At 39.9% G+C, this 72,089-nt stretch overlaps 1 long non-coding RNA gene and 1 other non-coding gene across 2 annotated transcripts; both read left to right on the top strand.

Annotated features, from left to right (window-relative positions):
- The first annotated feature begins 30,923 nt into the window (after nt 1–30,923).
- On the top strand, nt 30,924–35,257 carry LOC129643863 (uncharacterized). The gene is made up of 3 exons (XR_008710550.1): nt 30,924–31,116; nt 34,783–34,901; nt 35,051–35,257. It is a non-coding gene; the product is annotated as an uncharacterized LOC129643863 (long non-coding RNA).
- On the top strand, nt 31,456–31,528 carry TRNAC-ACA (transfer RNA cysteine (anticodon ACA)). Its single transcript has one exon. It is a non-coding gene; the product is annotated as a tRNA-Cys (tRNA).
- Nucleotides 35,258–72,089: the final 36,832 nt, after the last annotated feature.

Below are 72,089 nucleotides of genomic sequence, written 5' to 3'. Positions count from 1 at the left end.
GGAATAGTTCAATTGCTATCTTTCCTCTCAGTTTAGAAGGCAATATGATGTAGTGAAACATCATGGAATACTGAAAAACTGTAGATCTGGATTCAAACCTGACTCTATTGTATGACTTTGGAAAAAGTCCTAAATATCTCTGAGCATCTGCTTTCTCATCTGCAGATAATGTAAGTAGACTGAGACTTTTAGAATACCTAGTAGTTGGTCAATAATTGGCAGTGTTGTGATGAGTTTCTACTAATTGGTAACATGGTAATCACGTAGATGGGGAAACAGTGGAAGCAGTGTCAGACGTTATTTTGGGGGGCTCCAAAATCACTGCAGATGGTGACTGCAGCCATGAAATTAAAAGACGCTTACTCCTTAGAAGGAAAGTTATGACCAACCTAGATAGCATATTCAAAAGCAGAGACATTACTTTGCCAATAAAGTCCGTCTAGTCAAGGCTTTGGTTTTTCCAGTGGTCATGTATGGATGTGAGAGTTGGACTGTGAAGAAAGCTGAGTGCCAAAGAATTGATGCTTTTGAACTGTGGTGTTGGAGAAGACTCTTGAGAGTCCCTTGGACTGCAAGGAGATTCAACCAGTCCATTCTAAAGGAGATCAGTCCTGGGTGTTCATTGGAAGGACTGATGCTAAAGCTGAAACTCCAGTACTTTGGCCACCTCATGCGAAGAGTTGACTCATTGGAAAAGACTCTGATTCTGGGAGGGATTGGGGGCAGGGGGAGAAGGGGACAACAGAGGATGAGATGGCTGGTTGGCATCACCGACTCGATAAACATGAGTTTGAGTAAACTCCAGGAGCTGGTGATGGACAAGGAGGCCTGGCATGCTTTAATTCATGGGGTCACAAAGAGTCAGACACGACTAAGCAACTGAACTGAACTGACTGAATCACTCTGGAAAGAACCAGGGATCATTCAACTGCATGGCTTTGGGATTATTTATAGCTCTTAAATATCAATCTATTTCCACTTCATGGGCTGGGCATTTAATCAACTTAACTTTGTAAGACTCCTTAGCACATTTTATATACAAAGGCTGTATTCTAGGCTCTAACCTTCAATCAGGAAAACGTGCTGTGGCCCAAGTGAGATTAGAAAATTACAGTCTCTAAGTCCTAATGCCTTGGTCAGTTCATAATATCTTGAATAGCCATTGAGTTTGCACTCCTATGATTATGGAAAGAAACAAGGTATTATATATAAGCCCATTATATATAACACAGTAATATAATTTGATGAACAACATGACATATAACTAAATATTTCCTTTGTGGAGAATTTTTCTAAAAATATGCAGTTCTGACATCATAACTGTCAAGAAACACTTGAAACCATCTTGCTCCTTCATATGCCATGTTCTGCCGTCACAAACTTGGCCAAGTCAGGTGGTGAGAAAGGGAATCTGTACATTCCCTCAGGGGAACATGTCCTTTGCCCCCAGCAAGCACATTTTAAAACCAATTTACTGAATTCCATGGAGATTTTTTTTTTTTCACCCTTCTCCTGAAATTCCAGACATTGGCTCAGAATAAATTACAAAACTGGTTGCTTTTACCTGGGAAGGAAATTTTTACATTTGTCTGGAATGCTTTCCTTCCTTGGTAGGAATACAGGCTTATCATCATTACAAGCCTTCATCAAGGAGAGTCACAGGAAAAAATATTTCCTCAAAAAGTTTCCAACTGCATATCTCTTCTATATTGTGACATGTTGTTGAAAATCTTTAATCCTTTTTCATTTTTTAATAAATACCTGCCTTAACCTTCAGAGGATTGATACAGAGTTTTGAACTACACTTCAAGCAGAAAAAAAAATTAATGGATAAATGTTAAAATCATTAAATAGATTCTGCCTAAGAAATAAAAAGAAAATGACTCATCCCAGGCCATTGTTATATGATGTATCAATTTAAGGGGGTAGTTTTGTTGGTTTTTTTTTCTCTTCAGCAGGCATAAGTCTTTTCTATCTACCTGCCTGTCATTTTTCTGTCAAAAGCTTTCTCACATCATATTCTTTTTAGCTCTCAAAACACTTCACTTTAAAATTTTACCACAGGATTTTCTAAATTTTTCTTAGGTTATGTCACATAGCACAAAATACAAAAGCTCCTATTTTTAAAAAGGCAGCTTTAATAAGAAGGAAAAGAAAAGATTTAACTGACTATCCAGAGTATCTTTTTTGAATTGAATCTATAATCATTCCCTTAAAATTTCTCGTATAGTTCTAAAGCTTGATAAACATTTTGCCTCATTAAAGTTAATGTGACATAACTCTAAAAACAGAGAATAAAATGGCAGATAAGGGCTTCTTTTTCTGCTTTAAATCCTTTCCCTGAGGCTCTCTTGCTTTTTTCCAAGAGAATTTCAGCTGGAAAAATCAGTTTGTACTGGATTTAATAGTTCATTCATTTTGACATACCTGTGCCATTGTACAAAAGAATCACACCTTCACAGTAAGTTCCATCCTTCTCTCTGAATACTCTTTCCTGACCCCTTACTGGTTTCCTTACAATTTAAATCAAGAATTAAATGCATTTCACATATGACAAAAAAATCCTCCACAAAAAAAAAAAAAAAAAATCCTGTCTTCGTTCCTTTCCTTCTGCCATAATCCCCTTCTTAGGTCTCACAGCACTCCATCATGAGATGCGGAAGAGCAAGATGATCAGGTTACCTGCCTGGAACTCTGTAGACAGCAGGCGATGACAGTCAGCACAGATGTGGCTTCCCAGAAACCAGGTCAACTGTTTGTGCGAATGCAAGACAGAAGAAAGTATGCTGCTGCTGCTGCTAAGTTGCTTCAGTCCTGTCCGACTCTATGCAACCCCAGAGACGGCAGCCCACCAGGCTCCCCCATCCCTGGGATTCTCCAGGCAAGAACACTGGAGTGGGTTGCCATTTCCTTCTCCAATGCATGAAAGTGAAAAGTGAAAGTGAAGTCGCTCAGTCATGTCCGACTCCTAGCGACCCCATGGACTGCAGCCTACAAGGCTCCTCCGTCCATGGGATTTTCCAGGCAAGAGTACTGGAGTGGGGTGCCATTGCCTTCTCCAGGAAGAAAGTATAGCATCCCACATATTAATAGTTATAGTCTCGTGATCTGCAATAGCTAGAAATTAGATCTGCATCTCATCCTATAAAATTTGATGGGTAAAGAATTCTTTGTCTCCCATCTGTGAGGACTCCTTCCCATAGCTTTCACTATTGGCACATTTTCTTTTTCAAATCACAGAGATTTTACTGTATCCCTGAACACTTTCTCTGGAGTTCAATGTTCAGTAGAAATGGAATGGGTAATAAAGTTTACATATTAAAAACACTTCTCTCAGACTGAAAATAGAATTGTTCTTCTGAATGTAAATAACAAAAGCATGCGTGCGTGCGTGCGTGTGTGTGTGTGTGTGTGTGTGTGTGTGTTTTAGCAAATTTCTCTAAGAGAGTAGGGGTTAAATCACTGTTACATTTCTGCATTTTATTTCTCATCAGGTCAAAGGTGAAGCAGATTATACAACCAACTGCACTGAAATCATCAAGCACTTGAAAATTCACTTTTTAAAAAATGTCATTAACCTCTTGAGCCTGAATAGGGGAAAACAGTTATGTGGAAGACTTAATTGTCTGAGAATACTAATGAATTAATAACTCTGGGTTTCTTTCCCACCAACCAACTTTAACCCAACCCTAGCACCCCAGGAATCAGAACCTAGACTTGAGTTGAGGTAGATGGATGCTCCAATTCAGTACAGATTTATACTGACAAGTTCAGTTCAGTCAGTCAGTCATGTCTGATTCTTTGCAACCCCATGGACTGCAGCACGCCAGGCCTCGTTGTCCATCACCAGCTCCCGGAGTTGACTCAAATTCATGTCCATTGAGTCGGTGATGCCATCCAACCATCTCATCCTCTGTTGTCCCCTTCTCCTCCCGACTTCAATCTTTCCCAGCATCAGGGTCTTTTCAAATGAGTCAGCTCTTTGCATCAGGTGGCCAAAGTATTGGAGTTTCAGCTTCAGCATCAGTCCTTCCAATGAATATTCAGGACTGATTTCCTTTAGGATGGACTGGTTGGATCTCCTTGCAGTCCAAGGGACTCTCAAGAGTCTTCTCCAACACCAAATATAGTGACAAATCTGGTGCTAAATCTGGACAGCGGGCGTTCATTTCTTCATTCACAACCAGTGATCAACTCAGTTTATATGACTTCGTCATGAGGACACCAAAAGAACTAGAGAATAAGGGAAGAACTCCAAACTGGTTGAATGCCTGCTACAAATCCTTGACTTGTAGTAACCCATAAAACTTACATTAACCCAATTTTACAAATAAGGAAACTGAGTTAGCTAGCCTGTGTAACCAGCCAAGACTGCATAATTAGCAAGTGACAGAGTGAAGATTATAACACAGATCTTTCTTATATTAAAACCAATGTTCTTTTTATGATATCAGGTCTCTTCCCAGAAGCCGCCTTTGTATGTGACTGCTGCCTAGATGAGAATTAAAATCAACAGCCCTAACTGGTTCTGAGCATAAATAAGGGATGACCATTTCAGTGTCCTCCAACAAAACCTTGAAGTAAACTTAGTTTTTCTGTAAGAATCACAGAATTCACTTTCTGGTCTGACAAATGGGTTAGGGTAGAGGATACCATCTCACTATAAATGACCCCGGAGTAAGAAAAAGACAGATGGAAAACAAACAAAAAAAATGCGAACCCATACTATGATGCACTGGCTACCAGACAGGAATCAAGAATGAGGTCGCAAAGATCTGGAGGAGGACCTTCACGGGGCTTCTTTCTGGTGACATGCAAACCATTTCTCTGAGCTCATTTTAGTCAGATCAGAACATGTACAGCCAGCATGACAACAAGAAACTTACTAGCTAAATTTTCTATTTATACCAAAATGGCTGTTTTCTTTGTTTTTCCCTGCATCTAAGAGACTCTAGAAGTAACTTAATTCTGCAAGGTTCACTTGCTGTTTGTCAAATGGGAAAAAAAAAAAAAAAAAAGTAATAATTGCTTTAAGGGACAGATCCTTCTTGATTCTTTTCCCCAAACCTGCAGTATCTGTTTTTATTGCAGGTTCAGAATGGCTATGCAGTACGCAAGAGCAGAGGGAAGGCTGTGACCCATAGGCAGCCCCACAGTGCTGAGAACTGCAGACTTTTGCATGACTCCCTGCACCCATTTTTCAGAACCCATTCCTATCCACAGTCCTCTCTCAACTTTCCAATTAACACCCTAATTATGTTTCAGCTTCTATCAAAAACTGATCAATTTTACCTAAAGCCCAACTCTCAGCAATTTGGGCTGTTTTCACTAGGAGACCAGCAGAAAAATGTTAAAAACATCTAATTCTGCTTCTTTGGGAATTCTGTGCTTAATAAAGTGTATATAAGCAAGTAGGAATTAAACATTTGGGTTTACCCTAATAATAACCTGAACTAGTTCAGTGTCAGACAAAAGTGATTTTGATAGGATAAAAATGGTAGCTGTGAATATTTTTCAGATCATGGTTGATAGCTACATGAAGATTGCAAGATTATTTATTTCACATTGTCATCCAGCTGATTAACAATGACATTTTCATTTCATCCTTGTTCCCTCTTGGCTCTTTATTTCCTAGATGTCTTCTCTTCTTCAAATTTTGGTATATGATATATAAACATCATAAAAGTTAGCCTAAGGAAAACATTAGGAAAAGAAATGGGCTACAACCAAAAAAAATTTATTGTATATTTCAACATCAAATTTAATCAACTCTGAAGTAATCTCAATAAGATAAATATAATAAGTATATTAAACTTATTTATCTGAAATATTTTTCATGCAGCAAGCAAATATATCTTCTCTATGCTAACTACTGGGGAAGAGAAAGGAAGAATGTTACCTAATCCCTATTCTTAGAAAATGCAATTATTTAATGGAGGAAAAGAAGGGATATTATTTATTTCAACAAAATGGTACCTGACATCTAATCCCAAAACACAATGTCATAAAGCAACATGTATTTAGTAAAGAAATAAGCCTGTAGGTCTGGACTGTACATGAGGCATTCTTACTTGGCTTGGCTTGCTCACATGTCTGATAATCAGCGGATGTTGGCTGATCTAGGCTGGTTTTGGCTGGTGTAACTGGGACAAATTGGCGTGCTCCATGTGTTGCCCATCCTCCAAGGAATGGAAGAAGCATAAGAACACAGGAAATACTTATATACTTTTCCTATATTCTGTGTCATAACTGTTAACATTCTCTTAGCCAAAGCAAGCCATACAACCGAATTCAGACTCAAAGAGCAAGGAAATAGACTCTACTTCTTGGTGGGAGGACCCTTAAAGTCATATGGTAAAGGGCACCAATGGAGAGGTAAAGAATCAAAGCCGCCATTACAATCCACCACAGAAGAACAAATAAACAAGAAGATATTGTTATTCTAAGGCACTCAATCTAAAGGCAGTAAGTTCTATAATAGAGGTAGGAAAAAATACAGGAGGAGCTCAATGGAAGATCTGAATATCTCTTTCCGGAAAACTAACAAAGCTTTAACCAAAGAAGTGATATTTGAACTGGTTCTTAGCTATCGCCTATCTGAAAAGGCAGAAGAGGAGTCATTTATGGAAAACAGCAGTGTAATGATATAGGGATGTTATTAGGTGTCATGTTTTAGGAGCACATGAAATCTCAGTGTGGAGAAGGCAATGGCACCCCACTCCAGTCCTCTTGCCTGGAAAATCCCATGGACAGAGGAGCCTGGTGGGCTGCAGTCCATGGGGTCGCTAAGAGTTGGACACGACTGAGCGACTTCACTTTCACTTTTCACTTTCATGCATTGGAGAAGGAAATGGTAACCCACTCCAGTGTTCTTGCCTGGAGAATCCCAGGGACGGGGGAGCCTGGTGGGCTGCTGTCTCTGAGGTCGCACAGAGTCGGACACGACTGAAACGACTTAGCAGCAGCAGCAGCAGCAGCAGCAGCAGCAGAAGTCTCAGTGTGGCTAGAACTGAGAAGAAAACAAAAAATCGTGTTCATAGTTTAGGTTGAATCAGATAGAGAGGCACCTTGCATGTCAATGATTTTACCTAGTTTACTTGATTGCAAACCCCTGGGGGAAAGGAGCTACATCTTCAGTCATGTCTTATGTATTACCCATAATGCCCTGAACATAGAAGTGCTCCACAAATATCTAGGTTGACTTGCACTCTGCTTGTGCAAAAAAGTTACAAACTGACCACATCATGGAGATGAAGTGTGGTGTACAAAATGTCTCTACAGCCAAGTACAAGCCCAGAAGTCATCCCTATATCAAGTTCAAAACTGTCAAATCTTACCCATTGAAGTCCTTAAGCCCATTTTTGTCTTCGGTGAATTTGAACTTTATTTTAAAAACAAGAGAATTTTATTTTTATGCTTTTATTTTTTTCCTAGGAACTCAGTAGTGAAAATAGATTGCATTCCAATTGGGGGCATCTCCATATGTCAGTTTTGTTTGTTAGGGTTTATATCACAACCATGGACAAAATTATAGAATACAACTTTAAAAGATACTTAAACAGGAAGCACATTTTAGCCTAAGTTACTACTCTAACCCTCTTCAAAGGCCATTTAATGACCCAACTACCCTTTCCATCATGGTCCCAGGAAGATATCTCAAATGATGTAGTAGCTAGTATTGGGGGAGTTGCACCACAAAGCATGGCTTTGTTCTCTATGGAGGCGTCCCTGCTGTACTGATGATATCTTCCACTGAGAGGGACAAATCCACTGTCATTTTACCATAAACTTAAGAGTTTGGGCTCATGAGTTAGGAGAAAAAAGTTTGAGAGTGTTAAGTGGAGATCTTTATTCCCCAATCTGAAAGGTTCCATGAGATTTCTGCCACTGATATAACATTCTAGGTCTCACTCTATATTGCTTCTACTCATTTTTCCTAATAAAAGAAGACATAAATTATCTGATTAGTAGGGGTTATGAATCTCACAAAGTAGAGATAATCAATTAAAAAGCTACAAATTGGGCCCAAAAGCCAAGACAGACTGGGCAATAATGATTCTAAGTCAGCATGTCCACTCTGCCAACACAAACTCTTCTTAGACTGGGCTGTCCTAAGGTCTACCATTAGCAAGTCCACTTGTCTGTGTCCTCCAGCCAGCTTCATAAATAATAAAACTACTATTTCGACTGCCAGATGATGAGTGTCTTATTTTCAATTGGTTTCAAAGATAAAACATAAAAGGGGAAGAAAGGAGTGTTATTTTCTGTTCTTTTAAACACAAAAGTAGATATTCTGTCTTATCCACCTTAGTGTTCCCCACAGTGCTAGAATGATGCCAAGCACATAGTGGATGCTCAAAAAAATTGTTCAGTGAAAGAGAACAGAAGTATTTAACATCAAAATCTAGTCTGTTCTTTAATCTTATATCTCTCAAGTTCCTTTTGAGAAAAGTAGAAGTCCTCCCAGGGTCACTAGTCAACATTTTTCTTCTCCACACAGTTGTTCAATTTCTCAAGTGCTAATGGTCCATGCAATTCTTTTATCTCCCAATTGGACACTGTAGCATGGTGACCACAAAGACTTTGTCAAGTGCTTTCTCATCCTTTGTAATGTCAGGGTCTGCATGGATTTAAAATGCTACCATCTGTTCTCAGTTTGGGGACTTCACAAAAATAACCAGAGAACCATTTCAGTGAAACACTAAACCTTTATCACTCTAAATGTTGTCTCTGGTAGTACATTGGAAGTTTCCTGAATGCTGCTCTTTTGTTTCAAAAAAAAAAAAAAAACCTGAAATTATAGGCCTATGATTTCTCCAACTCTCCTAAGGATTTCAGGCAGTTCCCAATTACTGAAATGATAACTTCAAAATAACCAGAGTTCTCAATTCTTTGCTGGGTTTTCTAACTGTACACAGAGGAGAAAATGTAGTGTCTGAAAGAGCTCTCTGCAATAAGGATCGGGGCCAACTTGATACAAAATAGAGTTAAAGCCAGGTGATAGATAAATTTTATGCCCTAATAAAAAGGAAGCTATGAAGGATTTGGACCAAAGAAAAACAAGGATACAAGGAGGGACAGGAAACATAATGCCCATGTCTTACCTGCCAAATGTATAGATTTAGGTTTGATCTCTGCCAAGAAATTCTAAATGAGAACAGTGTGTGTTCTATGTGGCCTAGCCCTTGTATTGCTTGTAAAATTAGTCAGTAACACATAAATTAGAGTTGATAGAAATATAAATATTTAGGGAAATGCCAAAAACCACTTCTTTATCAGTCCAAGCAAGTCTATAGCCCTGACACCTATACATGTTTAAAAAACAAACAAACTGAAAAAGAGTCAATCAGTTAATACACAATGAGAAATTGCTGGGATTTAAGAATTCTGTTCTGTGTTACAAAATACAGATACCTACCTTCAAGTTACATACAGTCTAGTGGTGAGACAAATACATGTTGTCAAGCAAGTTTATAGCAACATCTGAAATACCCAGATATTAGATTAAAGCTATTCCTTTCCCTATTTTATCTGCATAGAATCTTTATGTTTCATTCTCAGGAAAATGTCATAGACATAGAAAAGAGTTCTCTTTGAAGTATTTCAAGTAGTAACTACCAAAATTCTTGTGGCTATAGGGTTAAAAGTAATCAGTTATAGACATGTAGATATTTGGGCTGGCATGAACTTTAGAAAAATTCTGGTCCACGTTCTTCCTTCTTTCCAATTAAAAAACAAAGAGCTTGAGAAACGAGGTGACTGGCCCAAAAATCACACACAATTCATGGAATGAAAACTACAGTCAAGGGATCTGACCATCCACAGCGCTGGGAGAATGAACAGCCTACTGTGAACTGACTGATAGCCTACTAGGAACCAACTGAATTTGTTTTCTTTGAATACATAATCTATCCTTCAAAAGTCATTGTACTAGCATGATATTCTGTATTTTACACCAAGGAAACAAGTTCAGGGAGGTTACAAAGTCACACAGCTGGTGAGTGACAGCACCCATGTGTGAACCCAGGTCTTTCCAACTTTCACATGACCAGACAGCCCTACTCTCCACAATTCAGTAAGCTAACTCAGTGGGATGCAATTTACTCTCCAGGCAGGATTCCAATATAAATCTATTGCTTTTCCCTGGACTCTTAAGAGGCAAACAATTCTCAAAATTTACATCAAAACCTAAAAGCTACTTTTCATACCCACGGGACTAAGAAGGCAGATTTCCTTCCAGGTGTCTCATTTGATCTTCTTAAAAGGTGGTTTCTTTTGGGCCATTTAAAAAAAAAAAATAAGTGCTGTCTACAGTGGCAGAGCTCTCATAAGGCTGCAGCAGCAGACTGATCAAGGGCAATATCTTTGTAAACACCATGCTTCAGGTTATTTCACAAGGCCTATAAAAGAGGAGGCTTTTAACACCACACTTTTGTGATAAACAATGGAAAAACACCAGCACTCTCTGCAACAGTGAGTCAAAACATCCAGAGCAAGGAGCTGACTGGGCCCAGGCACTGTGACTGTAAGCCGGCACCTCTGCCCCGCCAACCACGCCAGCCACTCTCCACTGTGCCCTCCATCCTGTGGGAGAAGAATGCCGCCACAGACCCACCAATGGCAGATGAGGCCCCCAGGTTCTTCTGGGAGTGGGACAGCCACTCGCTTAAGAGCAGGGTTCTAGTCCTCAGAATAAACTGGATTCAAATCAACTCTTTTTCTTACCAGGTGGTCACACGGCCAACTGAGTAAACTGATCCTCAAATTCTGTCTGTAACATTAATGACACGTACTTCACAGAGTTGCTGTAGAAATTATATGCAAAATGTACAACACACTTTAACACAGAACCTTAAACTTGGAAGATCCTTCCCACACAGCTTTTTTTCTGCTCATCTTAATAAACAATGTTATGGAGTTCACAAAGTCCTTCCCTATGCATCACAATATATAATACAGTATACACTCTTCGAGGGGACCTTGCAAGGTGGGCAGGGCAGCTGTGGTATCCCCCTGACTTGTCAGAAGAGGGGGCTTCACGAGTTCTAGTGAGGAGGATGAACCTAGAGCCTGTTATACAGAGTGAAGTATGTCAGAAAGAGAAAAACAAATATATTAATACAAATATATATGGAATCTAGAAGGATGGTACTGATGAACCTATTGCAGGGCAGGGATAGAGACACAGACATAGAAAAGAGACTTGTGGACACAAGGAGGGAAGGAAAGGGTAGACAAATTGAGAGAGTAGCATTGAAGCATCACATAACCAGATGTAAAATAGATAACCAGTGGGAGTTTGCTGTATGATGCTGGGAGCTCAACCTGGGGCTCTGTGACAGCCTAGAAGGGTGGGATGGGGTGGGAGGTGGGAGGAAGGTTTAAGAAAGAAGCAACATATGTTTACTTATGGCTGATTCTTGTTGCTGTATGGCAGAAACCAACACAACATTGTAAAACAATTATCCTCCAGCTGAAAAATAATTAAATTTTTAAAGAAGAGCAGGTTTCAGACAGCAACAACTTGCCCAAAGTCACAGAGGAGTAAGGGACACAACCAGAATCCGACCCCAGATCTTTTGCCTCCTGGTTTAGTGTTCCTTTTCTCTGGCATGTCCTAATGCACTATGTGGTAGGATAGAGCCCCAATTAGGATTGTATTTTTCTTGAAATAAATCAAGAATTCGCCAGCTCAGCCTGCCGATCTACAGAAACCACACTCGCTCTTTAGGGGGTCACAGCTATTGTCATAAACAAAGCAAGTAGCTATGTGGCTGTCTGTTTTATAAATAACCAGGAGCCTCTAGGAGGAAATAACTTACAGTGAAGGCTTTCTGGTGGCCGAGGAGCACCACAGACTTTCTCACAGACACACTCAGAAGCACTGCTATTTGTCTTTATTGTCGTTAATAAAAAATGACATCACAGTGTGTCTTGTGCTGCCTCATCAGCGGTGGGAGACTCCGTGGTGACAGGGAGAGAGCCCTGAGTTAGGAGACACGACATCTGGGTTCCTGCACTGATTCTGTCTCAAACCAGCCTTCTGGGCTCCACTTTGCTCATCTCTAAACTGAGAAATATGCAGGTGATCTTCCTGGTTCCTTTCAAATCTAACATTCTCAGATCACAGTGATCTTTTTGAGACCATATGAAATGTCCCTTGAGGGCTGATGACTCTGATAGGGCCCAGGAGCTACTAACACAGAGACTGTTTTTTCTCACATTTGAAAGCACTCTTTTGCGGCAAAGTGCTAGATTAGCATCAACCCCATGTGACAGAAAAAAATCTGGATCTAGAGTCAGACATTGTGAGTCCCAAGCCTCAACTTTTACTTATTACGGGTGTGACCCAGGAAAGTAACTTGACTTCTCTGAATTTCTCTTCCCTCAACTTTGAGATGGGACGAATGCCCTTTCGGCTCTTGATGAATCATGGCTGTAAATTGCTGTATGCCATAGCTAGTCATAGTGTGTGTGAGTCCCACAAACCTAGGTGCAAAAAATGCCCTGTCCCTTAAGGTTCCTAAATCATATTTAATCTCTAAATTGCAACCTGCCAAGCAGTGAGGAAATGTGGTGACTCCAGCTGTTACTGGAGTTCCATCACTGCCATACTCCTTCCAGAATCCCACAGTGATATCAGGGGTCACAAAATGTCTGGAATATTCATAGAAGGGCTCTCTGCACACCATCAGTTACTCCAGAAATAACCATTGCTCTGGCCTGAATAACCTGCAGAAGTCAGGCAGCTCCTGGACCCCGTATGGGTTCAGGGGTAAGGTGCTCGTGCGGTAGTTCCTCACCAGCCCCTCCCTTCCACCTTCATTTGGAGACAAGCAAGCCCCCATCACATGCATTTTTATGCACAGACTGGCTTTTGTCTACAGAAAGGCATCTATGAACAACCCTGGGAATGTTACCTGCCCTCAACCTGACCTCCCTACTCTAGTTTATCTTACTCCAGTTTCTCACCCATGAAGATTTCCTAGCAACAATGGCTCTTTGACCAGCCGAGGTTTCACCAGCAAGAGCCCGGCAGGAATGACAGATTCCGCCATGCCACACGAGGGCCCCAGGTGTCAAGGAGGACAACTGGCGAGGGATGTCTGCTCGAGATAGGGAGGGGGAAATATCCATAATGCTGAAACAAATCACAAGTTTACTGTATACATGATGTATAATATATGATATGTATGAATAAATTATCCCAACAGCTATTTTCTTATTTATTTTCTGTTGTACATATACAGCATTTGGGAAGTTTAAATCATAAAAAGCTACTGTCAACATCAATGGTTTTGCAAACATGAGAGAACTTCCTGAAAGGTTTGGGTCTTTTTATTAGAGATTCATATACTCCAAATACCTACTATTTTCGTTTCAAGTTGATATATTTCCATTACAGGCATAGTAAAATGAGCCTTGTTCTTCGGGGAAATTCAACAGAAGTGCTTCTCCGTCAGGATCAGAGCCCAGCTTTCCACCTTCACAGGGGCCTGCTGGCTGGCCTACCTCTCCCACGGCCACATCAGGGACCATAACAAGGGACAAAATTCTGCAGTTGCAGCCAAAGATCAATCATCCACGTGGATTACCCTGGCATGTTTTAATCCCACCCCACCCTCTGCCTCCTGTCAAGCCCTAGGAAGTTTCCTTATTTTCTTTGGGGTGTGCTTGGGGGTTAGGCATTTTCTTTGTGTTTTTTGGATCCGTCTTCATTAGAAGGGAAGAGTTTCTGGAACAGGTACTCAGAGTGCCTCACGCTGCACATGGCCAACAAAGGGATTCACTTCACTTTGGAAATCAGGCACTGTGTGGCCAAGTCGACATATGTATGCAGCCATGACACATGTATGCAGCCAACTCTTCAATGAAAAGCTTGAGAATTGGTCATCAGCTGTGTTGCATGGCAATTAGTGGACACTTATCAACTACCCCCACTCCCGTCACCTTTTTCTTCCTTTTTGAAGAGAGGAATAGGACGAAGAATAGAGTATTAAAAATTTTATCAAAATGCTCAAGGCATACTCTGAAAACTTGAATTTCTTGAGATTGGCTGAGAGAGCTCCATGTTGCTTTCTCAGCCCTCAGCACAGACTTAGAGAGTTTTGCAGAGCCTCTGTCACTCTTTAGGCTGTGTAGAGATTAAGCCTCCTGTGGTTGAGATGTAGAAAGATGCACATCTGCCCTAAATGTACAAGCTAAATGATGGGCACTGTGATATTCAGGCCACTGGCTATTGCCCAAGACCCACAAGGCAGGACCCCTCCTTGGCAGGTTTCAAGTAAGAAACAGACCCTCTCTGCCAAAGGTGAGGGACGTTCTCCAAATAGGAATGTAGGGGCCATGATGGGAGCACAGTGACAACTGGCTCCAGACATTCAGAGAACAAAAGGAGCCATTAGGTCACATTTTTAAATGATTTTCAAGGGCAAGGCGACACAGAGTTCACAGAAAAGATGAAGCTTGTAGAACATTCTAAGATTATGTCCCTCTCTGCCCCAAAGCTACAACATGCTAAAGTTCCCAAGTTTGAGACTGCCAGTGCAGCAGATACTAGCTACAACTAGACACAACAAAGAACAGAGGGTCTTAGGCTCACACAACCCTGCTGCGGTGCTAGGTGGGTCCCTCAACAGATTTATAGGCCAGTTCACTCTGCCCACCATTTCTACTTGATGGCCCAAGCAACTGAAAATGACCTTATTAAATATACAACTCATACATATTCAGGTTGTGCTGTAAACACTCAAAATGGCAATCATTAAATGCACATTACAAAGAAGGCCTATAATATGTTTATTGACAATATCCAAAATAACCAAAAAATATAAGACATTTAATTTGGGTTATTTTTTAAAGTTCTCTAAAATCTTCTATGTATCTTTGTAGGAAAAAAGCAATCTGAATAACAAGCGTGTATTAATTATCTCCGCTCCAGCGCCTACCATCTTACCAGGGTTTCTCTGACCTTGAACGTGAGGTATCTCCTCACTGCCGCTCCAGCAAAGCACAGCCACTGCTCCAGCACCCACAGCCACCAAGGGACCAGAGATCAAACTGCCAACATCCACTGGATCATGGAAAAAGCAAGAGGGTTCCAGAAAAACATCTATTTCTGTTTCATTGACTATGCCAAAGCCTTTGACTGTGTGTATCACAACACACTGGAATATTCTGAAAGAGATGGGAATACCAGACCACCTGACCTGCCTATTGAGAAATCTGTATGCAGGTCAGGAAGCAATAGTTAGAACTGGACATGGAACAACAGACTGGTTCCAAATAGGAAAAGGAATATGTCAAGGCTGTATATTGTCACCCTGTTTATTTAACTTATATGTAGAGTACATTATGAGAAACGCTGGGCTGGATGAAGCACAAGCTGGAATCTAGACTGCTGGGACAAATATCAATAACCTCAGATATGCAGATGACACCACCCTTATGGCAGAAAGCAAAGAAGAACTAAAGAGCCTCTTGATGAAAGTGAAAGAGGAGAGTGAAAAGGTTGGCTTAAAGCTCAACATTCAAAAAAATTAAGATCATAGCGTCTGGTCCCATCACTTCATGGCAAATAGATGGGGAAACAGTAGAAACAGTTAGATAGTTTATTTTGGGGGGGCTCCAAAATCAGTGCAGATGGTGACTACAGCCAAGAAATTAAAAGACGCTTACTCCTTGGAAGAAAAGTTATGACCAACCTAGCCAGCATATTAAAAAGCAGAGACATTACTTTGCCAACAAAGGTCCGTCTAGTCATGGCTTTGGTTTTTCCAGTAGTCATGTATGGATGTGAGAGTTTGACTATAAAGAAAGCTGAGTGCTGAAGAATTGATGCTTTTGAACTGTGGTGTTGGAAAAGACTCTTGAGAGTCCCCTGGACTGCAAGGAGATCCAACCAGTCCCTTCTAAAGGAGATCAGTCCTGGGTATTCATTGGAAAGACTGATGTTGAAGCAGAAACTCCAATACTTTGGCCACCTGATGCGAAGAACTGACTCATTTGAAAAGACTCTGATACTAGGAAAGATTGAAGGCATGAGGAGAAGGGGACGACAGAGGATGAGATAGCTGGATGGCATCACCGACTCAATGGACATGAGTTTGAGTGAACTCCGGGAGCTGGTGATGGACAGGGAGGCCTGGCGTGCTGAGGTCCATGGGGTCGCAAAGAGTCGGACAGGACTGAGCGACTGAACTGAACTGAACTGATTAATTATCTACTGTTTGAAAGTCATGATGATAACTTCAGAAACCTTTTGTGTGCTTGTGTGTGTGACATCGTACACACCCCACTCACCTACTTCAAAAACTTCAATGGCTCCCAGTTACCAGAGGAACAAAATTAATGCATTATTCAATTCTCTCTGTGATTTCGCACCAACCACTCTCCCAGTTTTATCTCACAGCTCCTGCTTCACTGCAAATAAACAGTCTGTTGCCGAACATATCTTTCCTCTCCCACCTCTTTGCCATTCCATCTCATACACGCCTTAAGTTTGTGTTATAACAAACTATTCTTTTTTTCCCCAAAGTAGTCACAGCACTTCATTTGGACCAGCAATTTTCAACTTTTATCAAACTCAGAAATATGCTTAGAAGGTAAATTCTGGGTTCCTTTCAGAGAGATTGTAATTAGGGATTGTAGATCTGAGGAGGGACTAGGAACCTGTAGATATTATAACCAAATCAGTTTGCTCCTTTGGTAGAGGAGCTTCAAGGAATCACCTTATGAGAAACCCCAGATTGAATAATTTGCATACGATCTTTCCTCTCTCTGAAATGCCATTCTCCCTCTCCTCTACCATAAAATTCCTACTTATTCCCCAAGGCCCCAGTCAAATGTAACCTCCTTCCCCTCCTAGTCAGAATACATTGCTCATTTCTCTCTGTTCCCATTATATTCAGTACATACTACTTTCCCCAAATTTATCACATCTCATCAGGCTTCTTAGGTAAGTGTCTTTCTTCTCAGCTAGACAGCAACAGTGTGGACTACAACCCCGCACTGTAAGTGCTTGATAAATGTTTGATCAATAAAGGAACAAATGACCTTTGATGCTAAGGTTTACTCTGCCTTGAATCGCCTCCACTTTTATTTCTAACTGAATAAACCCTAAAAAGCCTGTTTCAAGGCCAATATTTCTTCTTTCTTAAATCCTTCTCTGATAAGCCCCCAAATATATCTCCTGCCCACCATGTGACAACAGGTATTGTTTTTCCCGTCTCTCAAAGGATTTATCACATTGTCTTGTATTATGGGTATCTGCACACACATTCTTATTCCCCCCATTTGACCTCCTTGTCCATTTTTGTGTTCCTCAGAAAACACAGCAGAGTGTGTTGTCCATAAGAGATTGTCAAAAAATATTTGAGAATTGAAATGTACACAGTCAACTTGCCTGTTAAATGTATAAACCTCTTGGACAACTGAAAAACATTAGCTCCTCCTAGTTATACTAGGGACTTTCTCTGTGGCTCAGAGGTCAAGAATCTGCCTTCAATGCAGGAGCCGCAGGAGACTCGGTTTCAAACCCTAGGTCAGGAAGATCCCCTGGAGAAGGGCATGCCAACCCATTCCAATATTCTTGCCTAGAGAATCCATGGACAGAGGGCTACAGTCCATGGGGTCACAAAGAGCTGGACATGACTAAAGCGATGTAGCAGCAGCAGTTATGCTAGAACAAAATCAGAATATAAAAATCATAAAGACAATAAGAGTAATGGTTTGCTTTTCTGGACAGGTAAGTGATAGCTTCAACTTCCCAAGTATAAGAGTTTGCAGTTATGAAAAAAGTGTTTACCTATACAGGTCTCTGTCTTGTAAGACCATTTCTACCATTTACTATTGCTGTTATTATCATTATTTCTGATTCTGTGGATGGACAAACTCAGATGGAGATATAATGTAGAATTTGCTATTATCCTATGTAGAAGCTCTGATCTGCTTATGGTAAAAGAATATCCAACATTTCTCCTCCCCCAATATTCAAACTCTCCATAACCAGAAAGAAAAAAGTTATTCATTCATTCACTCATTCCACAAACATTGAGGTTTGCTTAAATACAAAGACCATGTCTTCATCTTCTCCATAGTGGAAGACAAGCAGAGTTCCTGCCAAGCGCATTTTCATTTAGAACTTGTAGATTGATGACTGACTGAATGAACCAACAAAAACATGAACAATAAGGAAGATAGTTTTATCCTTTCCCTAACGAAAAGGATATGCTGCTCTTCCAAACTGTTAGGATAAATTAAAATTGAGTCATTGTTGATTTGTAAACAGGAAAAACCATTTCTAAATTCAAATAGTTTTTTTTTTTTCAGACAGGTAAGTGATAGTTTATGCTAACTTGTACAGAGTTTACGCTTAAGAGAGAAGGAATAGAGTTTTGTCACCCAAGGAACCCCTTTTTCTATACTATACAAAGGATATATTTAATATTGTAATATTTTACTTCAAAAGAACCATTTACTTTACCTCTCAGTATGATCTCAAGTCATATGCTTCATGCACCTTCAACAAGTGTGAGATTTTCAAACAAGGTAGCAGTGGGTAAGTTGATGGAAATGTATCTGAAATTAACAGTTATCTTTGACAATCAGCATTCAGTCAGTTGCCCATGAAGTATAGTCAGACTTTAGGAGAATGAAGACAGAACGTTAAGAAAACAACCAAGAAGTCACTTACTGTCAAAGAGTGCTGGGGCTGGTCCACTGACTCTGGGACAGGCAGATGCCCATCAGCATGGCAGCTACTGGAGAGAGCAGCAGAGGCAGACACACCATCATACAGTGTTCAATGATGACTGCAGATGGCTTTGAGTAAAGGCTTCACACAGTTCTCTAAACGTCTGAGCACCAAACAGCAAAACTGTGTTAACTACAGGCATCATGGCCACTGCAGCTAAGCAGATGGCTATGTCACCTCGGGGAGCCTGGCTGTACTACTTGAAAAGATCTGCCATTTCACCATAGCCAGTTAGCTAGCTATTCTCACCCACAGGAAAGGAAACTCCTCCAGTTACAGGTCTACATTCATATCCTGTGACAAAACGCACTCCAGGCACTAGCTAAACCAGGACTAGTGAACTGTTTTCTCTTGGACTTTTATTTGAATGCTACAACGGCAGGAAATTAAGTTTGCAGGTGAACATTTATAAGAACTGTCCAGAGCCCTTTTATATTATATAAAAGGAGTCTGCATTATCATCCCATCCTCAAAAGCACAGGGAAATAGATAACAGCTAAGCCAGGAATTGTCACACCCAAGCAATTGTCAGGAATTAAATAGTGGTTCTGAATAGTCTGTAATTGAAATGCACAGAATCCTCTAAAGCAATGTGAAAAACTTCATGACATTGCAGAGTTGTCCTGAGCCCTCTCTATTGCAGTAGGATTGAAGAGAATGCAGCAAAAATGTCAATTATAGAGTTTGTCTTGTACCTCATTAACTGAAAATACCATTGGAGCTTTTACACTTTTCTGAATAACTATTTACAGCTCACACTCTGACCTTGAGCATTACTATTGCGTTAGTACAAATCATTCAGGGAAATAGGAATAACAAAATATGAGGTTAGAATAAGCACAAAATGCACTGGAGTACCAAGGAGGAAAGATGCAGGGAAAGATTCTGGTATGCTTAAAACTGAATATGAGCTATCTATTCACATTAAACCAGGAATCTACTCCCAGAGACATAATGGTTTGGCTTATCAAAGCATCATTCTGCTATCATCTAATCTTTTCTAAAGTCTCTAGGATTTTAAAAGACATTCTATACCCTGTCGAGTTCTAGAAAGCATATTTAAAACTACTTTTAAGAAATATGCCAAAATACTAAAAATGCAAATCACTACAAATAAATACTGGAAAACAAAACTCTGCAGGGGCCAACTAATGAAGAAATATGAAGTGGGCAGGCAAAGAAAGGAATATGAACAGAGCAAGGTCAAAGGTCTAAACTGTGTTCTTGAAACACCTCTTTTCTGGAACAAAGCTACTTACTGAAAAGACATGGGCTTTGGACTCAGATATATCAGTTTACATCCCACCTTTAGCACCCATATATATGACAAGTTTTAACCTATCTGACCTTCACTTTCCTCATCAGTAAGTGAGACTATAAAAAAATTTTTTTTCTGCAGAGTTAGGAATGTCTGAACAAATTTTACTGAACTTGGAACTTGGGCTAAAAGCAAGCCCTGGAAGGTAATTTATGATTGATCTGCTACAGAAAACTCCAGAGAGGTCTACCTCTCAGAGGTATGCATTTATGCTTCAAGAGAAGCCAAGGTCTGGAACCAGGGAGACATCCTTGATTGTAAAGTTGGAAACAATAGTTAACTTTTCTTTAGAGAGATTTCTTTACATTCTGAAGAAGGAAAGAACTCAGAGTCCTTCTGGAGAAGCAAAGGTTTTTTTCTGCTTCATTTTAGGAAGAGAGGGAAACACCATATATATAATCATCCAGATTCATTCTGGGGGGGTTTCCTCACCTACAACACAGATTGTGCATGGAGGTTTGTCCATCCAGTTCTCATAGTGTTGCTCCAGAGGTGAGACGTGGAACACAGGGGAACCACAAGGGTGATTATCATCTACTTTAAAGCAAGTAACAATATGCTCTGCCCCAGGAATTCATACGTGCATTCAAGATCCATAAAGAAAAATATAAAAAACCACACTGTCCTCTTTGTTGGAGAGGGTAGGTATAAACACACAAGGGGAACAGGCTAGAGTTATGTGATATTAAATTAACCCAAAGGTTAACTTAATATGGTTATAGCTAGTACTTAAAGAAATATTTATAGGAACATGTGATAAAGTGCTTGGTATACACACAATTTTATTGTTGCTTTTCTGTCATCTAAAATAAATAAAACTCCTATAGAAATAAGAAAATCTAACACCCAGATCTTTGTTTCTAATACCACTTTCCATGAAACATGACCAGGGCTGATTTTAGGACTGAGGCAACTGTAAAAGATGAGCTCATGGTATCTTATACTGCCATAAAGTAAGTGTTTAAGCACACAGACACACAGACACACACACTCACATACACACAAACACACACAATGAAAGTATATCAAAGGAGTTTCCCATGGCCAAAGCTTGAACATTTGAACATCAAAACAAATAAAGTAGTTCTGAATTACAAACCAACATATAAAGTAAGTATTCATGAGTCCATATTGATTATAAATAAGTGATTTAATAAATCAACAGTGGAGAGAAGACAAATGTCCCATGCAGGAGAAAAATCCCAATAAACCGTGTAGACACTCCACCTGAAGGAAATGAATAACTCCTCTCTTTAAGTGCAGCCTATCCATAGTGACTTTCTTGCAAAGAGTATAATGTGGAAAAAGGGAAAAACAGAGAAAAAAGAGGTGCTCAAGGGCAGCATCAATACTGATAAACCTTATTGGTAGCATGTATGTACCCTTGATATGATGTGATGAAAATGTATTTTACCTCAGTGATCTCCTTCCCAGAGATCCATAACCCCAGCCTAATTGTGGGAAAAAAATATAAAATTCCAATAGAGGGACATCCTACAAATACACCTGAATAGAATTATTCAAAAGCTGAAACTTTTAAAGTCTAAGGAAGAAAAAGAGAAGAAAAATCCTCATGCATTTGTAGTAGGCAACAATTTTTCAGCTAGAACATAAAAAGCACAAACCATAAAAGAAAACATTTATAAACTGACCTCTGTGAAAATAAAAAAAATTATGTTCTTCAAAGGATGCTGTTAAGAGAATGAAAAAGCAAATCATAGATTTGGAAAATCATACATGATACATATATCTGACAAAGAACTTCTATCCAAAGATCTTTTACAATTCAATAATCACAAGATAAACTTGCCATTTGGAAAAACATCAGAATCGAACACACAATTCATAAATCATGGCTTATAATGGAAAAGTACTATAAGGCCAAAATTAAATATCAGTACACACACACATTCATTTTAGGATGACTAAAATGATAAGCCCAACAATATCCAATTTTGGCAAGGATATGAAGCAACTGGAGTGTTTGAACAACACTAGAAAGGATGTAAAATAGTATTCCACTTTGGAAATCAGTCTGGCTATATCTTATAAAGCTAAACATAAACTTACTAAACAACAAAGAAAATGTACTCCTAAGTATTCACTCAAAAAACTAAAATACCTGTCTAAACAAATAAATACACATAAATGTTCAAAACAGCTTTAGTCATAATAGTCAAAACCTAGAAACAATCCAAAGTTGATTAGGCAAACAAACTATGGCATAGTTATTAAGTAACATACTGTTCGGCAACAAAAGTCAGAAATTACCAGTACATGCAAAAAAAAAAATTAATTTCAAAAACATTATGTGGAGCAGAAGTAGCCATTCATAAAAACTCCAGGAAAGAGAAACCTTTGCAGAATAAAATCAAAAAAGAGAAGGATGAAGATAAAACAATTTCTGTAGAAGGGCCAATTGTTGCTGTTCAGTCGTTCAGTCGTATCCAACTCTGCCACCCCATAGACTGCAGCTTGCTAGGCTTCCCTGTCCTTCACTGTCTCCTACAGTTTGTTCAGACTCATGTCCATTGAGTTGGTGATGCTATCTAACCGTCTCATCCTCTGTCGTCCCCTTCTCCTACCCTCCGGACCAGAGAGTCATTGAACTTGGAACAGCGAGCACCAGGATGGCATGGAGGTATTAACAATGATTGAAGGAGAAACCAAGAGAAGCAGACTGAAAATACCATAGAAACACCCCAGAGGAAAATGCCTCAACTTCAAATAGTGTCTAGGTTGTAGGCTTGTAAATATTACATAGATAATTATTGCTTTAAAACTCAGAAATGTAGAAAGTGACTATCAGCCTTCTTTACCTAACCCCTCAAAGGCTTCAGTTGAGTGTTTCTCCATATATCTGAATGTCAATATATTATTAGTGATCATGAGTTCTACACAAAACATTGTAATCTAACATTTTCAATTTTCTCAACAACTTCTATGTACAAACACACACTCCTATATAGAGACACAAACATACATTCTGGATCATCTGAGGGTCATCCTTCAACAATGTGCTGTTTCTGCCTTGTGATTTCACTATCTACAGCTGCATTTATGTTGACAATCACATCAATGTGAAGTAAGGCTACTTTAATTGCCTTAGGCAAATAGGAAACAACACAATGATGCAGTTTGCAAAGTGAAAGTCAAAAGACTTCACAATTCACCGTATAAACAAAGGATTTGTTCTGCTTAGAATAGAAATGTAAAATAACTGAATCATTAAATAATATAAACATGCTGAATTCAAAAGAATCTGTGCTTGGATGGTCAGGTAAGATTCGTATTAGGAGAGAAGAGTAAGTTTCAGCCAAATATTTTCTGTCATATTAAATTAATGGTGCTTTGAACTCTATCAGTTTTGGAATTTGAATTTATTTTGCAAGTATATTTTTGCTTTTCAGTTCCATAGGAGCTGTAAGTACAAAACACAACTATCTTAGACTGTTACATATTTAATCAAGGAAATGTAAATCCACACTAGTAAGGGGGACACAAAAATTATTTTTACACTCCTCTAAATTTTATTTAATTAACATACACTAAAATTGACTTTTGTGTACAGTTCTATAAAGTTACTGCTGCTGCTGCTAAGTCACTTCAGTCGTGTCTGACTCTGTGCGACCCCAGAGACGGCAGCCCACCAGGCTCCTCCGTCCCTGGGATTCTCCAGGCAAGAACACTGGAGTGGGTTGCCATTGCCTTCTCCAATGCATGAAAGCGAAAAGTGAAAGTGAAGTCGCTCAGTTGTGTCCGACTCCTAGCGACCCCATGGACTGCAGCCCACAAGGCCCCTCCGTCCATGGGATTTGCCAGGCAAGAGGACTGGAGTGGGTTGCCATTGCCTTCTCCACTATAAAGTTAACACATGTATAAATTTGTTCAACCATCACCATAACCAGGATGCAACTGTTCCATCACCTTAAAAGACTCCCTTGTGATATGATTTTGTAGTCCCACTGTCCCCAACCTTTAACTCCCAGCAACCGTGGATCTTTTATCACCACTACAGCTTTGTCTTTTTGAGGTCACCACCCTAAGGGAATCATATAGTATATAACCTTTGTGACTGACTTCTTTCCCTCAGAAAAATGCCAAGTTGTTGCGTGTTAATAATCTAATCCATTTTAATCCAAAATAGTTGGGCTTGGCGACCCACTCCAGCATTCTTGCCTGGAGAATCCCATAGACAGAGGAGCCTGGCAGGCTACAGTCCATAGGGTTGCACAGAGTTGGACAGCACACACACATTGAAGAGTTGGACCTCAGTTTGTTGATCTATTTACTTATCGCCCTAGGTTGCTCCTCTTTTCTTGAGATCATGAGCAAAGAAAAGATGAACTTTGATATCCAGGTTGTTGTATGAAGATGAATTATCAAAAGCTAAGCAGGGGTGGCATGGCTGAGTCATATGGTATATATACTTTTACATTAAAAAAAAAAAAAACCTGCCAATTGTTTTCTATACTGTCTGTATTATTTTGCATTACTGCATATATCTGCCAGTAATGTATGGGATTTCCAGTCTCTCTGCATCCTCAGCAGCTTTGATATTTTTATTTTAGCCATTCTAACAGGTTGTATAACGATATCATGTGGTTTTAACTTCCATTTCCCTGATGGCTAATGATGATGAACATCTTTTATATTTTTTCTTCAACAACTTATTCTTTTTTAACAATAACATTTTTCATGTCATAATTTTACCCATAAATCACCCTGAATATCTTTAGGGGGTTTATGCTTTTCCAAACTGAATATGTCATGGTTGAATTTAAACAGTGATGTGATAACAGGTATTTAGTTTTACTGCTTATGTGACAGGCTATTAAATAATTTTTTTTCTTTTTACCTTTTTATTTTTATTGGAGTGTAGCTGCTTTACAATGTTGTACAGAAAAGTGAATCAGTTACACAAATACATATATTCCCTCTTTTTGTAGTTCCTTCCCATTTAGTCACCACAAAGTGCCGAGTAGGTTCTGTAGGATATACTGTGGGTTCTCATTAGTTATCCGTTTTATATAGAGTAGTGTATGTATGTCAACCCCAATCTCGCAATTCATCCCATCCCACCCTCCCCCTTGGTATCCATACATTTGTACTCTATGTCGGTGTCTCTGTTTCTGCTTTGCAAATAAGTTCATCTGTATAATTTTTCTAGATTCCACACATAAGCAATATTATATGGTATTTGTTTTTCTCTTTCTTACTTCATTTTCTATGGCAGTCTGTAGGTCCATCCATGTTTCCACACATGGCAAATTTCATTCCTTCTTATAGCCGAATAATATTCCATTGTGTATATGTACCACATCTTCTTTATCCATTCCTCTGTTGACGAACATTCATTCAGGTTGCTTTCATGTCCTAGCTATTGTAAAAAGTGCAGCAATAAATATTGGGGTGCATGCACCTTCTTGAATTATGGTTTTCTCCAGGTAAATGCCCGGGAGTAGGACTTCTAGATCATATGGCAGCTCTATTTTCAGTTTTTTAAGGAACCTCCATACTCTTCTCCATAGTGGCTATATCAATTTACATTCCCACAAACAGTGCAAAAGGGTTCTGTTTCCTCCGCACCCACTCCAGAATTTATCGTTTGTAGACTCTGTGATGATGGCCATTCCGATTGGCCTCGTACTGTGAGGTACAAGGTAGTACTTGTACCTTGTAGTCCTTCATCGCAGTTTCGTGAGGTAGTACTTCACCATCGTTTTGATTTTCGTTTCTCTGATAATTAGTGATGTTGGGCATCTATTGAAGTGTTTGTTGGCCATCAGCGTGTCTTCTTTGAAGAAATGTCTATTTAGGTCTTCTGCCCATCTTTTGATTGGGCTGTTTGAGCTGTTTGTATATTTTGAAGATTAATTCCTTGTCAGTCATTTCATTTACAAATATTCTTCCTTTCAAGACTGAATATTTGAATCTTCCCAACCAAAACTCCTATGTTGAAACTCTAACCCTTAATGTGATACTATTAGGAGGTAGGGAGTTTGGGAGGTAATTAAATTTAGGTAAGGTCATGAACCACCCTTGAGTCAGGAAGAAACCCTGGAGTGGGGCATGGCAACTCACCCCAGTATTCTTGCCTAGAGAATCCCCATGGACAGAGGAGCCTGGTGGGCTACAGTCCAGGGTCACAGAGAGTCAAACACGAGTAAAGCAACTTAGCACACACACAGGCATGCAAGGTCCTAAGGGTGGAGGCCCCATGATCAGATGAGTGTCTGTGGAAGAAAAGAAAGAAACTCAAGGTCTCTTTTTCTCTCAGTCAGTAAGAAGGCAGCCATGTGCAAACCAGGTGCCATCATCAGACACCAAATCTACCAACACCTTGGACTTAGACTTTCCAGCCTCCAGAACTATGACATATAAATACTGTTTAAGTCTACAGTAGTTTGTTACAGTAGCTTGAACTAAGATACTGTCTTTAGCATTCTGGCTCCTGTGGGTTTCTGTTAGCTGTGCCAAGCCACTAGCACAGGACTGCTTGAGGGCCAAGGTGCATAAAACAGAGAAAAGGTAGATAAATAAAAGAACATATAAATAAATCAGAGAAAGAGGTTCCTGTGCTCTTTATTGGCTTTAGAAAAAGCCTTTATTACTTCTTTAGCCAGAATTAGAGGGCATCTCTAGAATTTTCTCTGCCCAGAGTAATGCCCATGTCTAGGATTTTGGCTGCATTAAGTTCAGCTCAGGAGATACTTAAACTAAATGGTAAACATACTGCCGATTAGGTGGTATTTTTGAATTCTGCTTTTTGTCCCAATTCTTATTTTTCTCAATGCTATTTACTCTTTACGGCTTCCAAATACCTGCTCCATGAATCCCACGCATGTTTTATAGCTGCGTTTCAGTGGGAGAGACAGAGTAGCATGTGCTTTCTCTATCCTGCCCAGAACCAGAGTATCCCATACAAGTATTCATAATTTAGGGGCATGTACATTCCTCAAAGTTGATGTGCCTGAATAAAGTTGGACTTCTAAAAGTCTGGCATTCATTCCCACAAAATTGAGTCCCTTGAGCATTGCTTTTATGCCACATTACAATTATTAATATTCTCTTGGATCCTACCAAAGGTTATTGCCAGAAGCATACATATGATATTTGTAACTACAATCAATATATGAAGGCCATCACACACTACATTACTCAATGACCATTTTAAAGTTCCATATGAGGTTTTTTTCTTTAATTAATACAGTGATAGGAAAACATTTGTTTTCCTTAAGACACTAAAATTCTTACAGCTTTTCAATAACAAGAGCTCTATCAGTGATTATATACCTCATTTGTTTCTGGCTACTAGGAAGCTCAGAGACACATTTCAGAAGCCTTACTACTGTTGTTATAACTACATTATTCTATTTTCTCTGCTCCTAATTTTCTCTTTCTCCCTTCTACTTTTTATTATTTCATAGCATCAGCATTTGTTATATGCCTCCTCAAATTCTTGGCAGAATGAGGTAGAGAATGAATGAATGAATGAATGAATAAAATATAATGAGTAACTAAAGCTTTAATTGGTACTTTTCTAGGACTTTATACCCATTCAATGGAAACTATTGTTTTTTTTTTTTTACAAGCAGCAAAATGTCCAGGGTTTTGCCTGATTATTTCTTGTCCTAAAGCATTTTCCTTCTACATTTACACTGACATCTGCAAATGTTAATGGAGTTTCTCTCTGGGATGGGGATCATTAAGTCAAAGAACTGAAGCAAAATGGGCAATGAAAGATGGAATTTGCTTGTGCCCATAACAATAGGCAGTGATGCTAATGTGCATGGCAATTTTTATTGAACTTATGCAGCACACTGCAGCATCTGGAAGCCCTTTGCTTGATTTGGGGATGCAATCAGTTCAAAACCTTAACTACACACTCCTCAGGGCTTATTCTTCTATTGATTTGAATTAAAAGAAGTTGCCCACATGAAAGCCTGGGGCACTGACAGGAAGTTAGAGGCACCAAGTACTTGCCTCAGTGATGAAAATAGAAAGCAATTCCAGTAAAACTCACTTCCCAAGAGAAGGTAAGAGGAAAGCCTCTGTTTTCCCACTTGGTGGCACCATGTCAAGAAACAGGAAGATGCAACTCTTCTAGAAAATTAGGTTAATGTCAGCACCAGATTGGATCTGATGGAGTTCTAGTTATTGCCCCACTCTGACCCTCACTCCTGATAGTGCTCCAGTCTCCAGGGCTGAAGTCCTGATGCAGTATCTCTGCAACTCTGCCAGCACCATCTGCCTCTTCCTAGTATCTCTCCATAAATAAACCATCCTTTCCGTCTGGCAAAGTTGCTGTCCTGCCTCCTAATCAGTCCTGCTCCCACCCTCCGGTCAATTCACCCTGCCCTCCATCTTCTCTTCCTAGACAGCCGCTAGAAAGAAACTGCCCCACCATTCATTTATGTTCTTCCTTGTCCTCCCATCTATTTTCTTTTCACAGCATATTCTCACTTTCATTAGCTGCCATGATTCTCCTCATTTTGAGGTCTGGATACATTCCCTGTATCACCAACATCCTGACAGGCTCCTCACATCCATCTCTCCTTCAGAGGCTCTGTATCCTCCCAAGATTGCCAAGTAGGACAGGGGACAGGAATCCCCATCATTACATGTCACACAGGGGATCAATGTCAGAATCAAGAAAAACACTTACACAGGTCAATAAGTCAACTGAAAAAGAGTAAGTCTCAAGGCATGGGATCATCAGTTAGTATGAGACTGATTCTCACAGTAGGCAGCCCACACATCAAGGCACTCCACCCCCTGCTGCTGTGACTGGAAAAAGCCATCAATTGCCAGAGCCTTACACTCAACTCAGAAGTCATCTCATATCTATCCTCTCTGCTTCCTTCCAGTACCCAAAACAGAGCAGCTGAAGAAATGGGCCTGATCTCCCATTACTTGGGAAAGAAGCTAGAAGGGATGGTGAAGCACCTCTGGTCCAAAACCCATAATTTTTCTAAGAATTGTAGAAGCTTAGAACCTGAAAGATAACTTGACCAAGGTCAAAGCAAGAATTCAAACCCAGGATGTCTAATCCACAGCCACCTTTTTTGTGCTTTTTTTCCCTAGCTGACAAAACCTCCTCCCCTAAACATCCATACTACTGATTTCTCTGTTGCTGCTAATATCGCTGGTCACCCATGACATTTTGAAATATGTCTTTCCCTTGTTTCTCCTTAAAATTCTATATATAAAGCTTTCAATTCTGTATATAAAGCCCATTACATTTCTTGACATTCCTCAGTTTCCTTTATTTTCTTCACTTTTTCTGCCCTAATTCAGACCAGCTGGCACGACTCCACTTCAGCCTCCAAACCACTGACACACTGATGTTTCTAAATTACACTCCTCTATTGTCACCTCCTTGTGCAAATCCTTTTGTGCAAATCCTCATTCCCTGTAAACTAGTCGCAAGTTTAATGTTCTCCCTAGCAAGGCCCCAGTCTCTCTTGATGGTCTTATCTCACTACTCTCCCTCAGATCATCACGCAGAAACTTGATTTCTTGTACAACTAAAATCCTAAACCAAGCATCAAAGGTGAAATAGTTTACCATGAAACAAGAACTCAGTATCTGTGAGGAGCTTTCTCTGGGGAAGATTAGGGCTCTGAGGCAGAACTAGTCATCAGCAACAGTAATGTTTTTCTCCTCGTGCAGCACTAAAAGTCTAAAATACTGCCAGGGACTCTACCAGGTACTGAGAATAAAGCTGACTGAGACATGGTGCCTGACCTCAAGGAATTCATCATTCTATAATGAACATGAAGCCATGCCCAGCTAATCCACACCCAATAAGATGCAGGCTGTACCAGAGGCAGGAGTAGAGTGTTGAAGGAGCTCTTTGACTATAGGCTGCCCCACAGCCCTTCTACACTTCCATTTCTCTGTTACTCTCCATCTCCTTTCCATTTTCCTTCTTCCCTCTCATTGCATCACCCTCAAGAAGTCCCCCCATGGGTCCCTACTCACATCTGCCCTAGGACAGATGATTTTCTGACAGACCTTCCCCCACCACCTCTTCTCGCCACCCTCCCAAAACTCATTTTCTGCCTGCCCTCTTTCCTCACTCTCCTTCAAGATGCTGGCTGAATAATCTGGCATGATTTGGTCAATAGCTCTAGTGTTGAAACTTGATGATCATTTCCTGAGTCACTCCTTTCAGACAACGCTGCATTTTAAAGGGGACACAGAGTATTGAAGGAACTGTAGTCAGGAAGATATTGGAGAAATTGTTCTGATTCCTGGGCACTGAGACTAGAGCCAAGGCAGAATCTGACAGGGGTGAAGGGCTGGGCTGAGTTGTGCCTTAAGTGCCTGGAAGACAGATGGATCTAAGGGATGAGTTGAGTTTACACAGCAGCTGAGGAGCTGAGCTAATTGGAATGTTGCCATTGTAATAGCATTAGGTGTCCTGAGACACCCTTGTGTGTTCAGAAACATGAAGGCCAGGCAGAGGTCAGGAGCCAAAGCCGGCAAATACCATGCAAACAGAGTGAGGCGTCAAGCTGCAGAGTGTGAGCACATAGCCTGATGATCCCAGCTGCTTAACACAAAGTTAGAGAGGCTTTAAAAGTATTGGGTTGGCCAAAAGGATCATTTGGGTTTTTCCATAAGATCATATGGAAAAATCCAAACAACCTTTTTGGCCAACCCAACAGAATCAGGATGAACGAGGAAAAGATGTGTCTTCATTATTAATCACAACAACATCTGCCACTTGTTTAGGATTTAAAGTGTAAACACTATTTCGCACATAAGAAGTCCCCACTGTTCCATTAAGAGAAACAGAGGAGAAACTTGTTATTCCTGGTTTATAAATGACACACAAGAGATGCCTCACTGACATCTGTGGGATGGTTGATTTGTTGATTGAGTGATTGCTTCACTGATTGATCAATGATCCATAGATCATAGAGTGACACTTCTTCCTTCCTAATAAGGTGGAGCAGGGGAAGCTGTAATTGTTTCATCAATGAAGAACTAAAGCTTCAAGAAATCAGGTGGCTACTTTCCTAACATCTAACTTGTAAGTAGACCCAGATTTGGAACTTGATTTTTCTGACAACATATTGAGGATTATTTTTATTATACTTTACTTATTGTCCAGGCTTTCTGGACCCTTCATAATATCATGTGAACCATTTCCTGGGTATTAAGCTAGCTCCATACCTGCTAACCTAGAAAGGGTCCCAAGAATCTACCTTGCTGCAAGGGTATATCTAACCAGGACTAAACCGTCATCAAGAGCAAAGAAAAGACATGTCTTGTGACTCTATTTCCTTTCTGCACCACCAGATTCTGGTTATGATAAATATTAATACATATATAGGTATATATGCACAAACAATAAAGAGTGGTAAGGGCTTCCCTGGTGGCTCAGCTGGTAAAAGTGTCTGCCTACAATGCAGGAGACCCAGGTTCAATCCCTGGGTGGGGAAGATCCCTGGAGAAGGAAATGGCAACCCACTCCAGTATTCTTGCCTGGAAAATCCCATGGACAGAGGAGCCTGATAGGCTACAGTCCATGGGGTCGCAAAGGGTCGGACACGACCAAGCAACTTCACTTCACTTCACTTCACTTCAAGGGTCATATTAAATAATTAGGTAGAAAAAAATGCTTTAAATTTCTTTCCAGAAATGTGAAGCAGAAATTATAAATTTTTCTTCTTCCTTAGTATGTATTCCAGAGTAGTTTATTCATTCTCTTTTAATATCAAGCTTTTACAATCTAGATGCATGTTAATAGAAATTTTATTTCTTTTTTTATGGCTTTTTCTTGTCAGTGAATAGGACAGCTGGGTGAAAAACAATTCTGAGAATAAATGAAAGGAAAGCAGTTTATTCACCCACGCCAGACCTTAAAAGTTAGCACTTTGTATAACATGGGCATTAAATAGGATCCAAAAACAGGGTGGAAGAAGAAATCTCTCATTTGCAGATGGGTGTCAGGATTTTGGAAGTAATGGAATATATAATTCAGTGTAAATAGGCACCAATTGCTAAAATGATCTGCCTGATGAGTACAAATGAAGTTGGTAGAAAAGATGCTTTAAATGACAGCAGGGGTGGATCTGTAGGTGGTCCTAAAATTCAGAATCAGAAGGTTGAATCTGATGCAAAAAAGAAAAAGAAAACAGTGATGTTTAAATGATTCACATTTAAACACCTAGTCTATGAGAAAATAATAGGAAACAGAATTTTAAATTCAGTTAATGGCACCCATTTTAAATAACTCAGAATGTTCTATGTCAATGAAATTGTTGAAATCTGGAATAAAATACCATCTAACTATCATCACCTTCAAAAATGTATTTGCTAAAGCTTAAAAGGTAGGAGTAATATCCAGCAAGTCACTGGGTATTTTCTTTGAGCTTATAATTTTTTTAAAGTATAGATGTGGGAAAATATGTTTTATAAATACTTTTTTAAAATATAAAAAGTAAGTTTATGATAAACATACGATTAAGATGGAGAAGCTCTATACAGTCAGCAAAAACAAGACCGGGAGCTGACTGTGGCTCAGATGATGAACTCCTTATTGCCAAATTCAGACTTATATCGAAGAAGTAGGCCACTAGGCCATTCAGGTATGACCTAAATCAAATCCCTTACGATTATACAGTAGAAGTAAGAAATAGATTTAACGGACTAGAGCTGATAGAGTGCCTGATGAACTATGGACAGAACTTCATGACATTATACAAGAGACAGGTATCATGACCAAATTGCCAACATCTGCTGGATCATCAAAAAAGCAAGAGAGTTCCAGAAAAACATCTATTTCTGGATGTTTCTATTTTCTTTATTGACCATGCCAAAGTCTTTGACTCTGGGGATCACAACAAACTATGGAAAATTCTAAAAGAATTTTCAGAATTCTTCTTTCAGAAGACCATCTGATGTGCCTCTTGAGAAACCTGTATGCAGGTCAGGAAGCAACAGTTAGAACTGGACATGGAACAACAGACTGGTTCCAAATAGGAAAAGGAGTACGTCAAGGCTGTATATTGTCACCCTGTTTATTTAACTTATATGTAGAGTACATCATGAGAAATGCTGGGCTGGATGAGGCACAAGCTGGAATCAAGATCACCAAGAGAAATATCAATAACTTTAGATATGCAGATGACCCCACCCTTATGGCAGAAAGTGAACTAAAGAGCCTCTTGATGAATATGAAAGAGGAAACTGAAAAGGTTGGTTTGGAGCTCAACATTCAGAAAACTAAGACCATGGCATCTGGTCCCGTCACTTCATGGGAAATAGATGGGGAAACAGTGGAAACAGTGGCTAACTTTACTTTTTGGGGCTCCAAAATCACTGCAGATGGTGACTGCAGCCATGAAATAAAAAGATGCTTACTTCTTGGAAGGAAAGTTATGACCAACCTAGACAGCATATTGAAAAGCAGAGACATTACTTTGCCAACAAAGATTCATCTAGTCAAGGCTATGGTTTTTCCAGTAGTCATGTATGGATGTGAGTGTTGGATTGTAAAGAAAGCTGAGCACCAAAGAATTGATGCTTTTGAACTGTGGTGTTGAAGAAGACTCTTGTGAGTCCCTTGCAAGGACTGCAAGGAGATCCAACTAGTCCATCCTAAAGGAGATCAGGCCTGAGTGTTCATTGGAAGGACTGATACTGAAGCTGAAACTCCAATACTTTGTCGACCTGATGCGAAGAGCTGACTCACTTGAAAAGACCCTGATGCTGGGAAGGATTGAAAGCAGAAGAAGGGGATTACAGAGGATGAGATGGTTGGAAGGCATCACCGACTTAATGGACATGAGTTTGGGTAAACTCTGGGAGTTGGTGATGGACAGGGAGGCCTGGTGTGCTGTGGTCCATGGGGTCGCAAAAAGTAGGACACAACTGAGTAACTGAACTGAACTGAATATATACATACATACACACACACACGTGTTCAATCCCTGGGTCAGGAAGATCCCCTGGAGAAGGAAATGGCAACCCCCTCCAGTATTATTGCCAGGAAAATCCCATGGACAGAGGAACCTGGTGGGCTACAGCCCAAGGTGTCGCAAAAGAGTCAGACACAACTGAGTAACTTGTACACACATGCACACACATATATAGCAGCAGAAATATGAAACAACTTTTTGATGATATTTAGTAGTAAAGAAAATGTCAACTTGATCAGCTAGCTCCTGATCACACATTTGCAAGAAGACTACAAAATATATTTTGTGACTCTGGTGAATTTCTCCTGTGTTCATCTAATTAGTCTAAATCAATCTCTCACCATGGAAAGAAAGGAAAGAGGGATGGAAAGAAAGGAAAGAGGGAAGAAAAGAAAGGGGAGAGAGAGAGAGGGGGAAGAAGGAAGGGGACAGCTAACAGGAAGGCAGACAGACAAGAAAGAAGTAGAGAGGGTTGCAAGAGCAGGAGAGGAGCAAGAGAAAAATGACACAGCAACAAACATTGCCTACTAGGAGCTTAAATTCATTTCATCAATACAGCCTGCTCTGTGACCATTCTTTTCTTGATGAGAAGAGCCATGCTACCCAAGAGGTATAGTTATTTGTTAACAACGAACAAATGATGGAGCCAGATGTTCAGCTCATCACAGTGGCCCCACGTGGAACTGCTTCCTTAACCCTAGGCTCTACCTGGGGCTCTCCACAGTTTCTGTCTCAGTGTTGTTGGGTCATAGTGGTACTTCCTCTCCCTTCAGGAGAACCTGCTGCAGAGCATGCACGTGATTTACAACCCCTATCTGCCACACCGTTGGAGCCATTGCAGATTCACCCTGTACCTCCCACAGCTGCTCCCAGGCAATGAATGCACACAGAGGTATGTGAACCAGACAGTTTCTGTGAACATAGGATTCCTCTAAGAGGCACTTTTAGCTCAAGGACTTGCCATTAGAGAAGTTGAAACTTCCTCAGAACCGTGCTGAGGTCTGAGGCTCATACTTAATCATTTCTTTTCTCTTTTCACAGATGGCAGATGCATTGCAGTCTGAGAATTCTAGCCTTTTTCTGATCCTTCACCTTCAACCTTCACAGGCATTTCACCCAATAAACCTCTAGCAAGTCTAATTCCATCTTAGTGTTTACTCTTCAAAGGACCTGAGGGAACACAAATGTACATTCACATGCATAGCAATGTCCTGGGTAGACCCAGATTTTTACAGTCAGGCTGCAGCCTAGATCAGAAAGGGTATACAGAACATTTAATTCTCAGCAATCTCCCAGGAAAAAAAAGATGTTATATCATAAAACTCACTCTCAACACCGCTACTACTAATGATTAATCAGAATGCCAGAAGATGACACGCTCCCCGCTGGGAAACCATGATTCCAACTAGAATTGAAGGCACACAGGACTCTCCTCAGTACGGGTTAGGGTCTGGCAGAGAGAGAGCGCAGAGTTCTTTCAGGTCTGTCAGTCCAGATTGCAGGTTTAGAATCAGAATGAACTGCTTAAGAGGTAATTCCAAAAAGTACCCCCCTTTACAGTATCACAGTCACTCCTAAGTTTCTTTAAAAGATTCTGGGATTTTTCTACATCACTGAGAAGGAAGAGGCATTGTCACAGACATATAAACCTATATTTTCACTTCAGAATTCCTCCCTTCCCTTTGGTGACGGACTATTTCTTCTATTAGAATCCATGCCTAATTCACATACACACATGTCTTGGAGGAGTGCATATATCTTAAGTCGGAGACAGGAAAGGACAGCAAACCAGTCTTCTAATGATAATCACCAAGGAATTCACTGTTCTCACAACACTCTTCTTATTACCTACACAAGACTGACAAACTACACATCTCAGGCATGAGAATAACATAAACACAGTACAATGAAATATCCGTATCCTGTATTAGAATGTTGATGAATGAAATACTGTATACAGTAAAGACAGAAAGGTCACTGCTCAGAATTTCAAAGCTTTTCCTTTTCCTTTTTTAGACAAATCAAATATACTGACCACATTTTCATGAGGATTTGGTCAGATTACTCTATGCCACAGTTATCACTGTCTCCTACCATAGTCTCCACCTTCATCTAAAAATTTTCTGCTACCTTCTCCCCCTACACACACACACACACACACACACACACACACCACCCTTTTCCACAAAAGGCAATTATGTAACCAAAAAAAGTGGTATAGAGGAAACCAAAGGATCCATTCTCCTTTCAAAACCCGGCTTGACATTTTGAAGGCTGGTGATAAGTACATGCTGTACCTTGAGCCACAGAAACGAAAGTAAAGAAACAATTTAAGCAAAACCTGTATACACTCAGAAGTCCTTTGTGAGATAAGAAGAGGCTGGAACTCCATTTCAGATATAAGGAATTTTATCCATTGCCCATCAAATTCCCTGTTCCAAATCAAAAGTAGAAGAATTTGAAGGAACCAGGCTCTTAAAACTGAATTCTACATTTTGAAGTCCCACATGTCAAAGACAAATAACTAGCACAAATCTGAAATACAAACAATTAGTTGGGAGTTTTATTCAGCATGGCATGCTGAAAATAAAAGCTTTAAACTGAATCTAGGCCAAAATCTTAAATGTCAAAAATCAGCCTTTTGCAATGGTAAATACAGAATTTCTTTTTTAAAAAGTAATTTTAAAATAAAAATACAATAAATAAATTTTGTATGGCTTCACTCTGGTGAAGCTCTTGAAATGAATTTCCATGGGCTAAAGTACAAGTAACTCTTACATTCAACTTGGCATTTTCCATCTATTACTTTCAGCTTTAAATGGAAAAGCATTATTTTTATTATTAATAATAGCATTGAGTTACAGAAGCTTTAAGTAATACATGAATATTGGTTACAACAATTCTGTCCCACTGTAAGAAAATCTAATACATTTTTTAAAAACGTATTTATAAAGAATGTAGCCTGCTTATTAATATTAACAAAGCACTCCTTGCCTTCAGAAATGATCTATTACAGAGTATTTTTAATTGTTTTATATAACCTATTTAATATTAAGCAGAAAATGATTCAATAGTGATCTTTGGGCTACTGTCACCTGGAGAACATTTAATAGGTTTGGTTAAGCAGTATCATTGGGCAGTACAAACAGGAGATTCCTTTTTAATAATATCCTTATACATAGATATCTTTACCTATCAAATGGCCATAAAAATCTTCCCATAAGCACAGCACACAAAGTGAATGGATCCACAAGGAAGAATGAATAATATACTACTATGTAGCCATTACAAAGAAGGGGATGACACCCTACTCCAGTACTCTTGCCTGGAAAACCCCATGGACGGAGGAGCCTGGTGGACTGCAGTCCATGGGGTCGCTGAGGGTCGGACACGACTGAGCGACTTCACTTTCACTTTTCAGTTTCATGCACTGGAGAAGGAAATGGCAACCCACTCCTGTGATCTTGCCTAGAGAATCCCAGGGACGGCAGAGCCTGGTGGGCTGCCGTCTATGGGGTCGCACAGAGTCGGACACGACTGAAGCGACTTAGCAGCAGTAGCAGCAGCATGTAGCCATTAAAGTCTACTCATATGATTACCAAAGAGGAAATGTGTGGGGTAGGAATAAATCAGGAACTTGGGATGAACATATACACACTGCTGCATGTATAAGTGACCAACAAGGACCTACTGTGTAGCACAGGGAACGCTACTCAATATTCTGTGACAACCTATATGGGAAAGAATCTAACAAGGAAGGAATCTATGTATATGTATAACTGAATCACTTTGCTGTACGCCTGAAACTAACACAACATTGTGAATCAACTATAGTTCAATAAATTTTTTTAAAGTCTACTCATAAAAGAAAATTTAATAACAAAGAATATGCTTTATTATTAGTGAGTGGGAAAAAAAAACAGATCAGAGAAGACTTATTTCGAACACAGCCCCTATTTTTCAAAGTTATGCAAACAAGAACATGCAAAAGTTCATAAAATTCTAAGGAACATATACTAAGATATTAACACCAGTTGACATATTTTCATTTTTATATAATTCTGTATTTTCCAATTTTTTAATGTCCATATTTTTCTTTTATATTCAATTATATCAATCAGCACAAACTGCATTACACTGTGGTAACAAATAATCCCATGATCTTAGTGGCTTTACCCAAAAGAAGTTTATTCACATCTATTTATTTACATAGTCAGGGATGCTCTACTCTTGGAGTCAATCAGGGATACAAACTGATAGGAGCTTTGCCCTTCCCTGATCACTGGGACCACAAAGAGGACTGGGGTGAATTGAGCACAGCTCTGAAAACTTCTACCTGGAACTGACACCTGTTCCTACCACTTACAGTTCACTGGGAAAGCAAATCACATGGCCAAAATCAACTTCAAAGGGGGCAGGCAAATGAAATCTTTCCATATGCCCAGGACTGGCTGAAAATCCTATGTAGGTACTAAAGCACAAGGATAATAGTTAATATTTTTGAACATGTTTTTAGGTTTTTCCAATTTTTTAAAATATGTATTTTGTAATGCCTCTGAAAAAACTCACAACAAATACTATTCTTAAAAAGAAAAAAAACTTATCACAACATGCAGAAAAAAAAAAGTGTTATCTTCCAAACAGAGATAATAATGCCACCAGAGATTACTACATTCTAACAATGACAAAATAAAATAAGCTTACATTAGAGAGGAAACAAGATTCAACATAATGTCAGTGATCCTTAGCACCGAAGTAACGGCTACTTAGTACAAAAATATGAGCAAGGACTGGGATTTAATAACATGACCCTGAAAGTGAGAAGGAATCAGTGACATGAGGACACACTCTGGTCCTTTGTTCATAGTACATTCTAGCTGTTAGTCCATCTAGTCAAAGCTACGGTTTTTCCAGTAGTCATATATGGATTTGAGAGTTGGACCATAAAGAAGACTGAGTGCCAAGGAATTGATGCTTTCGAACTGTGGGGCTGAAGAAGACTCTTAAGAGTCCCTTGGACTGCAAGGAGCTCAAACCAGTCAACCCTAAAGGATATCAACCCTGAATATTCATTAAAAGGACCAATGCTGAAACTGAAGCTCCAATACTCTGGCCACCTGATGCAAACAGCCAACACACTGGAAAAGACCTTGATGCTGGGAATGATTGAGGGCAAGAAGAGAAGGGGGCGACAGAGTATAAGATGGTGGATGGTATCACTGACTTAGTGGACATGAGTTTGAGCAAACTGTGGGAGATAGTGAAGGACAGGGAAGCCTGGTGTGCTGCAGTTCATGGGGTCTGAGTGAGTTGGACATGACCTGGTGACTGAACAACAAGTCAGTCACTACAGAGCCTTAGGGAGGTCATAAGATCATTCTTGGTTAATCTTGTTGTTGTTTATTCATCCATCATATATTTACTAGGTACTCAACCATAGGCTAGACACCATTATAGGTCTTGGGACCAAGCAATGAACAAAAAACAGGTGCACTCCCTGCTCTCATAGAATTTACATTTGACTGTGGGAGAGAAAGACAATCAGAAGCGTATGTCCAGACTGTGGTTAAGTGCATACTTTTTTCATTTTTAATACTTTTTATTTTATTTTTCAATGTTTTGGCTGTACTGTGTGGCATGCCAAATCTTAGTTCCCTGACTAGGGATCACACCTGACCCCCTGCAGTGGAAGTGTGGAGTCTCAACCATTGGACCATCAGGGAAGCCCCAAGTGTATACTTTATATAGAGAAAGACTATAGGGACAGAGAGGACAGGAGTGCTGCCTGAGATAGAGTGGTCAGATAAGACCTCTATGACAAAGTGACATGGAAGCAGAAATTTAAAGGGATTGAGAGAAAAAGCCATGCCATTGTCTGGGAAAAGAGCATTTCAGGCAGAATAGCATGGCCAAGGTCCAGCAAGTAGAATAGAAACCATGTGTCCTGGGAGCAGCCAGGGAGCTGGCAGGGCTGGAGGAGAGTAAGCAAGAGGGGATTATAAGAAATGGGATCAGGGAGGCAACCAGGTGTGAGATGAAGGGGCCTTGGGGTTGTAATAGGAAAAGACTCTGAATTTTATTCTTTGTGCAAACAAAAGCCATTGGCAAGTTTTGAGCACAGAAATGGCATAATCTTACTATCATTTTAAATGAATTATTCTGGTTGCTATGGAACAGAGACAGTCTAGGGCAGAAGTAGGTTGATCTGTAAAGAAGCTGTTGCAATAATCTAGACGCTGCTGCTGCTGCTGCTGCTAAGTCGCTTCAGTCGTGTCCAACTCTGTGCAACCCCATAGATGGCAGCCCATCAGGCTCCACCGTCCCTGGGAATCTCCAGGCAAGAACACTGGAGTGGGTTGCCATTTCCTTCTCCAATGCATGAAAGTGAAAATTGAAAGTGAAGTCGCTCAGTCGTGTCCGACTTTGCGACCCCATGGACTGCGGCCCACCAGGCTCCTCCATCCATGGGATTTTACAGGCAAGAGTGCTGGAGTGGGGTGCCATTGCCTTCTCTGATAATCTAGATGAGATAGCCTCAATACAGTGAGACTGGGGGAGGTGGTGAAAAGATTGAGGATATCATTTCAAGGTGAACCAACAGTCTCTGCTGATGGACTGGATTTGGTGTGTAAGAGAGAGGAAAATATTATTCTGATATCTGATATCACTTTATGATGAAGCACAGACTCTAAGGACCCCTTCTATGTATTATTCTACCAGAATACCTAGAATAGATGAGCCCTATATGACAACTGTATACTAGTTATTATATAGAAGGGATAAAAATTATGAAATATACTGCTACCTCATACAGAATTCTTGTTTAAAAAATGAAGTATAGTTCTATCTGGCTAGATTACATGGTACAATATTAAAATAGGCTCTAATTTTTTAAAAAATCCTGATGTGCGTACAACTTTTCCTATATAAATTTAAGTACTATACCCCTGTTAAGTGATTATTACAAGGAGTATACAGAGAATCCTTTATGGTTCATCTATAGATTTAAAGGGTAGGTCTTGAGGAGCAATGTAAAACAACAGAATTGAATATATCATAGCAGCAGAGACCTCTTTCAAAAGTAGCCTGACTGCTAGTTTCTTCCCAACACTTTCATTTAACACACAGAGGAGGACCAACCTTTATCCTCAACAATTCATTATATCCTGGACAGAGTTTTCCTATGATATAATTTGAGCTATCTGTCTGTTGAGGTCCTTTAATGGACCGGAACTTGGTGGTCTGGAGTCGACAATAAGAAAGTAAAGGAGAGAAAGAGACTGATATTCCTTGGTTTACACAGAAAGCCAATAAACCCCTGCATGGGACTTGCTCTGTTCACAGAGGCCTCAGGCGCCCTCTCGATGGGGTGAAGGCACAGAGCGCCTTCTTGAGAGGTCTTAGAAGCCCAGGCAGGAAAGTGAACTCAGAAAGCCTCTGGGCTCCAAAGAAATAGCCTGAGAGAGGGAGAGGAAGGGGTGGGGGAGGGGGAGAGAGAGACAGACAGACAGACAGACACGGGGACCAGAGCTCGGATGGAGCAAAGGTGTTTTAATCAACATGGTGTGGGCATATATACTGTCTTACAAAGCAGTTATTCTCAGCAAAGATAAAGATTAAAATTCCAGACTTACAAAACATAGGCAATCCATATTAAAGGGAGAGATTTGTAAACAATCACTTTTACCATGCTTCACAAGAAGGAAGAGGGTACTTATCACCATATAGAAACACTAATGAAGGAAATGCCTGGATTCCTCAGTCCCGAAAGAGGCTTGCCTCAGGAATTAATAAGGAGCAGAGAATTCCTGACAGATCCAAAACAGCACACAGGAAGCCTCCTGTTAAGTGCTTCCTGACATCTGTCCAATACCAGTATGACTTAAGACTTTAATTTCATATTAAAACAAATATGAAATTTTTAAAAATTTAAGTATCTTGGGAAGAGAAAAGTACATTTTTAAATTTTGTAAGACAGAGATTTGAACATAAGTCTTGGCAAGACTTAACATCAAAAGTAAAACATATAAGAACTATAGAAACTTTTGACAGCAAAGAAGGCCTGGAGGAAAAAGCAGTTATAGTAATGGAACCATGAAAAAGAATACAGAGATTAAGTTAATAAATCATCACTAAAAAATTCCAAAGAGAGAAGAAAAAGGGATAGGAGTTGCTATGATAGCATCACTTAGAGAGATAAGCTGGCTGACATATAGTTACGATTGTCTTCATCTTCCTTTCACTATCATCCTGCTCCAACTAAGGAATTACCCTCAGCCCTCCCTTTCCAGTTATCAACTTGTTCAAACTAAAATCTTATCTCCCACATAAAGCCTTCCTAGGGTTATTTATGAGGTTCCCCAGGTAGCTCAGTGGTAAAGAATCCGTCTGCAATGCAGGAGACACAGGGGTTTGATCCCTGGGCCAAGAAGATCCCCTGGAGAAGGACATGGCAACATACTCCAGTATTCCTGCCTAGAAGATTCCCTGAACAGAGGAGGCTGGTGGACTATAGTCCATGTGGTCACAAAAGAGTTAGACATGACTGAAGCGACTAAACAACAAGATTTATTTATGAGGATGGTAGCTTTTATATAAAGTAGGAAAAACAAAATTTCCTCAATAGGCGGAAAGAAACATTTTTAAACAAAGTTTAGTGAGCATTTTAAAAGGCAGAACCAATTTCTATATTTAAAAAGAAAAACAAAAAATTTTCATGCCAAAGCTCTATGAAAAAAGCATTCCTAAAACAACCCAGGAGTGATTTGTATAAATCCTGACTTACTCTCTAATTTCTCTGGCATAATTGTGTGCCCTTCTGGGGCTGGAGCCAAAAATGCTTTGTTCCCTCTGTATAAAAATAAGTCTCTAGAAGGTCAAGGAAAAGCACTTTTTTCAAGATAATGACTAAATTGAGTGGGGGTAAAAAAAAAGCAAATGTCACATAATATATCCCACATGACATCTTTGCCCTAATTATTTGCATGTTTCAAAACAAGTATTTACTCATTAATTCACAGATAATGGCCTCCACTCTGTCATTCATGTTATTAGATAGAACAGGCATCTAAACTACTGGTTCTTATTTCTGGTTTGAGGGAGAGGGAGAGAGGAGGGAATAAACTTATTATTAGAATCTTCATGGGGAATAATCTGTAACCCTCCCCATGTGGGACCATAGCCCACCAGGCTCCTCTGTCCATGGGAATTCTTCAGGCAAGAATACTGGAGTGGGTTGCCATGCCCCTGTCCAGGGGATCTTCCTCACCCAGGGACTGATGAATCAAATGCCAAGACTGCCTCTCCTTAACAACCCTTTATCTTCAGTTGAGAACTACTAGCCACTCCAGTACTCTTGCCTGAAAAATCCCATGGACAGAGGAGCCTGGTAGCCTGCAGTCCATGAGGTCACTAAGAGTTGGACACGACTGAGTGACTTCACTTTCACTTTTCACTTCCATGCATTGGAGAAGGAAATGGCAACCCACTCCAGTGTTCTTGCCTGGAGAATCCCAGGGACGGGGGATCCTGGTGGGAGGCCGTCTAGGGGGTCGCACAGAGTCGGACATGACTGAAGCGACTTAGCAGCAGCAGCAGCAGCCTATACATAAATTGTTTGAAGGAAAACAATTCTATTCCCTTCCAAGCTTCCAGAGCAGAGACAAGTGCCTGGAAGGGAGTCTTGGTGAATGGGCTGGTGCTGGAGGTGTAGTCTGCAGCTGCAAGAAAAAGAGCAGAAAGGAGAGCTGTTTACCCAGATGAGAAAATTATCTGCCTGAACAAACTGGTCTTCGAAATTTCCTGAAATATGAACAATGAGGTTATGTACTGGCTTACGGTCTTACCTTCCTGAAGAAGAACTTCCTGCCACAGTTAAGTCTTGCTGACACAGGTGGCCTTGGTTCTTAGTCCTGAGAGTTCAGTTATGTAGATACAGGTGGTTTTCCCACTGAAAAGGCCAGCAGGTGATTAGAAGTTTAATTCCTAATAAATAAGAGGGGCAAATGTTCAGTAGAGCTAAAAGCAAACAAAAATTTATTTGGAGCTGTCAGCCGAGAAAAATGAGTCTCAAGATGAGAACTTGGGAAGACAGAGACTAGGTGGGGATTTTGAGGTGCCTGTCTGAGTCAGGATCAGATGGGAAAGTAGATCAGTGTTTAATACAGAAGCCCTAGGGACTAAAGAGCTAACGTTTGATGCACTTTGGAAATAAGGCCACAGGCATGGAATATTTTCAAATACACTTTTTCCATGTTAATAAAAATTTGTACCCAGGGAAAAATGAGGGCAGCAACTACCAGATTCTGCCAAATGTCTCACCCTAACCTTAATACATCATTGTTTGTGCCATATTTTATGCCTAAGCACATTCCACGATTCTCTCCATTACAGTTTTCTGGGAATTATTTGGATCCACAGAGGAAGGAACCTCAAGAGTAAATACATTTCAAAAAGCTAAAATATTTATTTGCGAAGTTATCTGAGTTCCTAAGTACTGGAAAACTGGAAAGGTAAGACTTAAGAGGTCAAATCTATTTTTGACAAGAGATTCAAATATGTACATTGAAAACAAGGGCAATACTGCAAACAAGATATATTATACATCTGAAAAGATTTAGATAAACATTTAGAAGTATCTAAGATCATGGCATCTGGTCCCATCACTTCATGGCAGATAGATGGGGAAACAATGGAAACAGTAACAGACTATATTTTGGGGGGCTCCAAAATCACTGCAGATGATGACTAGAGCTATGAAATTAAAAGACGCTTGATCCTTGGAAGAAAAGTTGTGACCAACCTAGACAGCATATTAAAAAGCAGAGACATTGCTTTGCCAACAAAGGTCCATCTAGTCAAAGCTATGGTTTTTCCAGTAGTCATGTATAGATGTGAGAGTTGGACTATAAAGAAAGATGAGCACTGAAGAATTAATGCTTTTGAACTGTTGTGTTGGAGAGGATTCTTGAGAGTCACTTGGACTACAAAGATATCCAACCAGTCCATCCTAAAGGAGATCAGTCCTGAATATTCATTGGAAGGACTGATACTGAAGCTGAAACTCTAATACTTTGGCCACCTGATGTGAAGAAATGATTCACTAGAAAAGACCCTGATGTTGGGAAAGACTGAAGACAGGAGGAGAAGGGTATGACAGAGGATGAGATGGTTGGATGGCATCACCAACTCAATAGACATGAGTTTGAGTAAGCTCCTGGAGTTGGTGATAGTCAGGGAGGCCTGGCGTGCTGCAGTTCATGGGGTCACAGAGAGTCGAACACGACTGAGAGACTGAACTGAAATGAACTGATCTACCAAAGATTTCAGGTTTGTTCCACAGAATAAAGCATTAAAGACTTCTTTGGTGGGGGGGGGGGGGGGGGGGCGGGGAGGAGAATTTAAGCAAATGTGTGGTTTGAGAGTTCCTTTCTCTTCAGTCAGTCTCTGTAATCTCTCTCTCAGGAATCTGACTCCTGTAGTAATAGCCATGAGGGGAAGCCCCAAACACTCATAATTTTTCATAATAAAAGTATTTTGCAAAGAAAAACAAAATTATTCTTTTATATTAAAATACCACAAAAGGTTTCATAAACTCAAATACCAAAGGGTATAAGAGCTTAGAAATTGAGCATTATATTAACATGATTTTAGCAGTTTATTTCAATTGTTCAAGTCTAACAACATTCCCCCCCAAAAAAACAAGGTAAAAAAGCATGTTTCTAAATAATGTAAATTCATTGAAAATAATGATACTTTCTGTTGCAAAGGTCCTCTATTCTCTCCTACTCATAAGGATGTATATATTATACTTTCATGATTTCTAAAGAAAGATAATGAAAACGAGAGTCGTATCTGTGAAAAACCATTTCCTGACCACCTTATCCCACTCTTACTTATCTTTGTTTGCTGCCTGTGAAATACCATTTGAACAAAATTAAACATCTCCACAGAGGAAAAAGTCAGGCTGCACCCGCTTATTGTAAGGGATGCTTGTGTGTTGTTACTAGAACTGGGATAATGACATTCTGCTTCATAATGACTATTCCCAGGTACAGAAATAACAGGCATCTTTTAAAGCCAGGCAGATTTCTGACCATCTTGGTTGCCTCTATTTTCCATCTTTCAAGCTTGCTAGTTATTCCTTTCATAACGATAATGAGTGTCACGCTGGATTATACAACCCAGCTACATCTGTTCCTCCTTGTTTTCTAGATATTACATTCATTGTATTTCACAGCATGAGCCTCCAATCAAGATCCTGAATATTGCTTCATGATAAATGTCACAGATTTAAAAAAATGGTCCAGTGCCAAAGTCATTATCACAGCTCTACCCCTCTCCTTGAACAATTCTCATTGCTTACATTTTTTTCCTTGGACAAAGGTACCACAGAACCTGCTTTTTCAAACTTAGAAACTTTCTGTTCAATATTTATGTAAATATGTCAGTTGTAAGTTGACTGATAGGGCTTTCCTGTGCACTTCACTGTTTGGACTCATTCTGCTGTTCTATTTAGCCCTCATATGCTCACATCCATAGCACGTCACCCTTTAGAATAAGAACACATGTGACAAAGGGCGCGCATCATGGGACTGGTTACACTCACACAGCAGGGTCTAGGAGACTCACAACGCAAGCCAGAAAAGAGATTTCTGAAAGAGCCTGAAATCTTGATTAACCAGAATGCCCAGGATACGGTGTATGCCAGAATCAGACCTTTCAAAAAGCATCAGGGACCTTAGAGGTCACCTAATTGAACCCCTATATTATGCATAAGAATGCTGAAGCTCAGACAGGTTAAATGAGTGATATGTAACCATGCAGCTGCTTGGGCACAGAGACTTGAAAGCAGAGCTCAACTCTTTGGCATGCTCTCCAGGATGCCACATATTCACAGTAAATAAAACTTTCTATTAAATCTAATAATCAGAATTTTTCCTGTTATGTTAGACTTTTTAAAATCCTATTTCTGAAAACATTTCTCAAAATATGAACTCAATTTCTATCCTTGTACATTAAATAGATTAGCAGTGACTGAACTTTGCTTTGATGGTTGATCTGCCTAAAAGCTGGCATTTTGCAGTTGAGTGATCATAGAAGAGTGAAGCAGAGATGAAAACATAAAAGTTGTAGGTGACTAGAGGAAACTATGCTGAATTGAATCAGACCACTTTAAATACATAGTGATTATTTGCTTATAGTTTTCTTCTTCTCCCTAAGGTTAAAGGAAAAAATATTTGGGTGAGTTAATGGTTTCACACAATCAAGGCTTTTCTACATTTTATCTTGGGATTTAAATAACAAGACAGTCCCTACTGTAAAAGTCAGCCCCATTTTCCAACTCCAAACAATTCTGTCCCTTTATCTCAACAGAATTCAAATCCAGTTTAAATTTTTCACTTCTTGTGGTATGATTTGGGATAAGGGAAAGAGAGAAGTCAAAATAATACAAGGTATGTAGTTCTTCCTTTGTTTTCTTTTCCCTCTACTGATATAGAAGCTGCTGCTGCTGCTGCTAAGTCGCTTCAGTCATGTCCGACTCTGTGCGACCCCATAGACGGCAGCCCACCAGGCTCCACCGTCCTTGGGATTCTCCAGGCAAGAACACTGGAGTGGGTTGCCATTTCCTTCTCCAATGCATGAAAGTGAAAAGTGAAAGTGAAGTCGCTCAGTCGTGTCTGACTCTGAGCGACCCCATGGACCGCAGCCTACCAGGCTCTTCCATCCATGGGATTTTTCCAGGCAAGAGCACTGGAGTGGGGTGCCATTGCCTTCTCCAGATATAGAAGCTACAAGTTGTATTTCTAGTTTTTTTAGGTAAAACCCTTAAATTTTAAAACAGTGTCACCTTCTTGACCAAGACCTTACCATGCTTCTGGTTTCTGACCCATTTGCTTTTTTTTTTTTTTAACATCAACTTTTTTACTTTTAAGTCAATGTCTTCTTATGTGCTTCTTTCAGAAATGGCCCCTGGTACCAAATGCACTTCTTTGTCTTTATAGGTCTGCAGTATCTTTATTTCTCTCTCTCAAATGATAGGCTAGCTAGGTATTCAGAAAAGGCAATGGCACCCCACTCCAGTACTCTTGCCTGGAAAATCCCATGGATGGAGGAGGTGGGCTGCAGTCCATGGGGTCGCTAAGAGTCAGACACGACTGAACAACTTCACTTTCACTTTTCACTTTCATGCACTGGGGAAGGAAATGGCAACCCACGAAAAGTATTCTTGCCTGGAGAATCCCAGGGACAGGGGAGCCTGGTGGGTTGCCATCTATGGGGTCGCACAGAGTCGGACAAAACTGAAGCGACTTAGCAGCAGCAGCAGCAGCAGCTAGGTATTGAGTCCAGAATAATACTTTCTTTCCCTCAGATATATAACATTTTGTTTCTCCTAGATATGGCTTGAGTTTTGCTTATTCTGCTTAGTTCTTGAGATGAACTTTTACCTGAGGATGTAGCCTTTTTAATAACCCTTGCAAATTCTCAATCCATTTCTTTTTATATTTTCTTCTGCCATTCCTTTTAGTCTCCTTCTATAAAGCCTATTAAACATGTACTGCAGACTCTCAATCAATCATGTTTCCATGTCCCTTAACTGCTCTTTCATATGCTTATAAATCTTTCTATATCATTATGCTGTGTTCTGGGAGCATTCATCAATACAAACATCTAACTAGCTGATTATCTTTTCAACTGTAACAAATCTTGAATTTACAGTAAATGCTGATTTCTTGTTTCAATATTTTTTTTTCACTTCCAAAATTTCAAAGTTATCTTTTTCCACATCTACAGAGTCTTCTTTCATTTATGCCCAAATATGTTAAATTATTTCTGTTCTTTTTTTCTTTTATCTTTTTGGAGCTCCTAAATAAACTAAAAAATATTTACAACAATTTCATTCTTTTAGCTAGAGTTAATTCATCTTTCAATTGTTGATTTTCTTGGATATCTTGGCATTAGTTTTCTTTGAGTGATTTAAACTTTTGGGTTTGGAGACATCTTGAATACAGGTTATTTTTCCTCACTCTCTGTAGGCTTACATACTTCTGACTAAATGTTTTGCTACTCCATCTACCAATTCTTCAAGGGACCCTTAAATAGATCTAATAGGATCCTTTACCTATGAAGATGAGATACCACTGATAGGGTCACCATGCTGTGTGTGTGTGTGTGCTAAGTCGCTGCAGTCTTGTCCAACTGTCTGTGACCTGATGGACCGTAGCCCTCCAGGCTCCTCTGCCCATGGGATTCTCCAGGCAAGAACACTGGAGTGGGCTACCATGCCCTCCTCACCATGCTGTAGTAGCTGGCTTATCTCAAACACTGGTTACTAAGCTGTTTGGGACATATTTTTCTTCCCTGAGCACACAAATATATAGCCTTTTATGGATGTTTTTACCCTAGTTGAACTGAACACCTAATTCTTCCTGGCCCGGAGTCTGAAACTATTCTCTGCGTGCCATGCTGTACTTAGTTGCTTAGTCATGTCTGACTCTTTGCGACCCCATGGACTGTAGCCCACTAGGTTCCTCTGTCCATGACCACTCCTCATTTCTGTTCTATCTTGGTCTCCAGAGGGTATTGATTTAAATATGGCTATTATAATAGCAATTAATTATACTTAGTACACACACACGCACAGCATGGTGACCCTATCAGTGGTATCTCATCTTCATAGGTAAAGGATCCTATTAGATCTATTTAAGGGTCCCTTGAAGAACTGGTAGATGGGGTAGCAAAACATTTAGTCAGAAGTATGTAAGCCTACAGAGAGTGAGGAAAAATAACCTGTATTCAAGATGTCTCCAAACCCAAAAGTTTAAATCACTCAAAGAAAGTATATCAAATACTTCTACTTTTTCTTCCAGGAACTCTAGGAACTTAATAGGTTTTTATTTCTTTACTGTGGACCTTGTGATTTGCTTTGATGAATGAAGAAGAGTGGGTGTGGCACATGTCTCTTCTAGATAGACAGTACAAGGAGCTAGTATAACTCATCATTCTCTCTTTTACTGGCAAAGCACCTAGAAATGGCCCAAGTGGTCCTACCATCCACCTGCAAGTCAAGGTGAGGATATCATGAGCAAAACCCCACATCAGCTCAAAATGGACATGTAGCACAAGCAAGAAATAAACCTTTATCTGTCTTAAGCCACTAAGATTCTGGTGGTGTTTTCTTCTGCAGCCTAACCTGAATCATCATGACAAATGTAATTCTGTCTTTTAAATTTTTTTATTGTAAAATTTTTGCATATTACAGATATGTATTTGGAGCAAAGAGAAGTAACAAAGCATGAATTTACAGTACAATCTTGCTGCAAGTCCAGCCTCCAAGGAATTTTAAATATTGTGATGAACAAAACAGCATGCATAAAACACTAAGCTAATAATAATTGTATTCATGCAGTATACAAGTATGTATATATGTGTCAAAGCATGTGGCTTCACTAGTAAGTGCTATAAATTGCGAAATTGAACATACTCAAATTCTTCCTCAATTGTTTCAATTATGAATGCATTTTTTAATATATGGGAAAAGTCTTTCAATCCCTTTTCTTTTCTGTTAAATACAGCTCCAGTACATTTAGCTCTGTTATTACTCAGTAAATTACACTGTATGTTTTCAAAAAGTCTCTGGCCTGGATCTTCAGTAGAGAAAGCTGTGAACAGGTAAATTTTCCTCTTCCCTTTGTTTCTTTTTTGCTTTTTATGTGTAACACACCTTTTCTCCTCTTTTCAGAATCTGCCTATGGTTCTCTGTCTACCAGTTACCACTCAAAAAGCTCTTTCCTTAGAATCTGATATCAATAATGTGTAATAATTTGAGGAAGTATAAGTCAATTGTCCTATCTATAGGGGTTAATTGCATTTTAATCATTTATTCATTCTTTCAACAGATAGAACTTCCCTGGTAGCTCAGGTGGTAAGGAATCCACTTGCAATGCAAGAGACCCTGGTTCGATTCAAGCATCTGCTAAAATAAGCATTATTAGAAATGAAAGATGAAAACAAATATGGTTTTCTGACCTTGAAGAGTTAAAAATCTAGAAAGGGTAAGGATAAGTAATGACACAAATGATGGTACAAATAGTAAATAGCTATTTACTATAGTAAAATGTAACAGTCCCAGGAAGCCTGCAAGTACAGGGAAGATGAAGTTATTCATTTAACTGTAGAATGATAGGCTTTGTCCCCTGTTTGAGGACTACTATACTCCAGGAGCAAAGAAGAGATATTTTTGAACCAGACAACCTTCCTGCTGCTGCTGCTAAGTCACTTCAGTCGTGTCTGACTCTGTGTGACCCCATAGACCGCAGCCCACCAGGCTCCCCCATCCCTGGGATTCTCCAGGCAAGAACACCGGAGTGGGTTGCCATTGCCTTCTCCAATGAGTGAAAGTGAAGTTGCTCAGTTGTGTCTGACCCTCAGCGACCCCATGGACTGCAGCCTTCGGGCTCCTCCGTCCATGGGATTTTCCAGGCAGGAGTACTAGAGTGGGGTGCCATTGCCTTCTCCAGACAACCTTCCTAGTTACACAGAAATCATGGTGAATGGCAAATCAGATTTTTATTTCTTTGTAACATCAGTTTTGCCTATGATTTTTCAACCCAAATTTACAGCTAGACAAAACTGTTCCTCCACACTTGACATTGAAAACTGGGTTGAATTTCTCAGTATTTAACTTTCTACTGTTAGTAGAGACATTACTTTGCCAACAAAGGTCCATATAGTCAAAGCTATGGTTTTTCCAGTAGTCATGGATGGATGTGGAGCTGGACCATAAAGAAGGCTGTGAGCCGAAGAATTGATGCTTTTGAACTGTGGTGTTGGAGAAGACTCTTGAGAGTCCCTTGGACAGCAAGGAGATCCAACCAGTCCATCCTAAAGGAAATCAGTCCTGAATATTCACTGGATGGACGGATGCTTGGGTCATCTGATGCAAAGAACTGACTCATTAGAAGAGACCCTGATTCTGGGAAAGATTGAAGGCAAGAGAAGGGGATGAAGGAGGATGAGATGGTTGGATAGCATCACCAACTCGATGGACATGAGTTTGAGCAAGCTCTGTGAGTTGGTGACGGACAGGGAAGCCTAGCGTGCTGCAGTCCATGGGGTTGCAAAGAGTCAGACACAACTAAGTGACTGAACTGAACTGACTGAAGTGTTTTTATATAAATTATTCTGGAAGGTAGTATCCTTTCCAAAACAGCAGACCAAGTGCTCCTTAATCTGATTGTTGATCACTCAAGAGAAAGTTTTCTAAAAAGTATAAAATCATGCCAAGTGATAGTAATGTAGATCTAGAAACCTCTTTCTTTCTACCTTGACTCTGGATTTATGAAACTATGTAACATTTATGTAGTGCCTTATAGTTTCCAGAGTCCTACACAGTCTATGTAATTCTCTCCTCGGAGCAACCTTGTGAGGGATTCAGATACCATCTGAACTGAAGGCCTGTGATAGTTCATCTACTCTGTAATATGCCAAAGAGGTCCATTCTATTTTAAGTCTTGATGCAGCAAATTCCTACCAGAATTCCTTTCACTTTTATTGTTTTGATCTTCAAGAACTTTATAAGGCCTAAAGGCATGTATCATCAAGATATTATTTGAAAATCAACTGACTACACTACAGCAAGGGAAAAAATATGTTTTTTTTATGTGCATGTATTAAATAATTTCTATATTCAAAGGGTTGGACTAGGAAGGGGTCATGAGTTGCAGTTGAAGGCAGAGTAGAAAGAAAGGGAAAATTTCTCATTTGGCCCTGAAGACAATCTTTCTGTTCTTTTCTTCAACACAAGCTTCTTTATTTCTAGTAGTGGAGATCAATAGATTTTACAGCTTTTTTTCCCTCTCTTTCTGCATTTAATAAACAATATAGCCAGAAGCTAGGGACCTAATCAAAGCACTTGCTGTACTGTAATTCCACTTACAATTAAATTGACAAGGCAGAGAAATGATAAAGAAATTATACCAAAGTCACTCAGCAATTTTGAAATAAGAGGCCCTACTTTCTCATCTCCAGGGAGAAACCTGGTTTTTCCTTTCTCTATCAACTCTACCTCTTCTTCTAATGCAATATCCATCTAAATATTTTTTTAGATTAGTCTTGTTTTTTTAAAAAAGCTAGTATGGTCAATAGCATGGACTTTCAGGAGAACTTGCTATGTTTGGAGAATAACCAGCATTTCAATGCAGCTGAAGAACCATGTGCCACATGAGGTGTCTTCTCGCCTATGACAAGAAAGTTAGGCAGAGACTAGAGCTTGAGTCAATTTGTAGGCCGTACTAAGATGTTTGGATAATTCTGATCACAGGATTTTACCCAATATTACAGCATATCGTATGCCTATCCCTACTTTATTAACATCTTCATAAATGCTATTTTAATGATCATATATTCCACCAAATTGATATATTACAATTTGTTTAAATATAACCTGCATGCTTGGTATTTAAGTGTTTTTTTCACACTATTACAAACATCATAACAGTAAACATCTTTATAAATCTTTGTTTATTATACTTTATCTCTGATTATTTCCTAGAAGAGGCTCTTCTGAGGTAAGACAACCCTATTTGGCTCAGAGAAGCCAGACATAATCACAGCCCTTTTCCACATTCTCATCTTTTCTCAGATTAGAGAAATGTTGGCATCTTTTTAGACCATGTGCAAACTGTGTTCTGTATACAGGCATAGCTACATGACCTGGTGCATAGTAGTGAGATGGATAAAGGCAGTGCCAGTTTTAAAAGCATATCATAAATAGTACTTCACATCTTTATCTTAATTTGAGGGAGGAAATAGGATTTTTCTGTTCCATCTCTCACTCTGACATTCCCATGAGTCTCCATGTTTTCATTGGTTCCTCTGGAGAACAAGATAGTCTGTCACATCACATCTTTTGACTAGGAATACTCCCTTTCTTTGGAAATTATTTAGAAAGATTTCTGAGGCAGGGTGGCTCTTCTGAAATGTACATCAGAAACATATTGTCTTAAATAATTTAATCATGGACTTTCTGAAGCAGGAAAAGACCCCCTAAATCAGCTAGGGCAATGTTTCCCAAATTATAATATGCATTATTCTATTAGTGGTACATATTACAAACTGCCTAAATTGTGTAAACTGCATAATAATGGAAATATTGCTCCTGGCATAATTTTTCCCTGGTGGTCCACAAGCATACTTCCTTTAAATTGGTATTTATTTATTTATTTTTAGGGTTCCATTTATTGCTAGTGGTAGTTATGTGTTTATTACTTATTTTGGATTTATTTTTCAAATACATGTATATATATGTCCATAGGTAGTTGGGTGTTTTGCTTGCTTGTTTTTTGTTTGATTCGTTTGTTGTTTTACTGTTTGACACAATGAAACACAGTATGTACAAAAGTAGACGGCCAATACATAAATGTGTAAAAGGCCCTGAAGAAGAGATACATAAATGACCAAAGTCTATGAAACAATATCCTAGCTGAACTTCTCATTTGATATTTAATAACCAGGGAGATGGGGTGATTTGCCCCAAAATCATCTAATCTAAAAGCAGCATCCCGAGCTCACACTCCTAATCCTGTTCTTTGTTTTTAATCTTTCCTCCTGTCTCTGAAATGCTGTATTCCAACAAGAATATTCACTCACATATTTAGAGCAAAATGAAGTCAGATTTGTGAATGACAAATGTGGCAAGATCAAGTGGATGTATTAAAAGTTTCTCCTTTTGAAGGAGCTGTCATTCTCATCAGAGGCAGGGAAATTAAGTTGCTGTCCTTCACTCTCCCAAAGATGATTATTATGCCATTTCTTGTGGGTGCACTGAGCCAGAACTGCAGAGATAATAGGTTATTATAGGAAAATCTGGCTTTGACATTTGTATGATAAGTTTCCAGTCAATTAGATGAAAAATACTCCATTAGATAAAGTGAGTGTACCAATTATTGTGAAGATGGCCTACTGCTAATAATATAATTGAAATTTAGAGAGAAGAGGCCTTAGCTCTCCAGAAACTGACAGCATTGGGGACAGTAATACAATCTTACAAACGTGCGCTCAGTCATTTTCAGTTCCCAAAACTTTCAAATTTTCAAATCGAATGTCATTTCACATGTACATGAAAATCCTGCTCTGTAAGGAACTCCAAGATGTTTCAACTTTTTGCCATAAAATGTTTTTAAAAAAATAACAAAACAGCTTCACATGGTTCTATTAAAATGCGAGACACGGAGACACATAGCACTGGTAACTCAAAGATGATATTTTTGAGATTAAAAAGCCAAGCCTATAGCAGAATCCCAGGGACGGCGGAGCCTGGTGGGCTGCCGTCCATGCGGTCGCACAGAGTCGGACACGACTGAAGCGACTTAGCAGTAGCAGCATAGCTAGGTAAGCAATGATTGCTTTATAGTTCATCTTGGACAAGGAGAGGAGAGCCTATTTTAGATCCAGGGACCGAGGGAGAGAAGCTCGTCCACAGAGCGCGCTCCCCACAGCTGTGAAGCAGTGGTCAGTGGGCAGCTGCCAAGGTGCCTCCTTCTCAATTGAACAAAACGGGAACAAGTGTGTTCTGAGAAGCGATCCTGCAAAGGAATGGCCTAGTATTGAATTCTTTTTCATCTTCAATGATTTTGTGGCCCATATGAATTTAAAATGTAAAATGAAATATTTATCAACAATCAAAAACAGACATGTCCGACTGTGTTATCTGAATTCAATGCTTCTTTCATCTTAAAGAATAGAAGGCTGCTTCAGAGGAGCGCCAACTCTGCCTCAGAAAAACCTGCTTTCAGAGGAGACACTGAAATTTTAAGCCTATTGGTTCAAAGGAGCTTCTCCAGAGAATGTTACTCCAAATTCAAGTGAGAAGTACAAGGTGCCCACCATCTTTATTCCAGGATTTAACATTGTTTTTTTCAATAGCAAAATACAGTCACAATGGCTACCATTTTAAGCCCTACTGTGTTCTATAAAAAATAACAAATGTTTTTGCATTTTGAACTTATTTTATCTTTATAAGCCTTGCAAAGTGGATGTTAATATTTACCAGTTTACAAATAAGGAAAATATGCCTCAGATATGATAAATAAACTATCAGCTACTAAGGAGTCAAACTATTTATGTTTGTTTTTCTCTTAAATACTGATGTCTTTGCTTTACTATGAGGTCCCTCCTTTGTTTGCAAAATTTGTCCTTTCCCTAATTCCCTGCCTTGGTACCTGGATAGGCCTCTCCCCATCATTCTGTATGGCAGGTAGGGTTCTATTTCCTGTCAGTCCTGCCGTCTTTTACCAGTCATAATGCTGAATTTTGAATTGTAGTATCTCAGTGCCCCTTTCTTGTATTTCTCTCCACATGCTGTCCTTTGCCATGTCTAGATTCTAATTCTTTCTGTGTGCATGCTCAATCATGTCCAGCTCTTTGAAATTCCTGGACTATAACCCACCAGGCTCCTTTTCCATGGAATTTTCCAGGCAAGAACACTGGAGTGGGTTGCCATTTCCTACTGCAGGGGATCCTCCCGACCCAGGGATGGAACCTGCATTTCCTGGGTCTTCTGCATCGGTTTGGCAAATTTTTTTACCACTGAGCCAGCTGCTGCTGCTGCTAAGTCACTTCAGTCATTTCCGACTCTGTGTGACCCCAGAGACGGCAGCCCACCAGGCTCCCCCATCCCTGGGATTCTCCAAGCAAGAACACTGGAGTGGGTTGCCACTGCCTTCTCCAATGCATGAAAGTGAAAAGTGAAAATGAAGTCGCTCAAAACCCCTAATTCTTTGTATAGTATTTTAATACTACCTGCTGCCTGGACCTCCCAGCCATGCACCAGTCATTTCTATAAGACACTCATGGATACCTGGTCCTCATATAGTTTCCAGAGATATCCTATTGATCTCACTTTTTAACACTAAGTTTGAACTTACAAACTCAGCTAATCTGGCTAGCTAAAAACCACAGGTCTCCTTAAAACCATCAAGCAGTCACTAAAGTATTCTTTGTGATTGTCAGATTTGGTTGTGTTCCACCTGTCAGATTTGGTGGTGTTCCATCTCTTTCAAAAATTCCCCTAAAGTATAGAGAAAAGGGGGCACAGACACAAAAAGTACAGCAAGTTGCTGATTTCCTAGCATTCTTAGGTTGGCAGGTTCTACAAACTTTCAAATCATCATTCCCCAGTCTCTTTCAATGAAATATTATGGGATAGAGACGGAGCATGTACTCGCATGCGTGTGTGCATGTGCACGCACGCACACACACAGAGTCTAGGCTGGGGATAGGCAGAGAACAAAAGATTCAGGCTGCTACAACCGCAGTTTTCAAATTTGTTTTCCTACTTGCAAAGGACACACACACTTGGGTCACACTAGTCACTTCTGTTAAAACAAAGAGACTTACACCTTTTATTGTTTTTGACACCTTCACTCAGTATTCCTCCAAGTATCCTACTTAAACCTCAGTGTGCTAAGTCACTTCAGTCATGTCTGATTCTTTGAGACCTCTGGACTGTAGCCTGTCAGGCGCCTCTGTCCAAGGGACTCTTCAGGCAAGAAAACTGGAATGGGTTGCCATGCCCTCCTCCAGGGCATCTTCCTGATCTAGGGATAAAACCCACATCTCTTATGTTTCCTGCCTTGGCAGGCAGGTTCTTTACCACCAGTGCCACCTGGGAAGCCCTAAACTTCAGTAGGTATTGAGAAATATGCCATTTTTGCCAAAAATATATTCTCTGTTGAACATAATTTCTGGCTTAACCCTCACGATCCCATGGAAAGAGCTGTATTGTTCATCACTGTTAAGTAAGAAAACCAGAACACAGAATGTCACCATCCAAGTCCATTTCTAAAGCCCATATTCTGTTTTATCTCAGGCTCCTGGCTCCCAATCCATTTGTTTGTTTTGCAACGTTGCCCTTTGGCCCATATATTGTTTTGCCTAGATGGCGGCGAGGAGGTTTTCTTTTTTTCTTGGTCACATCATTAATGAGCTAGGATAACTTGCCTCACGTGTGCCACAGGCAATTGCCATATAGATTTTCAATTTTTCCAACGAGGTAGAGCTACATGTCCTTAAAACCCAAAGCAAATGCCACAGTGTGCACTGCCACTGGGCTTCTCTTTGTTAGCAACATAAAAAGAAGTCCATTTCCCTCTAGGAATAGCAGCCTCTTCCCTTTTTCTTTCAGCACAGCACACAGGACAGCAAAGACGCACTATTTATGGAAATCATTTATGATTGCACTTGGACCTACAGGCAGTTCTGCCCAGGCTCTGTTCACTACCTCCAGGAGTCCTGCCAGCTTGATGCCCTCACATCAGATGCATTAAGACTTCCTTTTTTATTGTCCTACTGGTATCCCATCACTATTGCTGCAATAAAGAGCTTTATTTCTGCACCAAACAATTATTTGCTGGGATATGTTGAAGTCTGAAAATTGGTTTGTACCTCAAGGAGCAGTGAGAATGCCAGAAAAGCTGCTCTCTTGCTGCTCCATTGATTCCTGGAGGTAGAAAGCAATGGAAAAGAATTAAAATGCCCTCCATCCAGACAACTGTTCAAACAAGTTTTGATTAAGCACAGAATCTTTTTCAGAAGGGCTGCCAAAATTGTAGGCCTAGTTTTAAGTCAAAGAAGCAATCAGAAAAATCGACACTTCAGAACAAATATTCAAATATAGAGCCCTATGTTTATACCCACTATGAATTCAAAAGGAAGAAGAAAAATAAGTTCCTGACTGCTCATATTTTTGACAGTTTGCTGGATATTTCTACTTAAATAATTCATCATTCAATAAGCAATTTATTAACTGCCTTCTAATGATGCTAAAGCTGAAACTCCAGTACTTTGGCCACCTCATGCGAAGAGTTGACTCACTGGAAAAGACTCTGATGCTGGGAGGGATTGGGGGCAAGAGGAGAAGGGGACGACAGAGGATGAGATGGCTGGATGGCATCACTGACTTGATGGACGTGAGTCTGAGTGAACTCCGGGAGTTGGTGATGGACAGGGAGGCCTGGTGTGCTGTGATTCATGGGGTCGCAAAGAGTCGGACACGACTGAGCGACTGATCTTGTCTGATGGGCCATATATGCACTCTGCTTGGTACTAGGGCATTCCCATTCTGCTGAGGGAAAAAGGCAACAAATAATTCTAATATAGGTGATGAGTATTCTGGTGGAGCTTTAATTAGGACTTCACTGAATAACACAAGAGGCACATCTAGCATTGGCTGGGAAATAGGTGCATAAAAGATTTTATCGTGGCTTCTAAATTGACTTTTGAGAAATAAGCACAAACCAGCTAGCAAAGAGTAGAGGAAAGGATATGAGGGAGGGCAGATAGAATATATGGTTTGAGAATCTACAAATATGTCCAGATAACCAACAAAGCTACCTAGACCCAATCAGCTGTCCATCACATAGTTCACATACTTTAAATCTGTTGCCCACTCCTAAACTCAAACCTTCCATTCTGCTTGATTTACATCCTGACTCAATATCTTGGATTCTCTTTTAGTTTTTTCCTTTTGCTTCACCCTTCCATTCAGTCACCAAATTCTCTCTCTCCTACCTGTGTATTTGGCCTTAATCTCCTCCATTTTAGTACCATTGCCAATATGCTAATCCAAATCCTTTATATCTTATTCCTAAGTCATGGAAATAACTGCCTTATTTTTCTGTTGTCCCATGTATAAACAGCCATTACATTGACTTTCTCGAACATAATCTTACTGCTCCCTTCTCAAAAATCTTCAATGCACTTACAGGATAAAGCCCACCCTCCTGCCATAACAGGCTAGTGATCCTTCATCTGGTACCATTTTTCTTTTCTAATTGTAACTCCCATAGTGCATCTACATGACCCCTTCCCTTTAGTCAAATGGTTCTGCTCATTCATTATATTATCCTACTCAAAACCTTTGTTCCTACCATAGCCCATACTTAAAATTCCCCAAAACTGAATCCCGCATATTCTTAAACAGACTCTAAGACCAAACAGCCTTCTAAGACCAAAACATGGTTATTTCTTCCTCCTAAGAATCAGGGTCATTGGAAGGACTGATGCTGAAGCCCCAGTACTTTGGCCAAGTGATGTGAAGAGCTGATTCATTGGAAAAGACCATGCTGCTGGGAAAGATTGAAGGCAAAAGGAGAAGGGGATGGTAGAGAATGAGATGATTAGATAGCATGACCAACTCATTGGACCTGAATCCTAGTAAACTCTGGGAGACAGTGAAGGACAAGGGAGCCTGGCATGCTGCAGTCCATTGGGTCGCAGAGTCAGGCACAACTTATCGACTGAAAAACAACAAAGAATTAGTGTGGCTTGATGTTTTAAAAACAAATCTGGTAAAGAAATAGAAATGAATGTTTACTGAGAACCCACTAATTATCAGATCATTTAAAGCTCTGGGAGTTAAGTGTTATTTTATTATTGTTATTTTTTTGTAAATTAATGTATTCATTTTAATTGGAAGCTAATTACTTTACAATACTGTAGTGGTTTTTGCCATACATTCACATGAATCAGCCATGGGTGTACATGTGTCTCCCATCTCCCTTCCCATCCCATCCCTCAGGGTCACCGCCGTGCACTGGCGCTGAGCGCCCTTGTCTCGTGCATCGCACCTGGACAGGCGATCTATTTCACATATGATAATATACATGTTTCAATGCTATTCTCTCAAATCATCCCACCCTCATCTTCTCCCACAGAGTCCAAATGTCTGTTCTGTACATCTGTGTCTCTTTTGCTGTCTCACATATAGGGTCATCATTACCATCTTTCTAAATTCCATGCTGCTAAGTCGCTTCAGTCATGTCAAACTCTGTGTAACCCCATAGACAGCAGCCCACCAGGCTCTGCTGTCCCTGGGATTCTCCAGGCAAGAGTACTGGAGTGGGTTGCCATTGCCTTCTTCGTCTAAATTCCATATATATGCGTTAATGTACTGTATTGGTGTTTTTCTTTCTGACTTACTTTACTTCAAGGAAACTGCAGTTAAAAGAGACTAAATAACACAGCCAGAATCACAAAGCTATTATATTTAAATCAAGGTCAATGTAACTTCAAAGTTCTTGATCTTTTACCTCTAATATCTAATCGTCATTATCATTATGATTGTTACCAACAATCTAGCACTTACTGTGTACAAAATATGTGCTAATATTTTGAGATGATTCAACAAATGGGGAAGAATAGAATAGAAAAAAATGGGGAAGATAATATTCAAAGAGATAACTCAGAACTTCCTATAATTATTGAAAGACATGAACTCTCAAATATAGGAAAAACCTACAAATCCAAGCAGATTAAATGAAAATGAACTCATCCCAGAACAAACTACAATGAAAACAAAAGACAAAATGTTGAATTTCTTTTTACTGTACCTTACCTTTTAAGTATTCTCTTTTTTTAGGGAATGTAGGCTTTTACTCTTTCCCAGTAGACTTCTTGAGGATTACAAATCCCATAAAGATTTATTCATGATATTTAAACAAGTGAAGACAGTAAAAATAAAGGTGGAATTTTCTTACAAGCTCCTAAGTTCATAATGCTATTGCACACTCAATAGACTACAGTGTATGTAAACATAACTCTTATATGCACTGGGAAACCAGAAAGTTCATGTGACTTGCTTTATCGAGATGGTCTGGAAGCTAACCTGTTACATCTGAGGTCTGCCTGTGCAACCTTTATCAAGTCATGGGGCCAGATGGTCATTATTATCGATGGTCATTGTCACAGAAGGAAACAACCAGACCTGTGGCCCGCAGGTGGACTAGCCACCACCACAGATGAAATGCTCCCACCAAACAAAACTGGCCAACAAACAACAGCAGCAGATTCTGACCCCAGGCTGGAAACAGGGGAGAAAGGGGAACTCAAAAAAGGACAACATGTGGATGTAACCAGCAAAACCCAGACTGGGGACACCCTCCAGGACTAGTAACCTGGGTTTTCTACAGAAAGATGACACAGAAAAAGAGCTGGGGGAGATCTCTAGGTACGGAAAGATGAGACATCTTAGTCACCAGTAATAGTGTGGGGAGCTGGCCTGGGTCCAGATTCCAACAACGATACTGTCAAGAAATTTTTAATGAGACAATCAGAAATTTGAAGTGACCAGGTGATGATATTCAGGAGTTACTGTCAATTTTAAATGATATGATAGTTGGTTTTGTGAGAAACAAATGAGCACCTTTAATATATTTACAGATGAAATGATATGAAGTCTGGCATTGGCTTCATGATCTGGGAATGCGTAGGGGGGAGATGAAACAAGATTTATAAATGAATTAATAATTGTTAATCTGGGGACCAGTAAATTATTCTTTCCACTTTTATGTGTGTTTGAATTTTTCCATTAAAAAAAGCTGAAAATGAAATCCAGGAGAAGGCACTACAGACCAACAGATCCCACCTGAACAATGTGCCTTGTATGCCTGGATCCTGAATTTTGTGACATGCAAATTGTAAGTTGATTTTTTTTTTCAGCAAAAGGAATTTTTAGGCTTTTAGAAGTGCCTTAAGATAATTTCCAAATAGTTTGAGTATTGTTTTAAAATATACCATGCCCTTTAATCAAATAGCATTTCAGATCTGCCCTTTCAAGCAGCATCTCTAGTTCTCACCAACAAAATGGAAAAGCTCCATTTCTTTCTGAAAGTAATTTCTGGAGTTAGAAAGCTGGAGTGATTTGCAGAGATAAACAGTGAAAACAAGGAGTCACACAGTGTCCTTATCTAGGAAGAGAAGCCAAAGACATTTCTGAATGAGATTTCAAAATTGCATTTCTGAGACCCAAACCTGCACTGCAGCCTGCGAGGAGGCAGGAACGGTCCCCACTGTACCCGCGGCCCATCTTTCAGCCTCATTTCCTGTACCCGACTCCGCCCAGCGCCACTGAGCTGAACAGAGGCCCCATGTATTCTATCTTTATCCCAATATTGGTCACATAGCAGGTCCTCAACCAACGTAAAAGTCAAAGTATAAATATTCTCTTTTTAAATGTCTATACCACTGACCAGGAAAATAGTTATTTATAGATAAGTGGGAATTAATTTGTTGGCTTGTTTCTGCCTAGGAAACTTGCATGGGAAAGCCCTGAGTTTTCTTGGAAGGAAGATCATTTCACAATGTGAACATTCACTCAGAAAAATAGGTTTTGATAAATTTTGTAGAAAGGGTCTTTGGATATAAAAGAAGGAGCAGAATGAGAGTAGTTGACACTATATGAGGAGAAGGGGTACCCAAAGGGCAAAGAAAAACAAGGTAAATGATAAGACATTATCCACCTCATATTTTGGCTTCAAGTCAATTCTGCAGCAAACAGGAATTTTCAGAAAATTATCATATTTCACACTTACTTCTGAAAACCCTAAGAACAAATTGGGCTAATTCTGTAACAAATCACACTTGGCAAAATCATATAGCAATAACTTTACATAATGAAGAAAACACCAAAGAACTGAATCTCAGCCCTGGTTCCAAATTACTCTGACTGTGTGATCTTGGAAACTGTCCTCCAGCATCAACAACTATAAACAAACAACCTTCCCTATGTATCTCATTTATTAGAATGAAATGAGTCGATAAATGTAACCATCTTATTTGCATGTAACATGTGAAAACATGTAAAGGACTACAGTTGTCAAATGAGCCATGGTACAGCTAGCAGTAAACATCCATTTACACTCTGTATAACTAAAGATCATTGTGAGTCCCCAAAGAAAGGTATTACATAATTCCCTTCAAAAGTATTTAAACAGACATTTTCCATACCATAGAAGTGAATAATCCTCAAGCTTAAAATACAGAACTCAAAGTAGATGCAAAGGTCACCAAGTCACCCGCGAAATGTGAGATGGTAACATTTTCAGTTCATTCCAAACCATCAGAGTCTAGCTGTGTTGTTATCTATAGGTGGCCCACACTTGTTTTTTCTCCCTCTGCATCCTTTCTTTCAAAAAGCATTGGAGCATATAATTACTTGATTTTCACACAAATGGTCAACTCCCTCAAACAACAGGGAGATGAGACAAATTGAGCTGTGAGAGAACAATTTCTATGCCTATCATTGGAAATGTATCCATTTGATTTGTTTGATTCAAATGAACACATTTTTAAAAGTTTAAATAGCCTGATTTGCTTATTTAAGAAGTTCTCTTTATTGACAAGCCTATGTTCATATTATTTCTTAGATTTCTTCTGAGTTACCATGTTGGAATAGAATCAGATTAGATACAATGAAAATAAGTAGATTAAAGGACTCTCTTGCATACATTTCTCTCTAATTGAAACATGTCATTGCTAATTCTAAGGATCAAATAAAGGACACAGGACAACATTCAGGAAACATTTTGACTGCTATCATGTTGAAAATCTCTATACTGTGCTGCTGCTGCTGCTGCTAAGTCACTTCAGTCGTGTCTGACTCTGTGTGACCCCATAGACGGCAGCCCACCAGACTCCTCTGTCCCTAGGATTCTCTAAGCAAGAATACTGGAGTGGGTTGCCATTTCCTTCTCCAATGCATGAAAGTGAAAAGTGAAAGTGAAGTTGTTCAGTCATGTCCAACTCTTTGCAACCCCATGGACTGGAGCCTACCAGGCTCCTCTGTCCATGGGATTTTCCAGTCAAGAGAACTGGAGTGGGATGCCATTGCCTTCTGCACTCTATACTGTGAGTGTTGAATAAAGCCTATGAGTTGACATGGGCATAAGGTAAGATGCTGAAAGATGAATCAAATTCTTTACAGTTCAGACTCTTATGCCAAGACTTATGCTATTATAAATAGTGAAATAAGTCTCTGCTATAAAAGGAATCTTAGTAACACCATATATAATTTGTTGATGCTAAACAGCATTAGGCCTTCTCAGGCTTTTTTATTTTCATTATCCTGTCTCACATCATTCTGGAAGAAAATATTAGTATCTCAAAAACCTCATTAGTCCCTAAACTTCAAAATTCCAGTTACATTATTTTATCCTTAAAAACAGAGATTAAAATCACTGACTCTGGGGACTTCCCTGGTGGCTCAGTGGTAAAGAATCCACCTGCCAATGCAGGAGCCATGGGTTTGATCCTGATCCAGGAAGATCCTACATGCCATGACTTTGAGAGCAACTAAGTCCATGTGCCACCAGGACTCAGCCCATGTACTACAGCTCACAAGCTGCAACGACTGAGCCCACGTATCGCAACTACTAAAGCCTGCATGCCCTAGAGCTTGTTGCTCTGCAACAAGGGAAACCACTGCAATGAAAAGCCTGCACACTACAGCTAGAGAGTAGCCCTGCTCACCACAACTAGAGAAAGCCTATGTGCAGCAATGAAGACCCAGCACAGCCAAATAAAAATTTTTTTTTAAATCACTGAATCTGGAGACAGGCATTCCTGGGTTTGTGTCACAGCTCTGCCTCTCTTACAGGCTTTGAAACAGGCTTCCTTTACTTCACTAACTCAAACATCTGATGTATAAAATGGGGATAATTATACCTACACCATAGGGGTAGATATGGGAGATAGCACTTAGTTAGACGTTCCCTGAGACCCATCTGCCTGGATGTAAAGCCTGGTTCATACTGACTTGTTGTGGAGCCTTGGGCAAGCTACACACCCTTTCAAGCCTCAATGCTGCCATTTATAAAATGCATCTCTTGGGTAAAGAATTCACCTGCAATGCAGGAGACCCCAGTTCGATTCCTGGGCCAGAAAGATTCCCCTAGAGAAGGGAATGGCTACCCACTCTAGTATTCTGGCCTGGAGAATCCCATGGACTGTATCGTCCATGGTGTTGCAAAGAGTTGGACACGACTGAACAACTTTCACTTTCACAGGATTTTTGTATTATTAAGATAATTGCTATGGGCTGAATGTTTGTGTCCTTCTCCCAAAATGTTGAAAGCATAACCCCTAATGTGAGAGTATTAAGAGGTGGTGATTTTGGGAAGTAATTAGGTCATGAGAGTGGAGTGTTCACGGATAGGATTAGTGTCCTTATAAAGGAGACTTCCACTGTGTGAGAACACAGAACAAACCAGGAAGCAGGCCCTCACCAGACACTGAATCTGTTGGCACCTTGATCTTGAATTCCTCAGTATCCGGAACTATGATAAATAAATTTCTGTTATTTATAAGCCACCATTTATAGTATCATAGACATAAGTCTATGTCTATGGTATTTCATTAGAGCAGCCCAAACAGAACTAAGACAATGCATATGACTAGGGTTGCCAGATTTAGAAAATGACAGGATGCCCAATTTAATTTGAATTCCAGGGGGAAAAAAATGACATACTTATACTAAAATTGTTCATTTTCCATGTGAAATTCAAATTTAACAGGACATCCCATATTTTGTCTGTATGCCTTACATATAATACACTGAGGAAAATGTTAGCACATACTGAGTAATCTACATATAATAATATTATACTGGGGTTTAAATCTATTAATACACAGTTTAGCATACACTAATTGCTCAAAAAAAAAAAGAAGCAGTAATAGACTTTCACCATTCACTATGCTTCTCTTAGTTTTGATTGCCAGGAGGCCCAAAGCTTAATTCAAATACAAATTTCAAATAAAATTTGTCTCAAAAACACTACCCCCTCCATTTACACTTGAACAATCAGAAGCCATTTCTCCAAATACTTATTTATCTAATAAATGCTAAACATTCATTAAATTGTAACTGTTGACTATAGCAATGGATTCTGAAAGCATGAAAAGGCTACCAGGGAAAGGTAGACAGTGATCCCCATGAAGCAGGAGTTTACTAGAGTCCCTGCTCCCATATCTCTAAAATTCATTACTAGGATTAAGTAAGAAACTACAGGCAAATTGCTTGGCACTCTGCAAGGAACCCACTACACATTCAGAAATGAAACTGTTTTTCTTAATGCTATACATATTACTTTCGTCAATCTTAGCAGATAAAACTAAACCAACGCTTATGTTTTCCATGTAGCTATTCCCTATTTACCTATTTTATTTAAGAAAAACAACTCTCCTGAGCAACTTTACATCTTATCAAGCAAAGAATTATCTCCTTTGTCACATGGTTCATCTTATAACAAATATTCTCTTTTCCAGGGGATCTTCCCAACCCATGGATTGAACCCAGGTCTCCCACATTGCAGGCAGGTTCTTCACCAGCTGAGCCACATGGGGGCCCTAACAAATGTTAAATAAATGTTATGTAATAATATGCACTGCTGCTGCTGCTAAGTCGCTTCAGTCGTGTCCTACTCTGCGCGACCCCATAGACGGCAGCCCACCAGGCTCCCCCCTCCCTGGGATTCTCCAGGCAAGAACACTGGAGTGGGTTGCCATTTCCTTCTCCAATGCAGGCAAGTGAAAAGTGAAAGCGAAGTCGCTCAGTCGTGTCCAACTCTTAGCAACCCCATGGACTGCAGCCTACCAGGCTCCTCCATCCATGGGATTTTCCAGGCAAGAGTACTGGAGTGGGGTGCCATTGCCTTCTCTGAATAATATGCACTACAGTGAGTTAATCCAATGTTTTTCAAATAATAATCAAAAGTCTTTCTACAATACCCAACATGATCACAGGTATCTAAAAGTACATCTACAATCACAATTTCTCACACAACCATTTATTGACGCCATCAGAACACTTTTAACTTCACTGGGAAGCCAGAAATCAATGACCTATTTATCAATTTCTGAAGTGTTTGGTTGTTTTTTTTTTACAAGTTTCTCAAGATTCTCTTACTATAAAATGTAAGACAGCAGAACCCAAGAATCTCATTGCACATAATCTATGGTCATCTCTGCAGAAAATGTCAAGAGATTGGGACAAATGAAATATTGCTTAACAATATAGTCATAAAGTATAGGCATTAGAAAAGTCTTAAGGAAACCTAACATTGAAAGTCACACAGCTGTCACAGCACAGTCACACAAGAAATATTCAGTGAGCTTTTCATTGTCCAGCAGAGTCCAGCTTCTGAATTCCATAAACAGATGCCTTGAGTTTCATGGCTTTAGTCTGCTGCAAAGGAATGTGATGGAAGCAAGAACTGCCTGTGTGGCAGTATTCTAAGTCCTAGTAACCATCACCACACAACCACAGTCCTGGACAACAGAACTATTAGAATCACAAACTGAATAAACTGACTCTTAAAATAAAATCACTCCTTCCAATCTCAGGAAACAGTAACTGAAACTCAGCATTGTCAGAGCTGGAGTGAGAGAAAGAGGATTTTGGCAATCTAGAGTGGATACTGAAATATATATTCTTCTGGAAAGCTTGACAAATACGGATGAGCCTTTGTGGTCAACCAGTGAAACAGTCATGTCTGACTCTTTGTGACCCCACAGACTATACAGTCCATGGAATTCTCCAGGCCAGAATACTGGAACGGGTAGCCTTTCCCTTCTCCAGGGGATCTTCCCAACCCAGGGATCAAACCCAGGTCTCCCGCATTGCAGGTGGATTCTTTACCATCTGAGCCATCTGAAAGACAACAACTTACCTATAATTGGGAGGACTGCCTGAGCTAGTAGACTTATTCCAAATGTAGAAGGTTCCTAATGAGATGTTAAATATTCTGTTTAACCTAGAAAATATCTGGCTTCACTGCAGGCAGAGTCCCTTGCTCAAGGGAGATTATGATATTAATTGAGTTTGGCTCTCTCCAGAGGCGTTGGAGAGGGGAAACCAGTTTGGATTCGGAGGAGTGGGACCAGGGAAAGTCAGGAGGCAGGATGGTGTCAGGCTCCTGCCTGAGAAGTCTGCCTGCCAACAGGGGCTCACCTATGGAGGAGGACAGCGAATGGACTAAGAAAAGTGACGCCTAGCATTGTGGCACTTATGTCGCCCTCATTTCTTCAGTAAAGCATTAAAACAAGGCGAAAGCAACAGATAACAAGGCTAGAAGAGATCCATGGACAAGCAGGCACCTGAAAAGAGGGTCAACAATATCCACTATAGTTTGGTGGACCATTGCTCCCTGGCAATTTTCAGTAATTTTCAAGGCATAACCAGGCCTCTTGTGATTATGCAGGATATGCGGTCAGTCAGCAATAGCTGGTACTTAAGGCAAACCCAGGAAAGCCTGGCATGCTACAGTCCGTGGGGTCGCAAAGAGTCACACATGACTAAAACTGAACAACAGCAAGGCAAACACAGTTTGATCCTCCACTCCACCTCCACCCCTAGCTCACAGAGACAGGGGACCTTGAGAATGTCTGGGTCATCTCTAACTGATCTCCCAAAATCATCTCACCAAGAAAACATTCACATTGACACAAGCTCTGTGTACTCTCCTTATAAACTCCACTTTCTCTTTATTCTACCCACAAACTCCATCATTCCTGCTGTCTCCAAATTACCACGTTAGCTCTCTTACATGTTCACAGAGGACCTCACTCTGCTATCCCATTTATTCCTATCTGATTGTTGGAATTGTTTCCAGTCAAAGCGCCCCATGGTTTGTTTGGGCCTTTTCTTCCCCTAGAAAGGAGGACAGCGGGGAAGGCAGGAAGGAGCAGGTGCTTGGGGAAAAGTCCCAAATGTATTCAAACTGAAGCTGCAGTGAAAGAAAAGAGGCAGTCCCAGCCTTTTGCATTTTTAATACTTCATTCAAGAGGAGAACGATGTTTTTGTTGTGCCATTTGCTTGGGTTCCTTTCACTATTTGTCTTGCATAACAAGTTCTCTCACTTCCTCCTCCTCCTCACATGGAAACGCTGCTGTTTTCATTTAGTGGTCCTCCAGGACTCTGGATAATACACCACGTTGCCTTGCAGCCTCTGTAATCATCGCTAGATGAATTGCCCAGGCTCCAGATGTTTCACTAACTATCTTTTCATCATAGCAATATGCAGTTCCACTTGTATCCCTCCACATCCTTACTTGTTATAATAATAATGTCCCTTTCTGCAGCACTTCCATTCTGCAGGACCCCAAGATGCTCAAGGAAAACAAGAATTGTTCCCTACTTCCCCTGAAATTAGTTAAACATTCCTGATGCTAAATAACCCCTTGCAAAGTTAAATAAAGAGGCAGAAGTCAGAAACATGTATTTGATCAAAGCCTCAGGAGACCACCATGACGCTAAGAGCATCTCCCCACAAGATGGACTTTTATCAAACCCACACATGAGTGATGCAGATTGCAAGCAAAGCCTAAGGTTTTCTTTCAAGGGCTTCAAAGGTACAGATTCCTTACGTAAAACCTGTCCTATAAGACACAACTTCTAAGAAAACTCCAAAATTTGTGCACAAATTGAACATGATTAATTCTGTACAATGATAGATAAATTGACAAGGCTGGCTCTCCATGGAGAGAACGATGAACTGTGAGTCATGGGGGTCACTGTGCTATTAAGTGGATAGCTTCCTGTTTCATTCTTAATCTCTCCCATTTAAAAGGAAAGTTACTTCAGTGGTTCTCCTTTCTATTGGGTTGGCCCAAAAGTTTGTTTGGGTTTTCCCTAAGACGTTATGAACAAACAAACTTTTGGGCCAACCCAATACAACACAGGAACATCAAGAAGTTTTTGAGCTGGAGTTCAATCTTCATTCCATTACTTGTTGTCCCTCAAGTTGTCCATACACTCTTTCCTCCCTACCATTTCACATCCTAGTTCATCTACCCTTACTAACTATACCTATATGCCCACTCATCCTACAAGACCCATTGTAGATTATCACCAAGTTTGTATTGAGCATTCATTGTAAAGGGTTCCAGAAATATAAAAACAAAAATAGTTTCTTTCATTAAGGAGCTTGAAACATGGTTAGGAGGAAAACACACATAAGCAAGCAAGCATTACAAAATGCACAACCCAAATATAACTGGAGCACCACTGTCTGCTCTCTGTGACCTGCTGATTCAAAGAAAGTGCAGTGTGCTGCTGCTGCTGCTGCTAAGTCACTTCAGTCATGTCTGACTCTGTGCGACCCCATAGACAGCAGCCCACCAGGCTCCCGTCCCTGGGATTCTCCAAGCAAGAACACTGGAGAGGGTTGCCACTGCCTTCTCCAATGCATGAAAGTGAAAAGTGAAAGTGAAGTCGCTCAGTCGTGTCCGACTCTTCGCGACCCCACGGACTGCAGCCTACCAGGCTCCTCCATCCACGGGAGTTTCCAGGCAAGAGCTCTGGAGTGGGGTGCCATTGCCTTCTCTGGCAGTGTAATAGAACAAGGCAATTGAAAGGAACTCCAGTTATTATGAAATCTCCTGAGTACCTAATCCCCAAGAGATGTAGGAGTAACTTCTTGAGGAATACCTTCCAACATACTTTCTCATTTACCTATTACATTCATGGCTCACTGTCTGTCTTCTTCACAAGTTCTGTGAAGGAAGAGATTTATTTTGTTCACTGAGCTATCTCAAGAATAGGAATGATGCCAAGCTCACAATAGTCACACAATAGATGTTTGCTGAATGAATAAATTTGGAGAAGGAAATGGCAACCTAATCCAGTGTTCTTGCCTGGAGAATCCCAGGGACGGGGGAGCCTGGTGAGCTGCCGTCTATGGGGTCACACAGAGTCAGACACGACTGAAGTGACTTAGCAGCAGCAGCAGAATGAATAAATTGCCTTACCTTTTATAGTCCACAGATTCTGAGCAGACAGAAACCATTCCTCAGAACTTACCAGAAAATTCTCCCCAAGACCAGCATTCAGATGCCTCTCCTCACAGATCCGCAGTTGCAATCAATCTCTTTCATCTTCTTCTGTGAGGCCTTGTACGAAGTGCTAAAAATGAGGCAGGAAAGACTTCCACAGCCCCTCCAGCGTCTTTGCTTCAAAACACTGGACTTAAACCTACAGAGTAGAGCATATTATATCATTATAATTATTTATGTCTTATTTCTTGTCAACTTCCCTACTAGAATGTAAGATCTTCAAGTTGCTTTATTCATTTTTGTAATGCCCAATGCATATCTTTATTTGGAAAAATAGGAGGTGGTGAAGTATTTTCTGAGAAAAGTTTAGTAAATGAATAAGCTATATTCATTTGGGGACAAATTTTCAACATTCTTAGAGTAGACTCTAGATCTGAACATGGGAAGGTCTTTGAACAACTAAGAAGATAAGTGT

The sequence above is a fragment of the Bubalus kerabau genome, chromosome 2, assembly GCF_029407905.1.
Source record: "Bubalus kerabau isolate K-KA32 ecotype Philippines breed swamp buffalo chromosome 2, PCC_UOA_SB_1v2, whole genome shotgun sequence".
Lineage (NCBI taxonomy): Eukaryota > Metazoa > Chordata > Mammalia > Artiodactyla > Bovidae > Bubalus > Bubalus kerabau.
The sequence above is the reverse complement of the archived record's forward strand: the minus strand, read 5'-3'. Positions and strand labels throughout refer to the sequence as shown.